The sequence below is a fragment of the Ruditapes philippinarum genome, unplaced genomic scaffold, assembly GCF_026571515.1.
Source record: "Ruditapes philippinarum isolate M1 unplaced genomic scaffold, ASM2657151v2 ctg3959_1_1_1_1, whole genome shotgun sequence".
NCBI classification, from domain to species: Eukaryota; Metazoa; Mollusca; class Bivalvia; order Venerida; family Veneridae; genus Ruditapes; species Ruditapes philippinarum.
Window position 1 is genome coordinate 45893 of NW_026866347.1, and position 72089 is coordinate 117981.

The 72089-nt window shown below is 31.5% G+C and overlaps 3 protein-coding genes and 2 long non-coding RNA genes across 6 annotated transcripts in view; 3 read left to right on the forward strand and 2 right to left on the reverse strand.

Moving 5' to 3' along the window:
- The first annotated feature begins 8597 nt into the window (after positions 1-8597).
- On the forward strand, positions 8598-15138 carry LOC132732227 (sulfotransferase 1B1-like). The gene is made up of 6 exons (XM_060718618.1): positions 8598-8759; positions 9737-9918; positions 10294-10450; positions 11675-11824; positions 12826-12982; positions 15019-15138. Exons 2-6 carry the CDS (start codon positions 9741-9743, stop codon positions 15136-15138), a joined length of 762 nt encoding a protein of 253 aa, XP_060574601.1. The 5' UTR covers positions 8598-8759; positions 9737-9740.
- An 11594-nt stretch (positions 15139-26732) lies between these two features.
- LOC132732223 (uncharacterized) lies at positions 26733-29934 on the forward strand. Its single transcript, XR_009625994.1, has 3 exons — positions 26733-26848; positions 29343-29424; positions 29883-29934. It is a non-coding gene; the product is annotated as an uncharacterized LOC132732223 (long non-coding RNA).
- A 1753-nt stretch (positions 29935-31687) lies between these two features.
- Positions 31688-49334, forward strand: LOC132732226 (uncharacterized). Its single transcript, XM_060718617.1, has 14 exons — positions 31688-31719; positions 32176-32680; positions 33059-33129; positions 36257-36379; positions 36714-36839; positions 37047-37124; positions 37559-37680; positions 38277-38363; positions 39618-39716; positions 40264-40353; positions 44415-44583; positions 47287-47369; positions 47762-47850; positions 48228-49334. The coding sequence occupies exons 2-14, from the start codon at positions 32307-32309 to the stop codon at positions 48313-48315; spliced, it is 1599 nt and encodes a 532-aa protein (XP_060574600.1). The 5' UTR covers positions 31688-31719; positions 32176-32306; the 3' UTR covers positions 48316-49334.
- A 20847-nt stretch (positions 49335-70181) lies between these two features.
- Positions 70182-71334, reverse strand: LOC132732229 (uncharacterized). The gene is made up of 2 exons (XR_009625995.1): positions 71020-71334; positions 70182-70667 (listed from the first exon to the last, which is right to left on the reverse strand). It is a non-coding gene; the product is annotated as an uncharacterized LOC132732229 (long non-coding RNA).
- Positions 71335-71338: 4 nt separating this feature from the next.
- Positions 71339-72089, reverse strand: part of LOC132732228 (uncharacterized) — a 16791-nt gene continuing 16040 nt past the window's right edge. For both annotated transcript variants that reach the window (XM_060718621.1, XM_060718620.1), the window contains exon 19: positions 71339-72089. This exon is cut by the window's right edge and continues 819 nt beyond it. The gene's annotated coding sequence lies outside the window, so the exon portion shown is untranslated.

The window sequence follows — 72089 nt, forward strand, 5'->3', positions numbered from 1 at the left end:
TAAAAGTGTTTTTGGGAAAATTTTATTTTTACGCTTAAGTTTTTCCCCGTTTGATTAAATAATTTTTTGGGTTTTATTGCACTTTAATGGGTTTTGTTATGGTATTTTTTATTTTGGCAAATTTGGGCCCATTTTACTTTCTTTTTTCTTGGGGTTTTTTTGTACTCGTGTTTGATAACAGCTTAGAATTTTAAAGGGTTTCAAACCTTTTTTGCTGGGTTTTAAATGTTTTAGCAAAGTTTCTCGTTTCGTTTTTAAAAATTTCATGATAAATTTCTTTGGGGCATGCGTGGGTTTAAATGTCAGGTTTTATCATCGGTTTTAAAAAGTTTTTTTTTGTTTGATATAACTGTAAAATTAAAAATATTGCGTTAAATTTTTTGAAAAATTGGGTATAAAAATTTTTCCTTAAGAAAACATTTTTAAATTTTGGAAAAGGAAAGGGAAACTTTTAAAACTTTTTTTTTCCCTTTTTGGTAAAAAATTTCTGTACTGGTGCTTGTTGTTCTGATTTTTTTTGATTTTTTTTTTAAAATTTTAAAGAAATAAAATTGAATTTACCATTTTGGTTCGAAATCTGCTTTCGAAAATACTGTAAAGTATATGTCTTGTCGGTTCCCTTGGTTTTATCCGTACATACTACATTTATCTTTGATAATTTTGTATGTCAGAAAATTTTTTTGTGGGTAACCCACGATTTAAAATGGATGCAACCCCCCAAATTCCCGGTTTTTTTTAAGACATACCCTTAGCCAAAATTCCACTTTTTTTGTTGAAATTTTGCAAAAAGTAAAGTTGAAATTTTTTATTTTGCTCTGGAAAATTCCCCTAAAGATGAAAATGTCGGGGTGGTGTACGAAATTTTTTTTTTTCAAAAACTTTTTTCTTTTAAAATTTAAAGATTTTTTTTTTTCATTTTTTTAAAAAAATGAAAAATCTATTTTAAAAATGTTTTTAAACTTTTAGATTTTTTCCCCGAAGGAAAAACATGAAAGTAAATTATTTTTAATTAAATTTTGGGAAAATGTGAAAAAAAAATGGAATTTTTATGAAAATAAAAACATTTTTCTTAAAGGCCTTAAAGCAATTTTTTTGGGTACCCCGGAAAAATGCGTTTTCCCAAAATTAAATTTGGTTTTAAAAACCCTAAAGCTTTTAGGGGATGTTTTTAACCGTTTAATTAATAGTTTAATATTTTTTTATTTTTTTAAAATATAAAAACTTAAAAGAACCCGGGTAAAAAGCTAAACCTCAAAACTTTAGGTAAAAGTAAATTTGTGGGGGGTGCACTTTTTGCGGGGCCCAAAAAAATATTTTTAAAAGGGTTTTTAAGAATAATATTTTTTTTTCATTTTTGACTTAAAAAGACTTTTTAATTTCAATTTAAAACCCTTTTGGTGAACTTTCTTTTCTACGAAAAAATTTTTTTATTTTTTAAAGGGGAAAAATTTTTTAAAACATTTTAACAAATTATCATTTTAAAAAGGTTGGTTTCCTTTTTTTAAATTTTTAAAAAAAAAGCAATTTTTTTCATTTCAAAAAAAAAACGTTTTACTTTTGGGGTGAGGGTACCGGGGGCAGGTTGGGGGATATTTGGAAAGGTTTGGGTTTTTGGGTTTTTATCCCCGTTTTCCCTTATTTTCTTTAAAAAATGGCCCCAAAAAAAATAAGGATAAAAATTTTAAAAATTTCCCAAATTTTTAAATTTTTTGGAATGTTTTTTAATTTTTAAAAGCTTTTGGCGCTTTGCCCCAAAAAAAAGGTTTTAAGTTTTTCCCTTCTTTTAATTTTTATGCAAATTGAATTGTTATGGGTTTAAAAGGAAACCTTTTTAAGGTTTTTTTTTAAAGGGCCCAGGGTTTTGAAATATTGTTTTTTAATTTTCAAATTTTGTTTTTCATTTTTTAAAGTAAGTTTTTTAAGACAAATTTCAAATTTTATGAAAATTTTTATCGAGGCTCTTTTCTCCCTTTTTTTCCGGAAAAAATTTTCAGGTTGTGGAAAAATTGGACCCTTTTTAAAAAATTGAAAAAACGTTTTGGGGGGTTTTTTATTTTAAAATCATCGGGGCTTTTAAAAATTTTAAAATTTTGTTTTGTTTTTTTCTTAAATTTCTCTTGGCACAATTTTTTTCTTCAATAAAGGGCCCCTGTTGATTTATTTGTTTAAAAATTTGGGTATGTTTTGTTAAAAATCAATGGAAAAATTTCCCTTTTAAAATTTAAATCCTTTTTATGTTTTAATTTTAATTTAAAAAAACTTATAAAAAATGACATGCCCCTTTGGCCAAAACATATTTTGCCTGTTGGTGGGTTTTATAAGGCGTGAAAGTTGGTTTTTAGTGGTAATTTCCTGACTTTTTAACACCTGTGGGCTTTTTTTTAACTAAAAAAAGCTTTGTCAAAATTTTTGCTTTTAACTCAGATTTTTAAAATTATTTAACCCGATCCCAAACCCAAGCAAAAATGTTTTTTGCCCTTTTGAAAATGTGTGAATTTTTGGGAAAACCTTAATATGTGAAAAATTTTATTAAACCTTTCCGGGGTTTTTAGGTTAAACTTGCTTTTTTTCAAAAATTAAAAAAGAGATTTCCCGTGGTCTTCCCCTTTTTGAATTATTATTCAAAAAATTTAAGGCAAAAAGGTTTTAATTTAAATTCCGGTTTTAAATTTTATAAAAACTTTATTTTGGAATTTTTCCCAAGGGTTCTTTCTCGCTCCCCCGTTTTTAAAACAAATTTCGAAATTGCTTATTTCCCTTCTTCCCCCCCTTTGTTTTCAAAAAGTGCACTTTTAAAAATATAAAACTGTTTAAAGGAAAATTTTTAAAATTTTCCCTATAAACCCTTTTTTCTTTCTGGTTTGGATTCCCGCATGGGGCCTTTTTTTTAAATTTTTGCCCTTTATCCAAAAAGAAAAGGAAAAAAGGGAAAAATCAAATTTTTTCCCCAAAAGGTTTTGGGAAATTCAAAAAATTCCCACTTCCAAAAGCAAAGTTTTTGGGGGGAAAAAATAAAAAATGGGTCGTTTCCTTGATTTTATTTCCGAACCCAATATTGGGGGAAATTTTTCCTATTTTAATTTTAAAACGCAGAAAGCAAACACTTTTTTATGATGGGGATATAATAAAATTTTGTTATCGGGAATTTTAAAAAAATTAATTCCCAAGAATTTTTTAAAGGTAATTATTCAGTTCTTGAGAAATATAAATTTAAGTTTAAAAAATAGAAAAGAAAGGGGTTTTTGGGAATTTTAAAAAAAATTTTAAAAAAATTTTTTTAAACTTTTAAAAAATTTTAAGGGGTTAAAAAGTTAAATTGTAAAAGGAAAATTTTTTTCCTTAATAAAAAAAGTTGGGCTATTGGAGGAAATTTATTTAACCAATTTGGGGTTTTTGAAAAAATAATTTCGCAAATTATTTTGGAAAAAAATGGAATCCTCCCGGGTTTTAAAATTTTCAGTTTTCACCTTTTTTTTGGGAAAAGCTTCAAGGGGTTTAAAAAATTTTTAAAAAAGAAGCCAAAAAGGTGTTTTCCTGCAAAAAATTTAAACAAGATAAATTTTTTAGATGGCCCCTTTTCCCTTTTTTTAATTTTTTGGATAATAAAATTTCTTTTTTAGGTACAATTGGAGTAGAAATAAAATTAATGTGTTCTTTTCGGTTCTAAAAGGGGAAACCCCCAAAAAAGATTCCCAAAAAATTTTTTTGAAATTTTTCCCCCAAAAGCTCCAACAACAAAAAATGGCCCATTGGCATCCCCAATTTTTTTAAAGTTTTTTGTTTCATTTTCCTTTTTCAACCCTTTTTTAAAAAACCTTTTTTAAAACAAAAATTAAACCAAATTTATTTGTGAAAAAAAAAGCTTTTAGCCCTTTTTAAAACCCCTCTTTTCCCCTTTTTGGATATTTTTAAGGCCGTTTAAAATGGTCAGAAAAAAAATGGGCGAACCTTTAAAAAAATTTTTGGTTTTTTTAAGGGGAAAAATTTTAACCGGGTTTGAAACTTTGGGGGATTAAAAAGTTTAAATTAAATTTTGTTTCATTTTGCAAAATTTTTTTGGGGAAACTTTTTTAAATTTTGTAACTTTTGGTGTACCTTTAGGGTTTTTAAAAAAGTCCATCTTTTTCCCAAAAAAGTTTTTTTAATTCCAATTTTTAAACTTTTTTTGTTTAAATTTTTCCTTTTGGGTTTTTTTTTTAAAATTTTTATTTTTATCTTAGTTGGGCTCAAGGGGGTTTATTTTCCCTTTTTTTTTCCCTTTAAGGATAAGGCCCCTTTTGGAACTTGAACTGGGAAAATTTTTAAACCTTTTTTTTGGAGGTTGGGGCAAGGAACATGATAAAAAAATTTTGGGGGCCGAACCCCCCGAAGAAAAGGGGTGTATTTTTAAACCTTTAAAGGGGAACTTTTTGGTTTAAAAAGGGAAAATTGGTTACCCTTTTTCCCAAGGGAAATGTAAGTTTTTAAAAAACCTTTTTTATAAGTACAATTTTTTAATTAAAGTTAGTTTCGTTTTTAAAATTTACTGTAAAAATCCCATTTTCCAAACTTTCAATTAGGGAAAAACCGGCTTAAATTGGAGCAAATTCTTTAAAAATTTTGAAGTTGATTAAAAATGTACAAAAACGTGTTTTTAAAAAAAAAGCGGTTTAAAAATTTATTATTTTTAAAATTTTGGAAAAACAAACCCAAAATTTTAAAAACAAAACCCCGGTTTTAGGGGGTTAATTTATTCCATTTAAATTTTTTTTTATTAATCGCCAAAATTTTTTAAAATTAAAAATCTTTTTTAATTTGAGGTTTTATTTCCTTCCAAAAAAAAATGCGGGCTTTGGATAAACCCCGGAAAAGTTTTCTTAATTTTAAAGTTCCCAAAGGGTACATTTAATTTTAAGTTAATTTTTAATGTAAAATTAAAAAGCTTTAAAAGAAAAGGGGATCCCCTCCCTTTTTAAGTTTCTATATTTAAAAATTAATTTTTTGGTTTCGGAATTTTTAAATTGGAAGTATTTTAATTTAATATTACAAAAGGTCCCCGGTTTATTTCAATTCAGTGATTCCGAGGGCGTTTAAAAAAGGTTTGAATTTTCATTTGTTTTTTTTTAGATTTCATTGACTTTTTCTTTTAAAAAAGTTTTTTAAGTTTTTTAGGCCCGAGGACAAACAGGTTTGATGAATTCAAAGGGAACCCCCTTAAATTTTCTCAGTTTTAAAGGGGTCCTGGGCAAAATTTTGGGGAAAAAACCCCCGGAATGGGGGAATTTTTTTAAAAAAATTTAAAAAATCTGGCCGGGTTTAGTAATAATAAATTTTTTTGGTTTAAAATTTTAAAAATTCGTTGGATTTTTAAAAAGCGAAGGAAATTTTGATTAAATTAATTCCCCTTGATAAAAATTTTTTTTAAAATTTTTCGTTGACAAATGTTTTTTGGGGGTTTTTCGATTTAATTCCCAAAAAAAACGTTTTTCTTTTTTTAAAGGGGCCAGAAACCCCCTTTAAAAGGGGTTTTATTTTTTTTGAAAATTTAAATAGTTCAATAGAATTGGGCAAATTTTGGAAAAGTTTGGGTTTTTTTTTAAGGGTGCTAGAAAGGGGGAAAAATTTTAAGGGTTTGAATAAAACTTAAAGGATTTCATTTTTTTTAGAAAGGGTTTGAGGGTTAGTTCAAAAATTTTTCATGCCAAAATTTGTTGACAAAAACCAAAAATTCCCCCTGTTTAGTGGGAAAAATTGGAGGGAATTTAAATTTGTTAGTTTTATAATAATATTTATTTATTGGAAAATTAAAGGAAAACAAATGGGGGAAAAAAAGGGGAACCGGGTATCTTTGGTTTAAAAATTTAAGCCGAGAGTTTAAAAAATTTCCCTTAAAGGGAAAAAAGGGTAAAAATTTTAAATTAGAATTTTAGGAAGTTTTTAAAGGAAAAGTAAGGTTTTAAAAATATTCTTTCCCTCTTTTGGGTTAATATATGTTTTGGTATTTTAAATTTTGGTTTTCTAAAAAAAATAGGATTTTTTTTCTGTTTGAAAAACCCCCTTTTGGGAATTTTAGGGGTTAAGTGGGGCCAAATTGGGGATTTATGGTTTTAAAAATTGCCTTTGGTTTTTAATTTCAGATTTTTTAAAAATTTCAAAAAAAATTTTAATATTTTCAGAAATTTTAAAAAAATTAAATTTAGGCGGGTTGGCTTTTCTTTAAACCCAAAATGTTGTTAATATAACACAAAAACAATAATTATTTAAAAACACTTTTAAAAGATTAAAAATTTTTTTTTATGTAAAATGTTTTTTTATCATCGTTAAAAGGTTAATTTTGTGAAAATATTTTTTTAAAATTTGGGTTTCCCAGGTAAAAATTTTTTTTGAGGAGTTTTTTTCCCCTTAACAGAGATTTTTTAAAAGGGGTTTTTGGGAAAAAACGAAAGTTTTTTTTTCCATTCCAAATTTTTCACAGGGAAAATTTGCCTTACAGAATGTTGTTTCTTTTAAAAGTTTCTTTTGTAAATTAAAATAAAAACTCTTTAAAAAAAATTTATGGCTTTTTCACCGTGAATTACGAAAATTTTTTAAAAACTTTAAAAAAATTTTTTAGTAAAAATTTGGGACAGTCATTCTATATTTCAAATAGATTTATATTTTATCCTAATCGTTTTTCAGTATCAACTGTTGGTCAATCACCGTAATAGCAGGCAATCTTATGGAATATATAGTCAATTTGGCACAGCTTGACAATGAAAAGATGCGTAAAATGTCACTTTAATAAAGATATTTTTTTCAAAACTTGGGTGGGGTTGATTTCTAGTATGCAAGTTATTAATAAACGCGGTATAACAATATTGGGCTCAAATAATACCAAGTCAATAGGGCAATTAAGATTATATCACAAGTGGCTTTGTCTTTATTTCTTGACTTAAATTTATGATGATTTATTTCAAATTAACAAATTATCGTTAATCGGCATTAAAAACATTATGCTAAATATCGTCCAAATCATCATTGATTTCAACGTCCACATTGTCAATAAAGCCATACTTGCTGTTACGTCATTCACATAGAATGAAGGACCGCTGTTCAAAGTGACATATGGATGTGATGAATGGGGCTTTTTATTTATTTTAAGGCAATACAAATTTTCATTTTGTCGGCCTCTCGACTACAAACTGGCATCGGTCTAACTTTTTCATATCTCTTTGAGAGTTGGATGATGGTAAACAAAAAGCCAGCTTATATATCATAAAATGTACATCATTTCAAAGTAATATTATTACAAACAAGGCAGAATTTCGATACAAAGCATCAAATGGAAGCCGTAATGTTTTTGTTTACAATATGAAATATAAAACCCTTAGAAGTACAGTAGTGAAATAATCAAGCATGGCGAACCTGTCCTAGACAGGCGAACAGGTGTTCAATAACAAATCGGATAAGAACTGAATAAAACATCGTCAGTGAATCATGTAAACACGCATCTTCACAAAGTTTAAATATTAAACACCTATAAAAGTTACAATATTGACTTTGGCTATTAGTTTGAATCTGATGCATTAGGGGTTTTGATTTGTCAGAGTTTCTAACTTGCATTAAAATATTGCTCATATATTTGTTGTTTAATAATCTTTTTTAGTTATCTTGACCAGGAACCTGACCCCAGACATTTCATTTCATTACCATTGTATCACATGCCTCCCATGCAATAAACAGTTATAATCCGATCTGATGTTTCGTTTTCTTTCTCTGAATATTAGAAAAAGAAAATACACAAACTTTAGGCAGACACAAAACTCAAGGGGATAAGTCAGCTCCATGTGTTAAAATATGTTTGATAAATTTGATTGAACAGCTTTCTGATTAAACAAGTTTTTGGGAGATGCTTTTCACATGAATAAAAAGCACTTAATGTCAAATGATTTGTCATGAAAGAAGCTACGCTCCATTCGCAGCTCACTAAATACACTTACGTTACTTCTGACAGTTGGCGATAGAGAAACATTTGACCTATGCGCAGGTAAGTAATAAGTAGCAAATTGTACACAAAATATCAATTTATTAATTGAACTCATATTTTTCACAATTTTATTGTTTGCTTTTTTCTACAATTTCCAAAATTGGACAATGCACTATCTCCATATAACATCAAATATGTTGTTTTGTGACCAAGTTCAGTGACACATTCAGAAATCAAAGGATACAGTTTCTTTTTCTTGGGCAAAAATATTAATCATTGTAACACTACGTACCCCGCACATTATTCATAATTCAAGTGCCTTTCGAATATTTGTGATACAAATATAAAAACGTTTGCATGGATCATTTAGACAAGATGAGTTGAGGAAGTCTTAAACAAACTTTGAAGCGTTACGTTCATATATGCATCGACAAGGCCACCAGAGATTATGATTTGGAATATAGTAATTTCTTCTTCGTGCAACAAGGTCATCCTTTATTATCTGATAAAATGATTGCCCTATTTTTTAGATTGCGTCAACGTTGTTCAGATATCGCAGGGATTTCTGGCCTGACACAAACGTTATAAGTTCAAATGAGTACATCACCAATGTCAGTGTCAGATTTTACATTTCTATCTAACAGACATATATCTCTCAAATTTTATCATCAAGTATCACGCGTGATTATGCATGTCCAATGTGCATTACACCAGATATATTCTGATGCGCGTAGCGACTGAAATACCACTTTAAAACTATACTTCTGCGGGATATAACTTTATGTTTTTAGAATAAATAAAAACAGAAAGTAAGGTAAAGTTTACCTAAATCTATGTATTATTCAAGCAGTTGTGAATAGTGTTTTCTAAAAAGTATAAAAATAGCTTTATATAAAACAATGATGATATATATGTCTGACTAGTTTCAAGTTTTTCATGTTCTTCATCTGTTGTTATTCCGCTACTAGGGCATATGCTGTGTTAATTTAAACCTATTTACTCGAGCTTGAATGTCGAGAAAGGTAAGAGCTTATTTGAATATATCGGGTCTTCTTTTTAAAGCTTATCGGCACTTGATCTTCTTGAATCAAAATAAAAACGGAAAGATCGAAATGGAAACGCAGCCCATACACTGTAGACCGCTGGTAATGCATCCAGTGGCCAGAGCAAGGTGAAACACTCAATGCCTAGGTTTGAGAGGCAGGTTCTCAACCAATAGGTCATCTTTTCCCATTTGCTGCAGTTAATTTCATTCCAACGAGGAAATCGAATTCAGTTGAGTCAAAATTTGTTTCCTCTGTTATACAATATGAAGGTAAACAGGACCATGGAAGAACAACCACCGTTGCGGACACAGCAATTCCAAAGACAGTGAAAAGGAAAAGCAATTTTCTATACATTTTTCCTTTTATTTGTGTAAAAGTTAAAGCTGCATGCCTCCATATAAGCCAAAATATTTCAAGAAAATTAAAGAAAAATGTTCTTAGATTTTAAGAATGGAAAAAAGATTCAAAATTCAAGTGATAATTTACATATGCAATTAATGACTGATTTGCAGCATTTTTCACGATATTTCTGTTATATCGAGGTCTATTTTTGTATATTTTGACTTCATTTTGGCAATTTAAGTGGATTGTAAATCCCATTCCCAAAGTGTAAATTACTTTCTTTTTCCAATTAACAATACAAGTATTTGACTTTTAACATACATTTTCAAAATTTTCATGAAAATACAATGTACACATGTATGAAATAATGACTTCTTGGATACATTTATTCCCTTAAAAAAAGTGCAATGGCAAAAGTGAAGATCCCGGATGCTGGTGGTGCCGCACTTACTATGGTGGACGTTGGGGATTTTATCACACCGATATTCTTTAAAAGTGCACAAGAAATAAAAGATATTTTCGACAATGTTCCAAACTTTAAATTCCGGAATGATGACCTGATGCTATGTACATTTTCTAAAACCGGTTAGTTTAAATATTATCATCGATTGTCATGATTTTTTACCTAAGTAATTTTGGAAAACACCTATTGGGATGATAATCTTTGTCTTTTAATGATAATATGCTTCAATTAAAATTATTTACAAAAAAATTACAAGACATCAATTAGATCATTTTAAAGATGAAAAATTATTTTTTCACACATAGTAAAAGTGAAATCGAATGTGCAAAACGTCAAAGATTCTGCACTGATAACAATCTGTTCTGACATAGAAGTTAAAAAGACCAGTGAATAAAAGATTCTTACGGTCAAAATCTTTTTTTTTTGTTTGAAGATACACCTTGTAGTTATTTAATGCTTGTTATCACACTCTTTCTTTTTATCTTTGTAATTGGTAGGTACAAACTGGGTATATGAAATCCTTATGATGATTTTAAACAGATCTGCTGAAAGGATTCAGACTTACAAAGTATTCACGATGCTTGAAGGTGTAACGGCAGAAGAGGCCGACCAACAACCATCACCACGAGTCATGAATTGCCACTACCGGCCAAAGTAATGATAAATGATCTGGTTTTTTTTATTCGTTTGATATATTAACATAATTTGAATTTAGTTTTTTTTATTTTGATCACAAAAACCTTGTGTCTTTCCATTTGAACCCCTCTTCTGTCCGCTTTCTTACTTTTGATATAGTAGAAAATATGGTCGTGTACCAGTATGGTTGGAACCTTCGTTGTGAGGATTCAGAGGCAGATACCTTAACTAAATGCTACTCTGAATTTCATGTCGTAACAAAAATACGTGACTGAACCATGGCCACAAATTGCTGCTCTCAAGTTTCTTGAGAAAGACAAGAAATGAACATAGGATAGACCCGTTACGTATCATGGCACTTATTTGTTTCCCCAAGCAAATTGTAACAAGAAAAACGACACATTTTTATAATTTAACTTAACTGTTTTAACTGTTGCATCTGTACATTAAAGTTCACATTGCCATCAAAGTTTAAGAGGTTCATGACAATTATTTGTAGGTAAATCTTCCATGCTTGTAGGTGTAGTTGGCGCCATGTTAACAAATAAGTAAATGTTTGGATAACAATGATGTCAGGGGTGGAGCGGTATTAGGGGAACCGTTATATCTACTTGAACTTTTGTAGTTTTTAATGAAATTTCATATAATTCATCTAAATTGTGTACATTATTTGATAAATTTTCTGATTCTTTTTAATTTATTTACTTTATACCTTGTACGAGGTGAGCAAATTTGAACTTCAAGCGTTTGTATTACATAATAGTCCAATATAAATCATTATTATATTGTTTTTTATCAACTAAACCTCGTTTTCATCTTTTCTAGAGTGAAATAAAATCATAAAAAGTCACTATTGTGCTCAAATAAGCCTCGTTTTTATTTGTAGAGTCATTATAAAAACCATATAACATTACTTTTCTACTCCGTCTAGCCTCGTTTGCATGTTCAGAGTTTAAAAAAAAATCCATATCAAATCCATATTGTACTCGAATTAGCAAAGATATGTCAAATGTTAAAAATGGTGGTGTAAATGTATGAAGGTTTTTTTTTATCAAATCTTGAGTGCAATACTGTAGCAATTGGACACTTTCGTAACTGTAATATGTATATTGAACTCGGCTAGCACCCCGTTCAATATAGACTTGACAGCAATGTAACCATAGTCCATTACACTTCAGTATTGTACTCAACAATGTATAAGAATCTCGAAATAACCTCATAATGTTGTACTCTAATTTATAGATATCTGCCTCTGGAAGATATGAGGGCCAAACAGATTAAAACAGTATTATGTCTACGAAACCCGAAAGACACGGCCGTGTCATACTACAATCACATGAAGGGGTTAAATATCTATGATTATGATGGTAAATGGGAAGATTGGTTACCAGTGTTTATGCAAGGAAAATGTAAGAATACCTCATGACTGGTGTTCTAAAACATGAAAAAAGAACACACCTCTGTTTTAAAAAGAACATGCATAATGATCAATTAGGTAGTTGCCGATTCTGCAAAAATAAAAAATAGATCCCAAGGACAGAAATGTGTCTAATTACTTGGAAAAATAATCGATTATTTTAATTAATGATTAATTTAAAAAAAGGCAAAATAATCATGAATTTAAATAATCGAATATTTTTCCATGTAATTAGACACATTTCTGTCATTGGGATCTATTTTTTTTCTTTCGCAGAAATGAATATGTTTTTTGTTTTTTTGTTTTGTTTTTCGATTATCATAATTAATTTTACTGTTCAATGTACAAACCGACCGATTATGATTATTTAGAATTAGATAAATTTTTGCTTATTTAATTTACAAAAAAAAAAACCCAACAAAAATATATTCATTTCTTAGGCATAATATAATGAACCTTTTTAAGCAATTTCTATGTAAGTGCATCGTAATTATCTAAAATTAACAGCCTTTTAACAAAAGTAATAAATAGCTTGAATTTGGGTAATCAATCAGACCAATTGAAAAAAAAGAAGATATTTAATCCCTATCAAACTTCGATACTGCTCTGAAGGCAATGAGCGTTGCATACGGACTGTTTTTAGTGGAATACGGACTGTTTTAAGTGGAATACGGACTGTTTTTAGTGGAATACGGACTGTTTTTAGTAGAATACGGACTGTTTTTAGTGGAATACGGACTGTTTTTAGTGGAATGAGAGAAGCTTGATGACCACTCTTTAAAATTATTTTTTTTCTGTAGAATTGGAAATACCGTATTTATCCATTTTTGTAGTACTGATTTGACCTTTTTGTTAATGAACAGGTAACATTTTTTTTTAAATATTCCTATTGCTTAAACTCATTTGTTTAAATTAGAATTGGAGTAGTACACTGATAAAAATTCGGATTTTAAGTAGTATGAGGGAAATTGTGTAGATATGGGTTATTTGTAATCATTACATGTATGTTTCATTACATATATGTTTTATTGGATTATGGGAAATACAGCGACTATTTGTTACACTGGCAAAAACGAATACAAGAAGGTCCAGGATTTCCACTACACATAATGTATTACGAGGACCTGAAAATGGTTTGTTCATTTTAATTTTTGGCGTCGATGGGTGCCGCCATTTTGTAACTTAGTAAACGTACTAGTCGCTACCCTTATTAAAAAGGTTATTTTTGATTGCTCAATCATAATTTACATTTTGCATATATTGCTCTGCCTTTGGGATATTTAAAAATTCTTCTCCTGACATGACCTCTTATATATCACTTAAATAAATTATGTATGATAAAAGACACTTATATAATATCCAACTTAGTCTATATTCATGTATATAACACAATGGCATGTTCAACATAATTAGCCAGGCTGACATCCAGTTAAATAATTCTACTATTTACACAGTCAGATATAAAATGTCAAACACATGACTGATAAAATTGTGTTTTGAGCCAAAGATAAATTTCTAAAAATAATAAACTGTTTTGGAACTCAAACATAATAATACAGACTAATCAATAATAATAATAATAATAATGCCTGTAGTTATTAACATGACTGATAAAAAAAAAAATATTTAAAGTTTCTTTTTACTAGCAGGAATATTTTACATATAAGTATGGTGTTTAGCAGGACTGTTCCTTGTTACTTATATATGTAACCTCTTTAAACTTTTGTAATTTCCACCTTTCTGTCGTTTACACTATTCTCTGACATTTACCATTACATATAGAAGCGTACAGATATGTACCTTTGCAGCATTATTTCTCTAGACATTTAATAATACTGTAGACTACTAGAGCATCCCTTTCTCTACCTTCTTGTTCAATACACTTTCCGAGAATATTTAAAGCGGTTTCCCTGTGACGAAGGTTTGGTTCGACTATTATGGTTCTGAGAAGTTTTGAGAGAGCAGATTGTTTTTCATTATGTCTCCCAAGATGGCTGTTAACCTTGTACTGTAGAAAGTAGAGGTAAGGGAGAGAATCCACCACAGTCCATCCAGTCATCAATTCTTTCTGTGCGGACTCTTCTATCCTCCGGTGTAGATCTTATCATTTCATATCCGAGTTCAGTCGGTACACAGTAAATTTCACAGGGCAGAAATTTGACACATAATGAGGTTGAATACTGTATTGCATTTTCATTATCATTGTCACATACCGCATAGAATCCTTCTCTTAATTGTTTTTATTTAAATATATAACAACCACAGACTGGCTCAACAATATAGAAATCATAGCTTCTTTCAATGTCGCTGAGAACCAGGTCAGCGATGCGTAATTTTTGTGCACAATATAATATTGAAGCTAATTTAAGTTTACTTAATGCAGCATCTGTATTCAGACCAAGTGAGATGAGTTTGAGGGCATCACCTGATATAGGGATGTGCTGATTGATGTTTATGGAAGCTAGCACAGATCCGAGGGTTGTACAGTACCATGGTGCCAGACGTTGACAGGCTGTCTTATACAGTCCTTCATATTGAACATTGAATATCTTTGATACACAATTTGTCAATGTATGTACAGCTTCAAAAGGACTTTTATGAATGGAACTTACAAAAGAGAGGGAAGCTTAAATGTATCTATTTGTTTCACGTAAAACTACTCCTGAAATGATATCACTTGCATCGAATCGACATGGATTATGAAGCTTTATACGAAGCCTGGCACCCAGATCATCACATTCAATACCAAGCAGTGCCACTCCTTCACTGTCAATAATGTTTTTTAGTATTTGTAAGATATATGGTTTGACTACAGGTGATACCTTACCCCTCAACAAATTGTTTTCAGGTATTATAAAATGTGGACAGTTTTCATTAATGATACTTTTATACAGGAGATATAAACACAGTGATAGACAATAAAGTAAATTGTTTTCTCTCCATATGTTAAACTGTGAACTGGCAATACAATGAAAGAGTACAGTTTTACACATGTAGCTGGAAATCACATCTTCAAATTGTGGATCAATGAATGATTTTATAATCATTTTCATCAAGACATAACAGCAAATCTGTGTTATATTCAGGTTAAACATTAAACCCCTTTCAGCAAGAGATGTTGATATTCTAAATTCAAGTTGCTCATATTCACTGTCTCTACATCCAACAGGGACAACAAAGCATCCAGTTCTGCTGCAATATTATTTCATTTCAGCAGATGGCCACTGACCTTTACCTTGGTGATCCAACCATTGCCTTGCTTGTTGAGGCCATGTTTTACAGTGCATAGCTAAACCAGGCAATCCTTGTTCTACTCTTGCCGGTCCATGTAATTGGCAGTTGTCGAAACTTATAGTAGACAGTGCTATATATGTTTTAGGAGTAATTTTCCTGTTCTGTGTCTGAGTAAGTGTTGATTAGTTTCTCCATTTGCAGGAAGAGGAGCATCAGGTCTTAGCACTTGAAGTAAACAATATCCAGGAGATACAGAATTATCTTGAATCATCAAATAGTTGATTACACCAGGTATCCATTCACACCAGTCTTGTATTACAGGCTCATGTTTGGAACAATAAAGTTTATCTGTGTCTGAGCTACAGACACCTTCATCAGCTAGTACTTCTGATAATTTCATTGACACAGTCTGGGTGTAATTTGGTACTTGAAACATTCTGTAAATACAATTTCATATTTGATGTATTTATTGATCTTACTTGGTCAGGTGATCATTGTTAATTATAAAATATTAAAAAATAATCTTTTTTAAACTCATTTTCTGTATGGAACATCTGAAAGTTACTTTTTATCATTTTTAAATTATTTTATGATTTATTATTCTTTCACCAGTATGTCAATGCTTTATGAAATAAAATCCACCATGATTGATTAATTTGATACTATTTATTTTCTAAAACTCTAAATATTACACTTGTTATTAATACAGATTTTTTAAAATGTCCTTTTGATTGAATATACCGTCTTTGTTATAGGTAATGGGGTTGAGTAGGTTACAGTTAAGCAATTTGTTATTTAATTCGAAAATGTGAATCTTGAATATTCGGTTTTCTTAAACAATTTTAATCCTCTTAATAAGATAACTCTTTTATGAATGTTTATATATCTTACAATTGTTATCTCCCTTTGTCAAAGTTGATAAAACTTTTCTAAGTTCTAGAAAACGACCAGTCTATTTTACGAATTACTGGCATTGGGCTTATTTTTTCTTAAATTTAAATTATTGTAAAATAATCGTTGAATAATATACATTATTGACTAGTGAGCCATTGAATACGATGTGAAATTTCAATATGACAGGAGCTAAAAAAGCTAAAATTGTCTTTAAAATGATTTTTTTGTAATAATCTCATAAGAATCTGCAATGACCAGAGCTTAGATATTTGACATGAAGCATCATTTTGTGGTCCTTAACAAAAGTTATATAAATCATGCCTCTGGGGGGTCAAAGTTGGTCCCAACTGGAGAGCCATTTAGTTAAAATATATTTATATAGGAATGAATGTATAACTAACTAATACAAGAGCTTATTATTTTTTGTATTTTTTCCCCAACACAATTACCTTAATGATACATCTTATAAGTATTATCATCTATAATTTTCTTTATTATCAAGTTCTTGTTCAATATTTATAGCTTAACAAAGTATGAATTAGTATTTATTTTTCGGGGTTTTTTTTCTTCCTTTTTTTCTTTAATTCATCTTTTTATGATCAGAAACTTGTTAATACTTTTAAAGTTTTTTTTATTTCTTGAAAAAACAATGGTCAGTAGTAAAAAGCTTCTGTTTATATATGCTGTAAGTTACAGGTAATGAGGTCTGCAGATTTCAACAGCTTTCAGGAATTTTTGGTATCTTTCTTTTTCAATCTTAAAAAGATAACCCTTTTTATGATTTTTTTTATTTATCTGACATTTATATCTTCCATTTTTGTGGTTAATAAAACTTTTCTCAGTTTTAAAAATAGAAATACAGTACATGGCATGTGGTCAATAATAGTAAAATATTGTAAAATAGGCTGAACCCTGAATTTTATTTTCAGAAGTAAGTGTGAAATAATAACAAGACAACGTTCAATCGTAAAGTATTTTGTATTTTAACGACTTAAACAAGCAAACATATCACAATGATTACTGAGTTTATATTAATGTATTTACATTTTTACAACTTTCTAGCTATTTATTATAATAATCTAAAAGTATGTTGTATTTTGATAATAAAAACAAGGATACATAAGACAAACATAACAGTTTATAGAAGGTTTTTTACCACATTTCTATCTTTTTAATTTTCATTATGTACAATGTTTATATAAGACAATATTTCGCTTTCAATGAATTATTTTTTATGATCAGAGGCAGTCCTTAATTAAATGGACACTGTAGTGCTGAGTGAATTGCATTTAGTTATTTTAAAAAGTATTGTAATATGTCAATATTTGTTTCCATTGTATTATTTTAATATAGTACTTTGACAGGCAAATTAATCTCCGGCATGCATGTCTTATTTATAGTTGATTGTTTAGTTTACACATATTTTATTCATAATCATACACAGTACATAATAAATGCATTCAGTATATACAATGTAGTTGATTGTTTAGCTATTTTCCCGTTGTTTTGCAAATTTAGCTTGATATGTTGCTCGGTAGGTAGCCCATTTTGCTTTGTTCCAAAATAACCAATTGACCCACAGCCTCCAAACTTAATAGAATAATCAACTTCATTTTGTAGAATAACTTTACTGTTCATGTGGCCCATGAATGAACGTCAAGTTCACGGGGACCTTGAATGTGAAAACCATTTTCTTTCAATAATTAGCCTTTAGACAATACCAAATAACTTAAACTTGGTGATTATGATAATTTTAGGAAATATGATAATATTCATATGTGTTAATGAATAATTTTGTATCATATCGAACTAGAAATGACTATGGTTGTTAAAATTGTCATTGGGCTAGTAGTAGGATTTTAAGCTTATTGTGTCCTTTATCTCTTTATGCATAAACACATTCAATTTCATAATCGATTTCCTTGTGGCTTTCATAATGGTTACTAATTCTTACTACCAATTAAAGGTAAACGAGATGGACTTATTTGTCTCATTTTGATATCTCTTAATAATATTCTAAAAAATATATATATATAAGCTCTTGAAAAAAGAGGGAAACACTAGCAACAAAAAAGGATGAAACATTAAAATTAACTTACTTCAAAAGTAATTGAATGACAATAAGAACTCCTTTATATTAAGATGACTTTTAAAATTAAACAGCGTAATTGTCCCTGTCTAAATGATATAATAAAACCCTTGGTAATTACATTAATGTATATGTTGGGGAATTCTTAGTCAATTTGTACTATCTAATAATCATATGATATATTTTGACCATGGTTGATGCAAAAAAAAAAAGATTTCAAAACATTGGCTATTATAATGAATGGTAATTGTCTAATAGCTGATAATGAAAATTGTGTATACAATAACATTAAAACTATATAAGTTATAAAGAGACAGCCAAAATCTTAATAAAAGAATTTAACAAAACAGATACATTCTGAATGATATTTGTAGACATATTTATTTTGTCAAGTTAATTATTGACTTTTTTCAATCGTAAAAAAGTGATGGCAATTATGGCAAATGTCACTTTTTAACTGTTTGATCATTTACTCTCACGTGGGCAAAATGTCACTTTAAATAAGGATGATTACAAAACTGAATGAAACAATAAGATACATTTAAATGTCATGCCTTATAAATATAGATAAAATACTAGAACATCATTCCTAAAAATACATTACATTTTTATACAAAGTATTTACATTGAAAATGCTTACATTTTTTCTTTTAACATAAAATATTGTTTTCTTTAAACTTCCTTTCAGCTTATGATTAAATTAATTTTCGTTGCTGAATTTTCAAATTTCCTTGTATATGCCACAATTATAGATGTAGGTAGCAGGCTTTTATCTCACCAGAACTATGTTTTCTGCTTTCTTTTAGTTTACAAAAATATTCTCATTTTTGGATATGTTTATTATAAATTGGAGCGAGATCAAAGTGAATATTTTAAAGCAAGCCTGCAGTAGTTTATAGCTTACTTCAAAAGCCTCGTGAGACTCCTAGTACTTGTGTCAGAGGCTTATCACGGGTTAGTATCACTGTTAAAATTCCTAAGACATTAGGTTCCATGTAAATTTTTAAAGGAGTGTAATTAAATAAATTTAGCAGTAGGGTAAAATCTGTGAAAAATATGTGAGATACGTACCCATTTTACTTAAATGTTTAAATATATATTTGTAAAAGATATCTTGTTTGTTTGTTTGTTTCATTTTACGCCTTTTCCCAACAGTATTTCAGTCATATAGGCGGGTAGTTTCCTAACCATCGTTCCTGGAGAGTTTCACCAGTACTAGACTACCTTCCTCCGCGCTAAACTACCAAAGCATCTCCCGGGGATATCTTAAAGCAAAGAAAGATGAAATAAATCAAACATAAAATTAACTTACTTCAAACGTTGTCTTGTAGAAGAAGTCTTTCATATAGTTTTGATGGCTGATATGTGAAAATTACTGAACAATAAAGCAACGTTATTGTCCCAGTCTGTATGAGGTAATATTGAGTTTGTATGACTAAATTATTATAGGTATTGACCCCCAATAAAAAACATAGCTGAGTTAAAAACTCTGTCGGCATGAGTACATATCATCTGGCAAAGTGTAGCTCCATACTGTCAGATATAGTTAGTCCTATGATGGACCTGCTAAAAAAGACGTAGACTTTACATGGAACTGTACCAATAATGAGGGCATTTGAAAAGGGTTTCAGCAAGCTTTTACGAAATTTCACCTGTTATAACATTTAAAGACATTGTTTTTCTTTCCCATGAAGAGGCGAAATTTTCCCCATTACCCCGATACATTTTTAAAACAAAAGTTTGTCAGTAAACCATTTTCCAGATTTTGTTTTAACATATAAAATAATGGGTGGTATGGGGTTGGGAGGTACATGGATGCACAAAATTTCAAAAGGGGCCCCGGGCCCCTTTTCAGAAAAGGGGTGACCCCTAAAAATAGAATAAAACCTTTCCTTTTTTTTAACAGTGATAAAAAAATTTTCCCCTAAAAAGCACATTAAAATTTGATCAAACCCAAATTTACCCCGTTAAAACCGTTGAAACGGGACTAAAATTTGGAAGAGGGTCACTTAAACGGAGGGGCCCAAATTGTTTAAAGATTGCCGGTTATTTTTAACACATAGGCACTCTAATGTAAAAGAGTCTCTTTAACAAAACATAGCTTGCGATATTTACTCTCTGGTCATTAAAAACGATCTCATTACGGCCGACATGTACAGTAAACATTTTAAAGTAGACTGGTTACACGACACGGAAAGTATCACAGTTGTACACAGATTAAAAGTTCACTTTACTCGTGTTGGTCAAATTGACTGTTTGAAAAGTGACAAGGCCCAAAGTTCTTCTCTGCTTAATTTGCAAAGTTTGCAACAGATTGAAATTTTTATCACGTGGCATCCTCCCCAGTACATAGTCAATCAAATGGCTTTATTGAAAAATGGTGTCTAAAGCTAAAATCATAATGACGAGATGTTAAGCTAGTACAATCGACTATTCTCACAGTATAGAAACACTCCACCCAGTTGCGGCTATTCACCTGCCCAATTATTAATGGGAAGAAGGTTAAAATCTATTCTACCTACAACTGAGAAACAATTACTCCCTGAAAAATAAATAATAATTCTGCAATTTAGAAAATGAGAAATAGCAAACTGATCCAACAATTATATTACGATAAAGGGTCAAAACCTCCCCCAAGTTAAATGTGGGCGATTCGTGCAGAATTCAAATAGGAACCAGCCGTGATCATCCATTTGAAAGTGACATGTCATACGGTGTAATAAATGAGGATAATTCAGATTACAGACGAAAAAGGCGTTTTCTCCACACAACCCGGGGAAACTATGCAAACTCTGCAGAATCATTTGAACCAGATATCACCAAATATGAGCAAGATCCCTCATCTCTGTTAATTACAGGAAATAATGCAACATCCGATTCACATCCTAAATGTCGGAACGTAATTAATTCAGCCGTTCCCATACTATGAACCCGGACAAAAATGTAGACAAATATTCATCTTATCGAACACGCAGTGGTCAAAAAGTGAAACTGTGACAAACAATGGTTTAAAAGCATGGAAATTCATATTCATGGAGAGATATTAAATGCTTTAAAATTTTACAAAAAATAAAAGATTGTTAAAAAATAAAATTAAGTCATGAACTATTTAGTATTTGTATGATGATGGTATATTAATGCACAACTTAATTTTTTAAAGAAGGGAGAGGTAGTAATATCAGCTGTTGCTATATCATAAATTTACAGATATTGCGCAAGCTCAGTAACATGTCTAGCCTGTCTATGTTAGGAGAATAAATCTACATCTTTTAGAGTTAACACGTGTTTGTGTTATATCAGTATTTTGTAAAGTCTACGTGATTATCATAACTCCCAATAGCATAACAGCTACAATATTGTGAAATTTGAAACTAGTCCTTTACAAGGAGTATCGGTTTTAGGATGGTATATCTGGCCAACATTCTTTTAGCTGGTTATCTTTTTCACTCAATACGTCATATTCACAGTCTATGTCATTGGTCAGTTATTTTTAGATATGATCATTCCTCATTCCAAATTAGGTAAGGTCACGCAGCTAAATGTTGCAAGCCAGTGAAGAATCGGCTTTCCTCTAGATATGTAAAAGACGCGCAACAAAAGGTCGCGTAAACTACACATTTTAGCCCTTCAGCATCTCGAAGTTGCCAAAATATCAGATTCATTACTGCTTTATCAATATACAGGTTACTTGGTTCAAATTGTTTTAGTTATATTTTGTAAAGGTGGAAAAGGGATTTTCTCAGATTATTTTTCTGCTGTTAATAGGTTTTAGTTTTATTACTTGGGGACCATACGCCGCTATTCATGGAATGGCCCTACTGTGTCAAATTGAAGGTTCCATGATATCCGCCGTATGAACACACCTGCGGATGCTTCAAAATTCTAAATTCAAAAGTTTACCATTTCATGTCTGCTTAAGCCAGTGCTAGGGGGCGTGGACGGTAACTTGCACTTTCCAGTAATGTCCATGAACAGGCTCAATCCAACTTAGTTTGCACCATTTTCAATTTTGCAGTGTTAGGCTTTCTTTAGGAATTCTGTTTTTCAATATTTTAAAGAATTGTCAAACAAAAATGAGTGTATCGATCTTGTATACCATAAATAGCACAAATGTATTTATTCTATGCAAGTACAATGTATACGCTGTACTAAATCGCATTGTCGGACAAATAGTTATGCTATGGAGTAAACATGTACCTTTATGTTTTTAGAACTTATGTTTGTATTGCGCAACAGTCTGTATGTGGGTTGCTCGCCAGTCTACTGTTGCACACCATGCTAGCTTGTGTGCAACAGTAATCTGTGCAATATTATCAACAGTAGAGGAGTGGCACTAATTGGCATTAAATGTGGTGATCATGGTCCCCGGCTTCATCTCAAGTTATATATGTCCAGTTAAGACAAATGAATATATTTCAGGATTACTATTAAATAACATGGCTATTTCTTGATCGATGTCATCGTGTTTAGAATAAAAGTCCTTATGAAGCTGTACAATTTCCAGTAAACACAATGATAGACAAGAAAGTAAATTGTTTTCTCTCCAGATGTGAACATGTGAATTGGCAATACATTTGAAGAATACAGTTTTACACATGTAACTGGAAATCACATCTTCCAGTTGATCATGGTCACTCCCTCTACATACAACAGGAACAACAACGCATCCAGTTTTGCAGCCATAATGTTTTATTTCTACAGATGGTCAGTGACCTTCGCGTTGTTAATCCAGCCATTGTGTTGCTTTTTTGTCATTTTTTTTTACAATGCAGATCAATTACATGTTCTGTATCATTGTAACTGTGTGTACCTTTGCTGGTCCTTTAATTTGAATTACTCGAGATCTTCACAAGAAACACGCCCGTTTAACTCACAACGAGTGAAAAATGTCCATCGGTCAAAATGTTGTGGGCAAACGTTCGTTCCTCGTTGTGAGCCCCCCATCTTTTTAACGTGGACACAAAAAAAGGGGGTTTTTCATAATTTTTGAAAAATTAAGACAAATTTTTTAAAAAAATCGAAAAAGCAGTTAGCTAGCATTTTGTTTTCCCCAGTAAAGCACATGAAAGACAAATTTCCTGTTGGTGGACTTTGTTTGGTCCGTGGGGCACAGTCCCCGGGGGGGCAGGAAAAATGGAGACAACTTCTCTTTGGACCTAATTTAACATTGAAAACGTCGATTCTGGTGACGTTTTGTGCATTCTAACCTAAAACAGATGCCCACAAGTCTTTAGCGTAAATTATTATCTGAAAGTCTTCATAGAAACGAAGATATACCTTTTTTTGCTTTAATCCTCGTTGTGAGCACCAAAACCTCGTTGTGAGCAAGACAAGCGCAGTGCTAGTCTGGTTTTAATATGTAATTCAAATGGCAAGAATACAATTTTCAATCTACCAAAAGCAATCAAAACGTTTTCGTACAATAGTTTTTCTTTGCAATAGGTCTTCTTTTTTGAAAATTATTCTTCATATTCACAAGTCATCAGATTAACAGAAGAACTAATCAGTGGAGGTAAATCGCTATTTTATTTCGTATACTCTAGTGTGGCACGAGTGAACATCACGGGGCGTTTATGATATTTCAACAATTTCACAATCTGTGTGATACACACATACATGTGTTTATCCTGAGCTGAAGACTGACCAAGTTATGTAAAACAGGAACTATCACGGTAAGTTGACAATGCCCCTGAAGTGGTGCTTTGTCCTTTGATTTATGGACCAAATATATTATTTGTTTTTGGACAATTAGATCTTCAATGTGAAGGTCATTCAAGGTCAAGGTGAAATAAATATAGGTCAGTTGGAAGGTCTTGTCCAAAGGGGCATTGTGTCCAAATATGAATTAATTCCACTTACTTATAAAGAAGTTATGACCAATGTTAAAGTTTTTGGATGTTCTAGAAGGTCATTTTGGGTACAAGGTAAAAAAAATACAGATCAGTTTGAAGGTCTTGCCTAAAGGGGTGTTGTTTCAAAATATGAGTAGAATCCGTATGCTAATAAGGAAGTTATGACCAATTTTTAAGTTTTTGGACAATTTGACCTTCAAGGTGAAGGTCATTCAGGGGTCAAGGTCAAAAGAATATAGGATAGCTGAAAGGCCTTGTCCAAAGATGTGTTGTGCCTAAACATTATGCCAGGACATTATGGCCAATCTTAAAATGTTTTTGGACAATTTGACCTTCAAGGTAAAGGCCATTCAGGGGCCAAGGTAAAAAAAGACAGGTCCGTAGGAAGGTCTTGTGCTAAGGGATGTTGTGTTCAAATATGAATCAAATCCGTTTACTAATAAGGAAGTTATGGCCAATGTTAAGGTTTTCGGACAGATTGACGGACTGACAGACGGACAGTTCAAAACTAATATGCCTCCCTTTGGGGTAAGCACAACGTCTTGCAAAGAAACGCTGCTGTGCAAAAACGTTTTAATTGCTGTGGTAGATTGAAAATTATATTTTCACCATCTGAATTACATATTAAAACCATACACGCACTGCGCTTGTCTTGCTCACAACGATGTTATGGTGCTCACAACGAGGATTAAAGCAAAAAAGGGTATATCTTCGTTTCTATGAAGACTTTCAGATAAATATTTACGCTAAAGACTTGTGGGCATCTGTTTTAGGTTAGAATGCACAAAACAAAAGCAATAAAAGGAGCATCACGTCATAACACTTGAAGTAAACAATTTCCAGGAGATACAGAATTAGCTTGAATCTTCAAACAATTATGTACAGCAGGTAACCATTCATATCAGTTTTTTTTTATTACAGGGAGATCATTGAAACAAAAAAGTCGGTCAGTGTCTGAATCATCCAAATGGTAGTTGTGCCTTCTGATTGTCGACATAATAGTATTCTTATTTTGTAATTGGTTATTCACATTGAACATTGATTTATTCAGAAGCCAAGTGTTTCTCCTCTTCAGCACTATTCTCTCATTAACACATATATCAGCTTGTATTTAAGATAATCTCATCGATATAGTCTGTATGTAACTTGGTAATCATACATTTTGTAAATACATTTTTTTTACATATTAAATATCTTTATTGATCTTACTTTGTCAGATGATTATTGTTTATTATAAAATATTCAAAACAAATTTTCTTTTTTATATCATTTTCCTGAATGTAACACCTCACAAGTATTTTTTATCATCAGTTCTTGTATAACTTGAAATGAAAATGGATTGACGTTTTTACCAGTATCTCAATAATCTTTGATTAATGCTATATGCAATGACAATCATTATTTCATTATTTTTTATATTTATTTCAAGACTATTTCCTGATACTGCATGTATGCTGTAAATATCACACTTGTTATTGGAGCAGATAATCCTTTAGAATTACCTTTTGTTTTATTTGTTGTTTATTACAGGTAATGAGGTTCATTAGGTTACAGTAAAATGCTTTGTTCTGTTTATTTCTCAATATTGCATTTCTTAACTAATTTTGCTTCTTCCTTTAGAGAATAATTCTTTTAATGATTTTTTTATATATTTGACGTTTTCTTATCATCCTTTGTTGAAGTTTATAGACGGAACTTTTCTCAGTTCGAAATAGAGAAATGCAGTTCATGCACATATGCACATAGGTTGCGTAATAGAATTCTGTCAATAATGGTAAAACTTTCAGAACTGAATTACTATGAAACACCTGTGTACACTATCATTTGTTAGTAGGTGCTGGGTAGTAATTTGGTTCTGAACATTATTTTATGATTTTGGTTAATTTCTTGTGAGTATCATGGGTAAACTGCAAGCTGTACTCAATTTATGATACTTTGAAATTGCTAGACTCTGTAACAAAGTAGTTTCAGCTTCTGTCTTATATTCTTTATGCAATTTTAACAGTTAATGAGTTGGAAAACTGGTTCAAGGATTTTTGTTAGTTGCTTTACATAAACGAAACTGACATTCCTAACATCATGTTCAATTCTAAAGACACAGTAATCTTGATAGTAAATTTCAGATATTGTTGTTGTTGATATCTCTGCTTTAACAACATTTATTATTTAAGTTTAAGTGTCAAATACTTATGAGTACTCCTTTGTAACATTTAAACCTGTTTAATATACCGTTGTCTTATTATAGTCAATTTTTTTCATGTGCACAAAGTGTTACTTTGATAACTTATCATGATTATCAATTTAAATTTTGATTTTATTTCTTAATAACTGACCAGGTAATAATCCTTGAAACAGTAAATGATCTCGTTAATGAAGTTTTTACAAAAGAAAAGATATTCCAATCGTTGCGACTTATCAGTTTATACCAAAGTCAAATTAAATAACATCTCTTTAGTTCTCACCTTAAATTTAAATTAGCCCCAAATATTTGCTCAGCAACTTGAAGGTGTATATGTCTACTGGTAGTTCTAATATCGAATAATGACCCTTTGTATAAAATGAAGGTTATTCGCATTGTTTCAAAACAGACCATATTACAAAACAAAATAAATGAACTGAAAACTCAAATAAATATAAAACTCTAGAAATTTAGATAATTAAGTTATAAATATTTCCTTTTTTTTTCTTTCTTTTCTTTCTTTTTTTCTTGATATATGTAGAAAATTCATTAAGATCTGAAAATTATAATCTGATGTTAATATTTTCCTAAAAATACACTACACCGAAGATAAAGTTTCAGCGTGACCTTACATAGTCCAGGCTATTCTCCATATTTGCTTTTGACTTAATTACCGCTATATCAGCCAAGTGGGACTCTGTGTTGTTTTATTCTCGTGAAATATTGTGATGGAAAGAAAACAGTAAAATATGTGAGTAAATATAAGTTAAATTTAACCATTTCACAAAAATAGTAATTAGTTGGATAAGTTTTAAAATTTGCTTGAATATGTACTTTCTTCTCATTTGTTTTAACACGCAAATAATTCGAAAAACATTTAATTGTACAAAAGTTATTCAATACAAATATAACAACATATTTGTTTACTTGATTTTTAAGAATCAAAATAAAACTAATTAACACAATATGACATTAACTGCTTTTATTTTATGCTTTTCAATGGATTACTGATTTATCCGTGAAAATTATATTTGGTAATTTCACAGTGAAAATTATCAAAATATAATTTCACTTTTTTCAATGACGAAACTACTTTTTTAAGATTTTCCCCATGTGGTACCTCAATTTTATTTTTGCTGACAATTCTGACAATGTCAGGCTGTTTAAAGAAAAAGCAAAGCTGAAATTGATAAATACCTTAAACGTCAAAAGTAATAAAAAGAAGAAAACTTACTTCTATTCATTCAAATTCCAATCACCAAATTTCGTCTCTAAATTTTTTGTTTCATTTTTACAGTCTGAAAAATACATTCCTTCCACATGCAAACTGCTCTTGATGACATTTGGGCATATTAAAGTATCCTACGAGTAATAACTGCCGTATGCTTTATGAAAAATTGAAAAGCAATGACAGCTACAGCTCGTAGAACAAGTAAACCACCCAGCATTCCGAGCAAGTTCCAAGTCTTTCATTTTCATAGCTGCTTTTTTCATGTTTTCACATCTGTCAACACTTATTTTTGTCTGTTTCAATCCTGAAATATGTTTTCTTTCTTTTAAAAAGGTGTATGACTAACAATTCCAAAATGATATCCCTCTGAATCAAACACAATTATTTTCCTCCCGTGAAATACACAACTTTAAAAAATGGCTGCCGCTTACATTTAACAAAGCCAGGTCTAATATAAATTCGCAGTAAGTAACAGAAATATGGATGGATGGTTGGAATTTTCTCCTACACGAATAGTTTTGTTTTTATTATTAAAACAAGCGATCATTCATATTTTTTAAACAAAATAAATAATATCACTGTCATTTAATGTTGAATATCGGACTTATTTTTCAGCTCAAGACTTCTTTGTTTTTAATGAGAAATTCGCACGAAATGAGGCTCTCAATGGGGAAACAGATTTTAATATTTATGTTAATATTATGGAAATTTCGTTTAAACTTGTTTTTTTAGCATAAAATAAAAAGAAAATTTGTTTGTTTGTTGTGTAAGATGTAATTTTATTTCATCTCGTGAACTTTAAAAACAGTATTCTCACTCGTGGCTACGCCACTCGTGAGAATACAGTTTTTAAAGCCCACTCGATGAAATAAAATTTCATCTTACACACAAACAAACAAATATCCTCTATATAATAACAGCTCCTTTCATAGGCCAAAATAAAAAGCATTCCATAAGAGACGACGACGTTCACCGGCGTCGCCAATAATTATTATGTTCTCAATTGTTGACATAGACCTTACAAAGGTTAGTCCAATTATTTGTTCTACCCGACGAGATATTGTTGGGGTTCTTTTGTGTATAGGCAATATCTCACCTCTACCAGAAGCGAGATGATGACCCAGAACAAAAATATCTCAGAATCTAGCTTTGTCACGTAAATATATTTTGACTTTACAAAGGTGAGATAAAATTTAATTCATCACTGTCTTAATTGCTCAAACTTAAACAATATTCATTTTCAAAACCGGAGGTACACATTGAACTTTGTATCCCCCATTTACGTCACATCCGGTAAAGGAAGTAACTCTTCCATTAAGGTTGTTAATTAATACCTTTATCATTTATGTTTTACATTACTTATGTTTTTATACTTATGTTTTTATTTAAAATGGTACTTTAAGTCAATGGTATTAATAAGAGAATGTATACATAAAACTGCCTGTGAATTATATCACTGATATGTTGTAAACAATAAATCTATATAATTGTCTTCCTTTTGGGGTTTAAAGGATATAAAGCTGTCAGTAAATTAACAATAAAACATTTGTTTTAATATTCATTAGAATCAAAATAACATTGTGCTCAGTGTTTCGTTGTCCATTTGAGCTGAGTATATACATACATTAAAAAATATTGATTATTATACTGGTTATTGATCAATAATTGATACAAGTAATGGAAACTGTTCATGATAAAATATATAAACTGCCTGATATGTAAAAGGACTGCCCAACTCAGTTTATCAATTGAATGTTAACAATAAAGCTCATTCTGTGATTAAGAAGGGTTTTTTATTATAAACATGACCAAGCCTTGAAATTGGAAAAGAATTATAGCAACATTTAAAGTTATCTTAACTTTGAACAATACATTCACCCTTAATCTTGAATTGGCATATTGTACTTTGAACCAAAGCCGAAAGAGAAATCTTCGCAAATTTCAATTGAAAGTAGGATCTGTTTTGTTGAATCTCAATGAATTACATTAAAAATGTTTGTTTTATAATTTGCAGGTTATAGAATGCTGAATGCTTACTGCACTAGATAAAAGTTTGACTATAAACGGCCGTGCACCTCCTGAAAAAAATTGAAATGGTGAGTACATGTTCCATTATAAGTTCTTAACTTAAACAAAATGACATCATCATGATATCTTGGTTAATAATGCAAATTACACTAAAGGTGTAAAACAGATTAATTAAAAAATATTATTTCCTCATGACTCAATTAAACCTATGCTAGAACACGCTTTCAAAGATTTTGATCGTGTGCTTGTAAATAAGTTCCTTGTTTTGTAACAAAGCAGAATTTAATTAAAGTGCATTAATACATTAAACAATGTTCACCTTAAGTTAATTATTTGCTTAACGAATATTCTTGTCTACCAACTAAACTCAACATTCCATTTATCTTTAGACAAAATACATTTTGTTTAACTTTGTCAGAAAAAATAAATATTTTTTTTTTGTTTTGTCTGCATGATAAGAGACGCATCTGAAATAACTAGCAAGTTTGCTTACATTATATTGTTTTGCATACATATGTTTAATCAGGCGGATGAGATTGTAAAATATGTACAAGAAATACAGATATCCCAGAGGTTTAAAGCTGAAGAGAATTTTAAAAGAAATATACACGTTTAGATGGACCCAAAGTAAACTGGGGGGAGTAGGAAAACTTGTAAATGATTCCTATCTTTTTAAAATAAATTTTTTGCCCAAAAAATCTTTAAACTAGCCGAGTCCCTTTGGGGTTGGTTCCCCCCCTTTCAAAAATTTTTATTGTAAATTTATTTTTTCCCCCCAAAAAACCTTCCTAATTTTTATTAAATTTTCTCATATGTTTTACTAGACCCGGTTTTGTGAAAGAAACCCCCTTTTTTGTAAAAATTTTTTTAAATAAAAAAAGATGGTTTTTTCCAAACAAATTTTTTGACTTTTTTTTAGAGGGAGAAAAACCTTTTCCACCTATCATTTAAACCACCCTCCCTTCCCCTTTTTCCAATTTCCCTTTTTTTTATTCAAAAATTTTTTCATTTAACGAATATGAGTTGGGGGAAAGTTCATTTGTTTCGCTACTCTCAATAATAATTAAGATAAGTAACAAATTAACAAATAATAAACCCGCATGTTCATTGTAATAGAAAACTTTATTGTCATATATATTTTGCTTTATTCACTTTTGTCAGTAATATCTCGAATAAGGTTATATCTACTGTTGTCTTCAAATGTGTTAGACCTTTATATCTTTCCACTGCAGGCAACCTCTTACATTTAATGTCCTTTTAATCAGTTTTAGCTATATCATGTTCGTAAAGAAACCCGACATAACTCTTAGGGCGCGACTACACACAATCAAGTCTTCAATGCAAATACATGTATCATATCCTCTTGATTTGCATAATGTAGACACCCTACTTGAATCATTTTAATTAGAAAGTATGTGACATCCATAAAAATAATTTCTTGCGAGCAAATTAGAACACGTTCTATTTTGGCCGTCAAAACACTGATAACATCGGTTTGACACAAAACATGTGACCCGAAGGTGTGACAGTGCTGTTATTTTTACTTTTAATGACGTTTTTTCGTTGATTCAGTGTACATGACCTGTGAATTTTCAGTAAATGTTTACTGGAACAAACGATTCATTTATACACAGAAGAACAAAAAAGAGATATGTTTTTTAAAAGTAAAATCAATAGGAATTTTATATCATATTTTTAGTTAGTGCAATAAGAATTTGTATCAATTAGTAGGCTTAATATTATGGTGGTATATAATTATCACGTTAACTATCTGACTAACTTGTAAGTTTTCTTGTTAACACGATTAATAAAAGATAATTTTCTGATACTTTAGTTACCAAACACAAAGGTTTATATGAAGTAAACAGATAATTATCTGTGATTTAACTGGTAAGTGTTGACAGTTTCGGGTCTTTTCTGGTGATTTTGGAAATCACATACTTTATATAATTTATATGTTAATTATCTGTTTAACAGAGAAAATATCTATGGTCTGATAAATATCTGATATTTATCGTATTAACACGAAAACGTACTAGTTAGTAAGATAGTTTACGCGATAATTATATGGTTAATAATAATTATATGCATTCAAGATATATGCCAGCATACAAAATTTATTTTGTAACCCATTTTCCCTTTAATTTAAAAGATTGTATACATTCATTAACTCCATTGTTTAAAGCTAATTACCGATTACATGTTGCAAGAGCCATTTTTTCGCTATTCTAAATATGACATGTAAGAAACTTGAATAGTTGTAGATACAGCCTTAGTGTATATTACAAAATTTTCGACTTATACTTTGACATGAATTGTATACCATTATTTCAGCGCCAGGACACAAGAACAATACAGAAGAGGTATTGTATTAATATACAAAATGTTCTTAGAATGCATTTTATAAAAAGTACCAATGATATATTAAAGATAAATATTTAAACTTGTTTATACTTTTGTAAGTAGATAATTATATCAACAGGTTTTTTTACTTCCAGATTGCTGTCATAAAATAAGCATAACATTGTTTTTTCGACCATTTCTTCAAAGAAAAGAAAGTGACATTTCATCATTATGTCAGTATAATAAATAAATTATGCGTGAGATGTAAATTTTTTCCTTTCCTGTTTTCATTCTGAAAGAATGCTTTGATATTCAGTAACAAATTTCTTATAGACTGATCAGCACATATATTTCATAAAATCAACATAATGATAAATCTTATATACATTTAGGTTGAAAATTTATTTTCACCATGTACTCTGTATGATACATAAGTGATATAAGTACATTTAAAAACAGTTTATCTATGTTTCAAGAAATCGACGAATTAGAGTCCAAGGTAAAAGCACTAGAAAGTGTCATAGATGAAAAAGATAATCTTCAGAAGCATGACGAGAAAGAATATCAAGAGTTAAAAGAACGAGTTGAGTTGCTTGAAACATTTGTGATGACAGTTTCAACGGACGATTCTAAGATACACTCTGCAACTTTGAAACAGGAAAAGACTGAGATAGAAAATGGAAATGCTGTTCCTGAGAAAGACTACAAAAATGTAAATTGTCCTGAAACATATCAGATTAAAGGTAGTGAGAATGGGAGTGAAGTATATCGTGCACATAAAAAAGAAAATTTAAAAGCATCTGCAGAAAAGAGTACATCAGACAATGTGTTCACGAAGGAAACAACTCCTCAAGATACACAGTCACCCTTGCCAAATAAATCTAAAGAAAACTCCGTTGCACAAGCACAAGTTGTAAAGAAATACAACTTCGTTGCTGATAACCAGAAGAAGCAAACGGTACAAACTAAAGGAGCTTCGAGGTAATAGTTTATAAGGGAGTTTTGAGGGAAGTTAATTTGCTATCTGTCTTAATTCTACATCTCCACTTTTATTCAGTAAATAAATTGATGTGTACATACAAAGACTTTGCAATGGATACCCCTATGTACTGTCCGTCTTTAAGGTAAACTAAGTACAACAAAAATCTTGTACTTAATATTTTTACTCTCTGACTTAAGTTAGTTTTAGGTAAAAACAATTGACTTTTAAAAGCAGAATTTTCTTAGTTCAGAAATTTTAATTTTTTTCAGAACTTATAATAATAAAATTTTATACTATTTGAATTTTTTTACAAAGTTAAATGCATATTGTGCACAAGCCTGGATAATTTGCGAATTACAATCCTTTTAACTTTTAAGTATACCGGAACAACCTATAAAAGGTGCCGAAGGTACAAGCAAAGACCATGCCTCTACAATGAAGTCCGATAGTACGTATTCTTTTAAATTTCTGTAATATGTCAAGTTTGTTTTATATTGTTTTTGCTTCACTTTAATATTCAAGTGATCACTAGTATTTGTAAGTAAATCATTGTTGTTTCCCAAATGCTTACAAAAATCAGTAAAATAGACTTGCCTACATTTGCAATAAAGATGATTTGATTGTGTACATTGCATTTTCTTTTACAAGTTAAAATCACAGTATATAAACGATTTGAACCCCAACCGGATCTTGTGAGAAGAATTCAGCATCTAAACGTACAATCAGACGTAATGACACATTAAACTATTAAAGATCGGCTTGAATTTAATATGTTACGGTATGTTAACATTTGAATCATATTAAGAAATAATTTATCTTTGCTTAAATATACATCCATAACCTTCTTCGTAAAATATATGCGCATAAAACGCTGTGCTCTTCGCCTCATATTTTGTTTATGTCAACACACGCCGATTACACAAGCAAATGTATGCCTAAAATTGTTTTATTTCACTATAACTCATATCTGAATCTTAACTTTATTGTCTTAACCTCATGTTACCGGACAGACACTTGTGAAAATATCTTTGAATATTGATAAAACATAGTAAATAATAGAGGCGACATTTCTGATAACTGTACCCGTCTTGCTAAAACAATTTTAATGATCTGTACCCTACTTGTGTTTTCACTGAACCATTACTTGCGAGTCACTTTTGATGATTTTTATTGTGTTTTTGTCGTATGTTCCAAATTTTAATGTGCAGAATATGAAGTTATTGTGTCACAAGAGAAGGGTACATGTTTTAGTTCTATGTAAGTAACTAAAACTGCATATGAATGGAGGAGCTTCGTCATGTTTTCACTGTCTACGAAAATACCGGCATGAAGTGGCTGTTTATACGAATCAGAAAGTCAATTATTTCTTGATAGGAATAATTAACTAACAAACCTCACCTTCACTTACCATTCATTTTTCTTTGGAAAGATATAAAGCTAAAATATTACATATGTACTATAAATTGTTTATATTTAGTTCAACGGCATTGTTGTTAGTTTTGACGTGACCGTTATATAACGTCACGTATCAAAAAACCTCGAAATATCATTACAAGATTTTTTTGCAGATTACTTATTTCAACATGTTGAAAGCTTTACACCTACCGTTGATTTCATTCTGCTTTTTTAAACACTGTTTTATATTCTCAGAAATTCATTGACTTTCTTTTTCTGACATGTACGACTTTTATTCTTGTATATCTTTCATAGACGTCGACAATTTTGGCATTTTTTAAACGGAGAATATTTGGGAAATTTTGAAATTTTAATTGTCAGTGTTTCAGCTATTGGTGTTATAAACTTCTTTTTTTTCGTTTACGTTATTGGTTGTGACGCTGAAATTTTTTAAGTAGGAAATTTTATTCTGATCATTATTTATTATTTTCAAGTTGCAGTCTGGATGGCGAATAATTATGTGGTCAATGATGTCATTGAAATTCGTAGTCTTTACTGAACAGTTTATGCAGTTGTATTCTTCCATGATGATCCGAAAGAAAAATATACATAGCATATAATTATATATTTTATTAAACAAATGATTAACAATATTATCAGTTAAACCAATTCTCGGTAAATACCTTAGATCCCACCTTATATACTAAAATTCTATTACAATCATTTATATTTTCTGGCAATAATTGATACAAAATCGCAATGAACGTAAACTTTTTCTCCAATAAATCTTTAAAAATACTCACAAGTCAGGGTACAGATAAAATTCGTAAACTCACAAGTAGGGTTCACAATCACCAGCAAGTAACGTTCAGTTTACGGAAATGACCTCCTTGGTAAAACTCTTAAATTTATGTTCAAGATACAGCAATATGTTATGCATATGACTAAATTATCGTTTGTTATTGATTACTTTAGTAGTTCGATATCACAATTCAATGTTTAACTAAATCAACATTGGAATAAGACGGATTTTTGTTCGTGTTCAGTGTTGATCACCTGAAAGCTGTTCGTGAGTTTCGATTATTTTATAGCCTTCGTGCTAACGTTTATGTTTTGCATAACTTAGACGTTTAATAAAGTTTCTCTCTTATAATATAAATATAGATTTACTAACCTAACGTCCATCAGTATCAATATAAATACCAATATCGTAAACAAGTGAAGTGGCAGAATATGGCTGACACTAAAATCTTCTCACAAGATCCGGTTGGGGTTCAAATCGTTTATATACTGTGAAAATGGTTGGACAGACAGAATGAAACGCACATGGCAAGGTTATTGGAGAAATCTAGCAAAAACCGAAATCGTCGGTTAGATTTTGTTTTCATAATTATGTTTATATTGACATTTCTTATATTATCTTAAATTTGTCATTCAACTTATACTCCAAATGGTAGATAACATGTTTTTGATTCAACTAATTCCAATGTGGTAAACATGTGTATGTGCTAGTTTCAAAGCTCCCTTGTTTTATAAAATTCTTAATCTATATCAATACATGCAATCGTTCAAACAAAGATAAACTAAAATTTTAATATAATAATCTGAAAATCATTTCTCCATGCAATAGTTAAACTTATGTTACGACTAGAAAGCTAATATAGGATATTCTTGCATATCAGACTGGCGTTTCCGTTAGTTTTACCCATGCCGGAAATTTCATCTGGCATGGGGGTTCCAGATGAGTCGCGTGCTGTACAAAGGCACGATAAAGATGACGTCATTTTACCGTTATGAATGATTTTGTAATTCATACGCTTTTGAATGAAAGTAGTTACGGTTGTAATGATAAAATATAATGGAATATGGTAGAATATGCAAGAAAAAATATCTGACATATGTTTGCGGTTCGGATCGGAATATCCGTCCCTCGGTCACCCGCCCATGGGCGGGTCACCTCGGGACGGATATTCCGATCCGAGCCGCAAAATATGACAGATATTATTATTTCAGCTATAGAGCATATCTGCAAGTGCAAGACAAGCTTAGCAATTACTGCATACTCTTATACATGTAGCTCGTATTGCTTAGCATTTGAAATTTTGATGTGTTGACTATATTTTAGAATAAGAAATTTCCCTATGCTATTATCAAAGTAATTAGATATTTTGATATTTCAGGAAAGAGAACACTTAGAGATTTACAAGGTGTTCATACTATTATTATTCTTGATATCTCAGCAAGTATGGCGGAAGAAAATGCATGGACGCATGCATCAAGATTTGTTCTAGATTATCTAAACGGTAATGTATTTCAATCTTAGACTTCTTAAAATATTCTACATACTAAGTATATCAATACGCATAGTCAGAGATAATCAATTTTGAAAAAGTCAAGAAGTCATTAGAAAAAAAGAATCTTAATATGGATGATATAAAACTGTATAAAACTTATTTCGTTAAGGAAACCCATCAACTTTATTCTATCAGCTGCTTAAAGCATACAGAGTGACATTTTCATATATTATAGATAATCATGCATAACTCAATCTGATTTGTTCGTCAGTATTTGATAATAACATATCTGCAAAATTGCATTGACCGTTTCAAATTGTTGATTTTTTAACTGAAATTGTAGGCCTCGAGGAAATCTCCAATCGGTATGAGCTTTCCAATGAGCATGTCGCTCTAGTGACGTTTGGTCACGATACACGAGTGCAACAGCGTTTTACGAAAGACTACAAGCGGATTTGGCAGCTTGTTGGTAAGTTAAAAACACTGTTTTCTTTAGATAAAGACAGTGAAGTTGCTTTTAACTGTCTAGCCAAATTTAAATTAATTAAAGTTAACATAAAATTATGATAAAAAGTCAGTAAAGGGCTTTTTAAAAGTATGAATTGTCAACTCCGTTCAACACATTTGCATATTTTACACGTTGTCTCTTAATAAAACACAGTTTACTTCATTTTAGAAAATCAGCGGCTTGGAGGACCAAGTCCACTAGATGAAGGACTGGCATTGGCAATGGCCACAGCACGGTCATCAAGGCGTAATATTTTCCTTGCTTTTATCAATTTCTTTGGCAGTTAAAGGTTTTTTTTTAATTTATGTTGAGAAGACAGAAGTGTAAGACTTAAAATATTACATTTAAAACATGCTGGATATTGTTCAAGCAATTTGATCCGCACCCTTTTCAGCTCGGTACAAAATTATAACTACTTTTTAAACAAAGTAATTATGAAATATGAAATTAATATCAAATGGCAACTTTATTCGCTGGATATTTATCAAAGATCGACTTTTAAGCAGGTGAATATGATGTGATATGTATTGAAAATAATGATATATACCGAGTCGACACTTAATCGGAGAAAATATACATTTCGTAGCTGTTTGAGTATAAAGTGTATTGACATAAGTATATAACCTTGCCTAAATTAGCAATAATTCATTGCAATAATTCGAATTTTAAATGCATTTCAGAATATGTGGAAAAAGTTAATCAAGTGGCAGTATTTCATAAAGTCATAATAGTGACGGACGGTTTTATTACTGAAGTAAGCCAACATGAAGGACCGGATAAAGCAGTTGGAGATTTAAGCGAAGTGAGCCTTCTAAAATGACTACATGTACCTCGTAAATAGCTAGATGTTAAATGGTTGCAAGTTCTTCTTTATATCATATGTGTTGCCACAGTTTCACACCAAGCCCTTGGTAAATTTAAACATTAAGTAGTCTACGAAATAAAAGTCAAACTGACTGGATAAACATGTAAATTTAAATGCATAGGAGAAAATACGGACACTCGTCAATAATCAAATGTCGTAATGGGAACTGTGCACGACATGAATTGGACAGTGAGAATTCACATGCATCTCCATGACGACTACAACGGTAATCATGGAACCTTCAATGTGACACGTCAATTATATTAGATGACAAGCGGCCTATTGTCCCCAATTAAATAAATGCGTGTGCACTAACCCAGAAAACAGTGGGAATGGTATTTTGAAAGGGGATCTGAGGTTATGAAATTGCGTTGATTTTGCTTATTGTCGTAAACATATTATGATACCGGTGAATACTAAATTGGTTGAACATTATATCTAATATGTCTATCTATTTATTTTGCAAGTAATAATGTCATTGCATGAGCGTGTACGTTATGATTTCAATTTTTTCTTTTCGTATTTCTTTTCAGACTAAAGCAATGTTGCTACAGACCATGGAGGAATTCAAGTGCATTCAAACGGATATGTATTATGTCCAAGCAGGAAAAGGAAGCGAAGTATGATTATAACGTTCTACACTAGCATTTCTTTGTGCCAAGATTGGTTCAACGATATTTACTTTTTATGCTGCCCGAAAAAATTCGGGGGAGCATATAGTCGCCGCCTTGTCCGTCAGTCCGCTTTTCTTGTCCGGGACATAACTTTGAAACATCAAGAAGTATGAACATGAAACTTTGTAGGTAGATAGATCTCATTGAGTAGGTGTGCAGTGCACAAGAACCGTAACTCTGCCTTGCCTAATTTTGGAGTTATTGCCCTTTGTTCATTTTAACACTTTGAACTTTGTCCGGGACATAACTCTAAAATTATAAAAGATATCAACATGAAAATTTGTACGTAGATAGGTGTCATTGGGTAGACGTGCAGTGCTAAAGAATCATAATTCTGCCTTGCCTTATTTTGATTGTTATTGCTCTTTGTTTATATTTACTTTTTTACTTTTGTCCGGGACATAACTCTAAAACTATTAGTGTAGTTTAAACATATTTTATTGCATTAAATACATGTTTACAAACATATCATACAAATATTGAGTATATATCAAACTATTAGAGATATCAACATGAAACTGTGTAGGTAGATAGATCTCATTGGATAGAACTGCAATGCTAAATAACCTTAACACAGCCATGTCTAATTTTGAAGTTATTGCCCTTTGTTCATTTTTACACTTTGAATTTTACCCGGGACATAACTCTGAAACTATAAGAGATATCATCACGAACCTTTATAGACAGATAGATCACATTGAATAGAAGTGCAGTGCAAAAAACCATAGCTCTGCCTTGTCTAATTTTGGAGTTTTTGCCCTTTGTTCATTTTTTAATACTTTCCTGTGTAAAAAAACCTTCTCGGGGAGCATCGTTCTTGTTACAGGTAATGTGTTTATCTTTGTTTCTAATAAGCGCTCTACTAAACTATAAATATTTCTATCAGAGTCTGACCAAGCCTTGTAGAAATTCAACAAGCATGATATTTAAGGGTTTTTTTCTTTGATAATAATTGTAAAAAAGAATATATATTATCTGTTTTTTCTGATGGCAGTTTTTAATCATCGAAACATTTTGTCAGCAAGATATCTACTCATCAATACTAAACAAGTTTACAGAAATATGAGCCAAAATACTTTTGCAAATAGCTGTTTATAACTAAAGTGAAAAAGCCATGATAATTGTATTATTCATGGCTCTACCAGAATATTATCATTGAAACAGCTTATCATTTTAATCTAAAACAATTTCATATCAAAGGAAACACGACAGTTTAGCGAATTATTGATGGCTGAAGTAGGTGGCAAAATACTTGATTACAAATCTGGTCGACAGTTTTCAAGGCGTATTTATTTAACAGTAAGTACCTAGTTATTCTGCAAACAGATAACTATAATGATAAAATCATTTCTACATAAATCGTGAATAAAAATATATGTATACATTTGGCAATTACAATGCATAAATATTTGTTTGTTTGTTTGTTTAATTGGGTTTTACGTCACACCGACACATTATAGGTCATACGGCGACGTTCCAGCTTTACTGGTGGAGGAAGACCTCAGCCGTACATTATTTCAGGCACGGACGGGAACCTGAGTAGAACCACCGACGTTACGTAAGCTAGCTGGATAGCTTCATCACATGAAAGAATCCAAAGTCCCTGTCGGGTTTCGAACCCACAGCGGTGAGGGGCAAGTGGTTTAAAGTCAACGACCTTAACCACTCGGCCACAGACGCCCCTACATAAATATTTGTATCAAAGATACAAAAATGATATAAACGAAATATCAATCTATAAAGACCATCGTTTTAAAGTTTTTTACAAAATAAATTGTTCTACATATTCACTTTAGAAGGTTCTTTTTTAAATTTACTGGTATGTTTCATTTTACTTATACACCAGCCGAACATACCGGAATCGTTTGGACTTGTTCTTATGTCACAGTTCGGAGGTGGCCGCCAATCATTTGGAGACTTTTCCCAGGAAGACAGGGTAATCAAATGTTCTGATTGTCAATCTTGTATTGACTGGAATGATTTTAACTGAAACAACTGACTGTCCATTTCATTTAACATTTTCGTTAATTATACAACAGGCTGTACATAACCCTGGAAGAGAAAAAGAAATGTAAGAAACATATACAAAACTTTCTGAATAGTATAGTGGAAAATATTTCAACATTTATTCGCAAAAAAAATAAAATAGAAATTGTTTAACATGTACATTGTAGAAGGTTTTTTAAAACTCACTTGTATGTTTCATTTTACTTTTACACTAGTCGAAAAGACCAGGGGTTAGTATCTCGAAGCTATCGTTATATTTGCGTTTACGAACGTGCGGACGATTGACGGAAGGTTGGTGAACGAGAGACTAGCGCGGGTATCTCGAAAGCGATAGTTAAGCAATCGTTCGTTCCTTACTCGTTAGTTATTAACGATTAAATTATGTAAACATTTGAATACCGCGAACAGTGTGTTAAACCAGGAAGGAATGGTCGTAACAAAACGTAAACTAAGAAAAATTGCAAATGTTGAAAATTCCTATGAAACTGACGTGATTACTATTGAAAGGTAAAAACTTAAAATAGAAACAGCAAGACTAGTAACTGAGGGAAAACGACTGTAGACAGTAAAGGCTGCAAGTGGAAATCAGACATTTTAAAGACTTTACTAAGTCAAAACAAATATTCTGGCCGAGCTTCTTCTCAATACCCTCCCTCATTTTGTTTCAGGCTACAGCAATTAACATGTTTCAGGGTGTAAGTATACTCTCAAGATTCAAACTTGAAAAATGTTGCTTTCATGGATGAAATATTGGAATTGCAAATATCTAAATGAATGTAAATAGCGAACACTCAGTCGTCATAATGTCTATTTTGAATCCTAGTAGTCTGTTTATTTAAACACATATCAGGACAATAAAATTAAGATTCAAGTTAGTCCATAACTCGGCTTAGTATACAATGTAAACGCTTAATCTCATCATAATTAATCTAGAATTCTTTTTTCTTATGTAAGTTAAAACAACGATCGTGATATACCAGTGACAATGATTATTACTATGATAATGATGATGATACAACGACGACAGCGAGGATGGGTTAAGTTTTAAAGAAATATTAAGATGTTTTTCGTTTGAGTGAAATATAGAATATGTTCACGAAACATGATAAATTTCCATATATTTTCACGAGCTGGAAATCTTAATTTTACTCTTTAAAAAGAACTTCCGATTTCGAAGCTTTATAAATTCGTTATAAATATTCCTGACAAGTTATATGGCCGTATATAAACGGTTGTTTGCAATATAAACCTCGCCTGACTGCTAGGGTTATATTTACAAACAACCGTTTATATAAGGTCACGCAACCTGTCTAATATTAAAAAAATACTATTTTCATTGGATATTCACTAAGTTCACTTCAGTGTTGTTATATTTGTCTGGTCCTTCGGGATCATTGATGTCAGCACTATTAAGTGTTGAGTATTGGGTACCGCTCAAGCCGGTGCTAGGGGGCGTGAGGGATGTTGCACGTATTCATTATCCCTCATGTACAGACTCAATCAAACCGAGTCAGCAGTTCTCTTGTAATTTTGTTGTGATTAACGCTTCCGAGGGATCACTTTGTTTCCAGATTTTTATATAATCTTCTGTTAATTTATGGATAAATTTTCATTTTGTCTTTAACACAGGATTAAGAAAGGATTATGTATTACAAATTTAAATATAGCAAGTAAAAATATATCAGCTGGTGTTGGCAAGAGCAAAATATTTCAATCTGTTACGTTAAACAAACAGAAATTCCATATATTTCATGCCTATCTGTTGTACTGATTTTTGCAGCGTAACGTAATGTCATTAAATAATTACATCACAGGTAACTTTTCGAAATATAATTCTGTAAAAAGTACCGAATTTTGTTACATTTTTAACATTATGTACATGCAAATATTTATTTATATTGTCTTGTGCAAATATTACACATTTCAGAGTTTATTCCTTTCGATGCTTCAGTTATTATATGATTTTTTTTCATCTGCATTGAAATATACATCTTCATGTAAACTAAAAGAGCTCTTACATATGTTTGATATGTGAGAAAAAGAAATAAAATATCATATTTATGTAGGTTCATCATTTTTATCAATAAGGTGATATAATTCTCATTTTTTTGTGTATTTTAAATTCGAAGTATTCTTCCTTTTGTGCCAAAGTGATAGTAACGAGAGCTATACGACACCTTCAACGCAACCGTTAATAATTGGGCATTTTAACGATTATTCGTTAATTACGAGAGTTTCGAGATACCAGTAAAAACCTTAACGAGAGGCTTACGACAGTCGTTATGCTAACGATAGCTTCGAGATACTGACCCCAGAATCATTTAGACTTGTTCCGATGTCACAGTTCGGAGGTGGTCGCCAATCATTTGAAGACTTTTCCCAGGAAGACAGAGTAATTAAATGTTTTGAATGTCAATTTTCTATTGGCTGAAATGTTTTTTAACTAAAACGACTGACTGTCATTTCATTTGGTATTTTCGATAATTACGTAATATGTAGAAATTTTGAACCTACCTGACATAAAAGCCAAAGTTAGCGGTCGAACCTTTGAAGTCATAATAGGAAAAGGAAACGTATTTTGAAAATTATAAATGCGAAAAAGGCACATATCATTACTCCCTAAAATAAACTCATTTCATATACTCGTACATTATTATATGCAAATATAATGATAATATGCAGTGAATCAAACAGAATTAAATGAATATGCCTCATTGATCTTTTAAAAGCCCTTGGATAATATTTATTTCGCTTATGAGACACATTTATACTTTGCTCTGGGCTGTTCATAACCCTGAAAAAGAAAACAATTGTTAGAAACATATACAAAACTTTATCTATAAAGTAGTCGAAAATATTTCAATATTTTCGCTAAATTCACATCTAAACGGCTTGACAAATAAACCTCGAATGTCCGTTTTACTAATTACAAAACACTAGTGCACTATTGCCGCCAAAAACATAACCCCCGATTATTTCCTTAAAAGGAAATGCAAAGATACGGTGTATAATTTCGACAAAACATACATATACATTATGTTAGATTCAGATTAAATTTGATTCATTATCATAACGACTGATTTTAAATTATATCCTAATGTTTATACTGAGAATAATTTATTATTTCTGTTTCCAGCATCACGCTCATTTTCTGTCAAAATTGCAGGTGATAATTCACCATTGCTGAAATTGCAACATTTACATGATTTATAAGACGAAAGTTTAATTCTTTTTGATGTGGCTTTTTGGGGTCCTTCGGGATCATTGATGCCAGCACTATTGAATGTTGAGAATTGAGTACCGCTCAAGCCGGTGCTAGGGGGTGTGAGGGATGTTGTACTTATTCATTATATCTCATGTACAGACTCAATCAAACTGAGTCTGCAATTTTCATATAGTTTTGATGTGATTAATGTTTCCGAGGGATCACTTTGTTTTCTAATTTTTTGTATGCTTATGTACAAAATCTTTCAATTAAATCATAGAATAAATCTTCCCGGCTAGTTCTATTTTGAGAGCATCAGAATTGTAATCACAGTTTCGCTGGTTCTTTGCTCGCTCATGCAAGGGGGAAAGTTGCAGTGACAACTGATCCCGGGCATTGTTTCTTATTGTCATTTATCTCTCAAGATTCGCTGATTTAGAAAAACACATGATATAAGAAGCCAATCACAAATAGAAAAATTGGTGGTTAGTGATAAGTTATCAAGGAAAACCGATTATGTGGACGACAATATATGCATTGAAAACGACGTTGAACAGACAAGCAAGTATTAAAACAAATGAAGTTTGTTATAGCGAATGCCAAAAACCTGTTTAAATTACCAGTGAGTAACTTTTTTATGCCTGTAAAGAGGAATAAATGTTAAATTAGAGGAGATTTAACCGTAAAAAAAGTTTATTTCTTTGCCTTATATAACTCCATTCGCAATAACTTCTTACAAAAACAAACTGCATCTCTAAATGTGTATATTTACATTTTTTCTTTAGTTTATAAAGATTATGATTGAAGAAGTTCAAAGTGATGTGCGAAAATCTTTGATCACCCGAATGCACACAAATCAGTCGACAAATAAATACGGGGAGAAATCGGGAAGTAATTTGCCACCAGCGGGAGGCCGTGTCCGGCGAGTACAAGTAGTTGAATATGATCATGATGGTAAAATGATATTGTTTTTAGTATAATATTATGTTATTTTTGACAATTCATGAAATCATGATATAATGATCAATTTCAAACTACATATGTAAATATCACAAGAATGAATTTAATGTTTATACATGTACTTATTTCCCATTTCTAATATAATGCAAGACAGTAACATGCGCGCCTGCACAAACACAGTTTTAACAGCAACCACTGTATTTAAATAAGACTATGTAGGAAATACAACACATAACATAATTTGTATTTTCTTTATTAACTGAAAAAATATAAATGTTACAAAACAACAATTTTTCACCAAAATTAGGTAAAAGACCACATGTTAACATGGAAAAACTAATTTTTGGGTGATTCCAAGGTTTTTCATCATTTTTTGTTAACCTTTTCCCTTATATAAGCGTGTTTGGACGGCTTTTTGCCCACCACCCCCCCTTTTTGAGGCCTCAAACAGTGAAAAAATGTCCTATTTAGACCCAAACACTGTTTTTCGTTTGAGAAATGTTGTTAAAAAAAGTGACCATTTTTTCGGCGCCGTCCCCAATCCAAATAATACATCAGGGGGTTGCCAGAAGGGGGGTGTTCCCCCTTCTGTTTGGTGGGTTTGAAGGGGGGCGGAGTCCCCCTCATTGCCAAGAAAATTTTGGACTTGTGAGAGGTTTAAAATGACCCCAGGTTGATCATAAGGTAACGTGTAACCAACGCCGAAAAGCCTTTGACTCTATCTCAATCCCTTGAGAAGTTGCAGCACTTTGAAAAAAAAATTTGATGGAAAAAATCGAGGCAAAAAAGTGATTTTTGGCAATTTTGAGATGTCCCCTCGTTGCCATGGTAACAGGAAATTTAAGACTGAGCATGTTGTTACAAAGGCAATGGTCCAGTCAACATTTGTGCCAAGTTTGATTAGTATTGAAGCATTTTTCATAGTTTCATAGCAGTTTGAACTTGTAAGAGGAGGATTTTCAGTGAAAATGTCCATTTTTCACAATATGCTCATGGGGGAAAGGGTTAAGGAGAGCGTGCAAGGTACGCGGACGGTCACGATAACGTGTACAGGTATGGGGCATCTGATAATGGTGTTCTCATTTTAGATTAACCTCGAAAACTGCAGTTTGGGCAAGCAATCACAGTCGGTTGTGAAGTTAGACCAGGTACATTTTCCCCTGACAAACACTGTTTTTAAACATATTAACATTATCATGCAGTCAGTCAGTAAGTCGAAGAAAAAAACGTTTGTTAAAGTTATACAAGAGGCCGTAATAAAACCCCTACCAGTTTAACTAAAGGGGACTTTATGTTTACCCTCCGTCCGCCCGTCCGTCAGTCCGTCCGTCCACAAAAATTGGATCCCGCGATAACCCAAAAAATACTGAAAGTCTTTTTATGAAACTTGATAAATGGATAGATGGTAGTCTGGAGATTATGCAGATTATGTTTTTTCCTTTTCTTCCTTTGTTGAAAATTTTGGTTGCTATGGCACCAAAAGCTTAAAATATGGCAAATATAACAATATATGTCATTACTCAAAAAGTAGTGAAAACGTTTTTTATGAAACTAAAAATATATGTTTCTGATCATCAACCTCATCATATATGTGACAAGGTTTACAACTGTAGCACAAAATTTTCAGAATTACCCCCCTTGAACTTAGAATTTTCATGAAAAGAAAAAAAGAAATTTTTTTCTTAGCTTCTTTATTTCATAATGTATCTACTATAAACTTCATATATATGTGTCTTATTATTACTCAAGTCATTTGGGAGAAGGTTCAATACTCTAGCTTGACTATTTCCAGAATTATTTTCCCCTTGAACTTAGATTTTTTCTTGAAATTATCATATTTTACGCAAACTTCTTCATTTTTAAAGCATTTCCTTCAAACTCCCACATCATAATAATATGACAAGGGTTATAAATCTAGCGTCCATATTTCCAGAATTATCTTCTCCTTTAAACGTTGAATGTTTCTTACTCATTCTTTAACTTTCTTATTTCTCCATGGATTTACTTCAAATTTAAAAAAGACATTCATTATCAAGGTCTACTTCTTATATGATTAGATTTATAAGACATGGTTCACCATGATTATTTTCATTTCAACTTGAAATTTACTTGATTTTTTTTCTTTAAATTTTCTTCTTTTTTTCTTTTAGTTTAAGAATTTGCTTTTTTAAATGTTCTGGTAACAACCAGGGATGTTTAAAGATTTATCCTCAGAGTCTCTGTCAGTTGGTCTGTCTGTCCGTTTCTAAAAACTGTTTCCTGAGATCACTTTTAAAGACATTGGAACTTTTCCAACAAATTTACTTAAAATAGAGAAAATTTGAAACATCAGTTATACATATTCATCCTGAGAAAATTGGATCTTTTGATAATCTGTTTTATAAACATAATTAGGGAAACATTAACATATTACTTAGATACAGACAAACTAAGAACTCAAAAGATTTAAGTTTATCCATGTCATTCATTCATTTATTCATTCATTCATTCATTCATTCATTCATTCATTCATTCATTTATTCATTCATTCAATGATATAATTCAATGACCAATGGGGCTTCAGAATGTTGCTGGGGTTCTAACCGGTAGGGGACTGATGGATGGCTTGCAATACTATGATAATTGTTTGTTATTTCTGAATTTAACTTAAAAATCAATGATATTATGCCGTAAAATGACTTCGTGATATTTCATTAGGTAAAGATTGGACAAATTCTAAAGGAAACGCCCAAAACAGGCACAGAGGCGTCGTTACCAGAGTTGCAGGGCCGAAAGCGACAGTACGTTTACATTTGTTGTATCGGTTGGACTATAACTTAATATGTGTAAAAATGTTTGGTAAAATGCTTATGTAATAATTATATGTCGTTTGATGCATATCTGTCATTTGTATAGATTGTAGAAATTTTGTAGGCTGAATATTGCAAATAAAGTATTTAATTGGTAAACCCTTAGGAGTAAATAAAATGAATGCGTTCCAAAAGTGTTTCACACACATTCATAAAACTGAACTATTATAATGCCAGTCTTAATAATCTCTGATTACCATTAAAATCCCATTCTTGTGTACTTCAGAACAAAGATAATCTTTGTTGTTGTTGTTGTTATTGTTGTTTAAATAACCGAACGTACCACGGTTACTATCAGTTTAATGATAATTTAAACATTCAAGGTTCGCTGGGATGATGGAGAAAGGGGTGATTACACTTACAGTGGAACTGGAAAATGTGTAATTGAAGTTTGTTCTGGATTTCGAGCTTTGTATGTATTAACATGTTCTATCTTAGTTCTATAAGTAAAACTGCGAAAACCGAACTCTGTCCACACTTGACCAAAAGTCTGGAAATCCGTTCCTGGAACCAGGCAGTACAGAGCAATCAGTGTAAAGTTTCTTGTGCAAGGGAACTACGGCTTCCCCCCTGACGAGGTTTGAACCCATGGGCCTGTGGACTTAGAATACTAGTCCGCCGCGATAATCATTCGTCCATGATTGTGTCACTAAAATATAATTTACATAATATAATTTACATATTTTATTAGAATAATATCATATTGGACTCACTTTGTTCTATTTGATGATTTTTATTTTTAGACATTTTTATTAACACATATCAAATACTAATGCTTCAAATTTTCAGTGGCCTCGAAGGACACGTACTTGGATCAGATTTTACAGAGCCGCAACCAGATCAAAAGAAAAAGAATAAAAATAAAAATGTCAAGTAACATCATCAATAAACATTCAAACCGAACTACATGTATACTATTAAGAGTCTGGTGAATATTTTCCTAAATCACGTTATTGAATGTCAACAACCAATCAAGCGGGACGTTAAAAACGTACTTTATTGGTGCCATATACCCTTTGGAGTGAGACTTACGGGGACAGTGGACCTAAAAATGAACAATTTCGTAGTTCAGTGAGACCTAAAACACGATTCCAAATATTTCAAAATATGTTACACAGACGGATAACTAGTTGCACAGCATTATTCAAGGATATATCACATACATTTAAGAAAATAATAGTTTACATGCATTGCTCCTAAAAATAAGACTCACAAGAATCTATATTTACCCCACCCACATGAAGGTGCAGGATACTCCATTTCCTTCACATCACTAACTAACTAATTCACATCACTAACACACAGTGCAATCAATGGCATTTTGCAAAGTTGTCAATGTACAGTCTGTCATACGTTTAGATTTTTCACAAAATTTATCCAAAGTTTCTTACTTGTCTGGCGCCAACTGTAAAGTGCTTGATTTTAACTTTTTCACCTCCGTAAGAGAGTCACAAATAAATACATACAAAACTACCAAAATGTTTACTTTAGGGTAAAATCCCAACAATTATGCTCATTTCCTACACACAAACAAGAAAGCATTAAAATTTATCAGTACCTGCAAAACACCATGTCCACACCGTATTACCGGCGCCAGTGATGGCAGATCACTGCAGTGATGGCAGATACCTGAAATCTACCGCTCGGTACAGGTAGGTTATAAATTTGGTTGATATTATTATATCACACAAATACGGCCCATTTCATTGCTATGAAACTATTTTCCATTGACTGGAGATACTATTAGGTAATTTTGGACTCGATTTTTCCTGTTTTTAGACTATTTTGAGCAGGTTAAAAGTGACAGCTTCGGAAAAATCCGTGAAAATGTCTGTTTTTTTGTTCAAAATATCTCAAGTATTAACTAAACTGCAGGATTTCGTGCAATTAATATAGACGTGCATCTTTTGGGGTCACGCAAGCAAAATATATATCCTGTTCCCCGCAGGAAACCATTTTACTTGTAACCTACCTGTACCGAGCGGTAGATTTCAGGTATCTGCCATCACTGCAGTGATCTGCCATCACTGGCGCCGGTAATACGGTGTGATGTCTGTGTTATTAGTCGCCGGTAGAAACCGGCGACTATATTTGTAATAGTTTAATATTATACCTATGGTAGGAGAAGCCCTTAAAATCTGAAAACAAAAACATATCAATCATTGTACAATTAAAGACCACAATTATTTTTCAGTAATCTCAAAAATTCAAACATATGATAACTTTGCTCAGTGAAATGAAATATACACATATTGACATCTTAAAAAGCAACATTACAATTTTCATAAAATGAATCAATAACGTATCCCCAAGGATCAGTCATTGAATATTAGGGTTACTTTTACTCAAGCATTGCTACATTGTATTTTATAATATATAAATCATGAATGATATTTGAAATGACACTTTTAACATTTTAAAATTATTTGGTTGTTTATATCTTATGAGACCTATTATATTACATTATTTTATCTAATTATAAACAGATTCTCCCTGGTCTTTCGTAAGAATCACGTGACTACATCTTTATATATGTTGTATATCGTTATAAAATCTATTAATAGTAACAGATTGCTGATAAGACATGCAGGTAACTTGTTAATTATTGGCAATAGGTATGCATGGTTACTGATAAGATGCAAATCATTGGAATTTTGTACAGATAATTATATAAGTTATTTTTCATTAATCAGTTTCATACTTTATATCATTAGAAAAACCTGTTTACTCATATTTTACACATTAAAAATAAATTTTCAAAACATTTTCCTTTCTTCTTGGTAAAGGGTTAAACTTGGCCCGTTCTGTCAAACTTCCGACAAGAAAGTTCAATAGTTTAGTTTAGGTTGAACATCCCAAAATAATTTTATGCTTTAGAGGCACAGTATTGAAATATATGATGGTAATCGTTGATTTCGGTATATTCCGTCGGTTTCAGTCACGCAGGTTTCCAAAACGGTATGACGTTAGGGGTTCGGAATCGTATTAGATACATTGATAGTTTATCGCTCTGAAAGGCAATTAAACGTTTATTTTATATATCGTATGTAATGATTGGAATACATGTTTTTTCGATAGCACATAATAATGATGTAAACACTTTTACAGTAAAATTGCACTGTTTCATGAAATAATTAAACATAATTATATATTTTCATAGTCACTTTGCAAATATTCGATGATCGATAATTTTTTGTCGGTAATTATCTGAATTTGAACTAGTAACATATACGAATTTCAATGTATGGTACAACAGTATATGTATAAAGTACAATTACTAGAAGAATTACCAGCATAGCACTTGTCTTATAAGCCTCAGTGGCAAACATTACTCAACTCATTGTTCCTCTTATTTTTATACTTGAACCATTAAACTTATATTTTCTTATATTTATGATAATACAATCATTTTTCTATCCGGCGACTTGATGCTTTAGCATCAAAATTTCTACTTGTAAATAAATTTGACGGGACTAAAAAAGTGTTAGATCACCACACTATATACCGTATTCCGGTATATACCGGGCTTGGCGCTTGAGTGATTAATTGATTAAATGCTAAAATATCGCCTATTCATCCGCCGAAATGCACTATAAAAAGACTTTTGTTGATGTCAGAGTCTCAGAGACTTGGAAATCAATCGGAAATGATTTGGTGATCTTTGTGGAGGTGAATATCTGCCAAAACTAAATGTATCTTGATGACATGTTTATATTTGAATGTTAGTATAATCCATGTGTGTTTATTGCATTCTTATTTATACAAATTAGATTTGTTCTTTTTCTATGTACATTTATTTACTTATAGAAATGCAAAGTTTCAAATGTATGTTTGTCATTGTGAGGAATAATATCGCGGATTGTTATGGGGAAATTATATCATTGCTTTTCATTTAAGTCTTGTTCAAAATGATAACAATATTGTGTAGAAGTTAATATTCAATGCATGCTTCATAATAGCTTCCAATTGTTAGTTGTTGATGTCTTTATCACATATGCAAAGTGAAAACTGCTTGTATATTTCTTTAATATAATACATGTACATTTTGTGTGTGATAAAAATTCCTTGCTTACAAATGTTGTTAACTAAAATTTCATTAAACGTTTCTTGTCCTTTCAAACAACAGAGGCAGGTACATACATTGCATGTACATGTTGGAAAATGTTCGTTATAATTTACTCTTTGCGATTTATGTCAGATCAAATAAAACAACTGATGTTAACTTGCTGGGCATATTTGTTTAAATGAAGTACGACAACTCTAGCCTTGTTAATAAATAATAACGGATCCCAAAGGAATACTCTCCTTAAAGAAGATGAAGATGGAGGAAAATATTCCGGTATCCGGGACGCCCGGGATCTAGGAACGTTTAAGATTATATGGAAAAGCTATGAACTATATTTGTATTGATACTTGCCTTAATCAAAGGGGAAAACAGCATTAAATTCGTTTGATTATGCTGTATGTAATGACTGGGACACTGATTTAAACTTAATGAAATATATTTAAAGCAATATATTAATAAACTTAAAATGCGGAAGTCTTTGATATATACACAATTTTGCTTATATTTATTTATCTAATTATTAAGATTGTAAGTTAACATTATTGGTAGTAAAAACATTTGACATCTATGATATTTGGTCGATTCCCGGGATCTATATATATAGAGATCCGAAACACCCGAGATGTATGGAAAAGTAGAAATTATCACATGCGATACATAAAATGCAAGAACATTATGTACATAATGTTAGAAGGTAAAATATGTGTATGCCTCCGACACTGTGAACAAGCCAGCTTTGCTAGTCACATTCAAAACAGAATAAATGTATATTTTAAGACATTTCCTTTTCATTTAAAGTTGAAACATAAATTAAACGCATATATCTATATGGAGGTGAAATAAAACACAATTGCGCATATGTCTTACATATATAAGTACATGTATGTACAAGTGGCTATTTCATAAAAGAAAAACCCCATTTTCTGAACAGTTAATATCTCTGTGACAATGATCCAGTACATACACCCCTACATACACATCTTTGTGTGTGTATTTGCGTTTATTTATACTCGCCACCGGTTGCCCATATGGGCGAGTCCCCCAGAAGACTATTAGTCATTTTAGATTTTTAGAGGATAGTGCAATTACAGATACAGAAAGATGCCCCAATTCAAGAAGCTTCTCCTGGTTCTTTAGCGTGCCAAGTGTTTAAGCACCCATACATGGGACCTCGATTTAAAGTCTCATCCGAAAGACTGATTAGTAATTTTAGTTGGCCAGCCCGGGAATAGAACCCACAATGTCGAGATTACAAGTCTCGCGCTCTAACCGATTGAGCTATGCGGGCTGGCTTACATACACATCCCATGCTACCTCTAGTTTATAAACTGACGAGATATAAGTGTGTAACGGTTACAAGAGCATATATGAATGTTGGTATAAAATGAACGTGTACATTATATGTTCAAAGTAAAAAGCATGTTAAGCTTTTTTGTCATATTGCTGAGACTCAGTTTCCGATCTATAATCTTATTTAAAACACAACTTAAAGTGGCTTTTGTCTTCACCAGAATGATTTATTATGTGAAAGGGCCAGAGGGAAAGGGACGTAATATTAGCAGTTCCGGTGTCAAGTTAATTTGACAATGGAGATAAAAGTGTTTTTCTTTCCGTGTCGTGTGTGTGTGTGTTAAAAAAATATATGCGACACACCATATTGTCTTGGGCAATTCATTCACAAATATTGACTATTAACACCTGAATAGAAAACGAACAATTGTATTTTCTTAGACCAGCTTATATATACATGTAGTAATGTAGTGAACGACGCAGATGACAGAGTTCCTGGATGAATTTTTTCATCAGTATGTTATTTCTTCCACTTTTTTAGGGGGGGGGGGTGTCATATGGGCGTTGAGTGCAAATTTCTTTAAATGTATTAAATTATATCAATTCTGCAAAACGTGTAAATGATCGTTTCGAATAAATAAGAAACAGTGACTTCTTTTGTTCTGTTTAATATTTATTAAACTTTATGAAAGATGTACTGTATACTGTCTTTCAGACTTCAAGTTTTGATTTCTGTATGACGCAAACCTGAAATATAAGTAAATGTTATAATATGAAAATATGTATTTCAATTGCTAGTGAATGGTGCTTTATTTAGTAGATAGATAGATCTGCAAAGAGCAGTGAATGATAACAATAAGTACCCGGCAAAAACACTGTTACATAAGTGAATCTATATGAGAAAATGATTGGTATTTATAATCAGTCAATCTAAAATGACATTATGCTAAACAATTATTTGGCTGTCAACCGGAGCAACCTTGGTGATATATTTCAAATATTTATAGAAATTTACATAGGTCAAGTGGATAAATAACTATTGTGCATAGTAAAATATAAAAAGAACACAATTATGGCAAAATATTACTTTGAATGTTGTTGTTTGTTGTTTTATAGACCAAGTTGAAAGTCATCTGTCAAATATGTCAAATCTAAGTTACCTTTAAATGTAGACAAAAAACCCACCCATTTTTCGTATTACCTTATTATTTTATTCAGCATGAATGTCATTTTTATTTTGCTCACATTTAGTTTAATTCGTTTGCTTATTCAGGGTGAGTGTAAGGAACCTCATTGAGCTTTAAGCTCTAATCGGGTTAAGACTCCCACTAAATAAGGATATTTTAAATTAAATTATAAGCATATGTCTCAATTAGATCTATCGTTTCATATTTTTTTCAGTTTCCAGTGCCCAAGTCGGGGTATGTATGATTTTCACAATTTATATGTTTTAAGGCTTTTGAAATGTCAGCTGCAAAGCTCCTTTAAAGACTATAAAGCTATATTTAGTGCACTTTCTATACAAATTTTTGAACAATAAGATTATGGTGTTTCCGTAATTTTGTAGCCATATCTCGGAAGAATTGGAATATTAAATATCTATCTTTGTTATTCAACACACACGGATAGTGTATGTTATTAAAATAAAATGTTTTGGAAACTCATCATTGTTTCTTATTCTAATAAAACTTCTGCTAAAGCTCATAATTATTTGGTTGCTATTTGAATAATTTTATTTATTGAACTGTTTTTCAGTGATTTTGTAATTGCGCCATTAGCTCTTCACTTCCTTCCATGCACATATCTTGAGAATAATCTTGTTCAAAATTCAAATACCAATATTTATTTATTTATTATTTCTATTTCATTATTTATTTAATATTTATTTATTTATTTATTTATTTATTTATTTATTTATTAATTTATTTATTTATTTATTTATTTATTTATTTAATTAATTAATTAATTAATTAATTTATTTATTTATTTAATTCATTTATTTATTTATTTATCTATTTATTTATTATTCATTTATCTATTTATCTATTTATTAATTATTGGTTGAGTTTTACGTCGCGCCAACACAGCATATGTCATATGGCGACTTTCCACAATTACATGTGGAGGAAGCCTGCGGGGGCACTTCCGTGTATTATTTCAGACACGAGCGGGCACATGAGTAGAACCACCTTCCTCACATAAAAGAATCCAACGTTCTTGTGGGGATTAGAACCCACAGCTGTGAGGGGCAAGTGCTTTAAAGTCAACGACATAAACCACCCACTCTGGCACGGACGCTCCTACGACGCTGATATAAGTATAGCTTGATACACTTTACAATTAAACCACATTCAGTAAATCTAACGGAAATTAAAAAAAAAAAAGAAAAAAAAGAAAGCATTTGAAAGAACTTACCGACTTCGAATTTGCATAAACTTGTGATAACAAGTAATCCGAGTAATAAAAATGTAATTTTACAAGCCATATTTATTGCAGCTATCAAAGCGATAAAAATATCGTTTAAATAGGATAATAAATGATTGACTTCATCTCCTTTCTTTATATACATTAGAAATAAGAAAACTTGCCAGTCATTGCAGCAGATGGTGAAAGTTAATAAACATCGCCAGATGTGCAAAGACCGCCTCTGTGTAAATTTGCATAAATATCAGACGGTATCATTTTAAAAAAATACGACAAGTTTAAGGTATATCCATATTCAGTTAAATCGCAATAATTTTTTTGTACATGTTATGCATTTATGAATATAAAGCATATCTATTCAATGTTATTATTACGTGGGTTCGAAACCCGCTAGGAACTTTGGATACGTACATGTGCAACAACTATTCATCTAGCTTTCGCGGAAGGTATGGGGTTCTTCTCAGGTGTTCGTCTGATCTTGTAGAAACAATTGTCAAAATAATTATAAAAAATGCGTTGAGGCATGGTAGTTATCATAATTGAACCTTAAGCCATGTACAAGGTATGGACAAGAAGTCATAGGCAAGTCTTGACAAAACTTAATAAAGAATAGGGGAATTAAAAAAATTGTTGAAATAGACCCTTTAGAAATAGAAGAAAGATTCTTCTCTAGTTTACAAATAAAAAATTAAGAAGTCATTCCAAGGGTTTAACGCCATTTATTTTGGATGACCCAGATTGAGTATTACGTAATAAAAAAAACTTCTGTTGACAGAACTGCATTTGTTAGTCAAGTGACTATTGATATATACATACGACAGAGCGTAGGTAGTCAAGCATATAGTCTACGAACCATCAATTTACAAGTTTGAGTCCAGATTACGACACAATCGTGCTTGTACCATCCTCATTTAACGGCTATTACAGATACTTTACGTGGAGAAAGTGCCAGCTGCAGAGTAACAGTCAAGTAGTGCTACAGAACCATCAAACACTCGTATTGTAACTGTCCGTCTGTATATGACTGAAATACTGTTAAAATAGGGTCAAATCCCAAACACACAGACACAAAGACACACACACCTGAGCTTATATAGTTGTCTTTCGCTTATAAAACATTTGTATGTAAACGTAAAACAGTAAACAACATAAATCTATGAAAATGTTATATACCTTATTTTAATTTTGAATCGATCACGGCTAGATGTGTGAAATCTTTCGTGGAAATATTGAATTTGAATAACATGTGTTTATCATAATTAAGTGATGGAAAGATATGATCATAAATTAATATATGTAATTAACGAAGTCACGTTTACAGCATATGTTTCCCATAAAATTTTCCATTGTGACATCGTGTTATTTGAAATATATCCTTGGCGATATTTATTCGATCAATAACAAAAAAATTCTTTTGCAATGAATATTAATATCATTAATATTGTAAAATACAGATTTTAGATAATATAACGGGATAAGGGAAATTGAAAAATAATGCTAGAAGTATAATAAATAAAAACAAGTACCGAAACAAAGAGAAAATGCGCTGCTCCGTTCCCTTCTGTATAAAAAATAGAAACAAAAAAAACATAACAGCACGTACAAACACATAAAAGCCCATATGAAATGTGGATACATGCATGACACGTGGAAATGAATGGAGACATAATGCTTACGGGGAATCATTGTAAGAACACATCGCACATTATTATTGAAAGAACACATTGCAGATTATCATTGTAAGAACACATCGCACATTTTCATTGTAAGAACACATCGCAGATTATCATTGTAGGAACACATTGCAGATTATCATTAGAAGAACACATTGCAGATTATCATTGAAAGAACACATCGCAGATTATCATTGTAAGAACACATCGCACATTTTCATTGAAAGAACACATTGCAGATTATCATTGTAAGAACACATCGCACATTTTCATTGTAAGAACACATTGCAGTTTATCATTGTAAAAAAACATTGCAGATTATCATTGTGAGAACACATTGCAGATTATCATTGTAAGAACACATGTCAATTTATCATTGTAAGAACACGGGGCAGTTCTCATTGTTACGACATAGTGCAATATATCATTTTAAGTAAGAATTCAGGGCGATTCATCATTCAATTTGTAATAACACATGGCAGTTTATCATTGTACGGAAACATAGTAGTTTATTATTGTTAAAACACAGGGCAATTCATCATAAGACCATATGGCAGTTAATAATTTTGAGAACACAGGACAATTTATTATTGCAAGCACATAGGGCGGTTTATCATTCTAACAACACGGGGCAAATTTTTATTGTAAGAACACGCGAGATTTTATCATTGTAAGAACACATGAAAATGTATTATTGTAAGAACACACGTCAAAATATTATTGAAAAAAAAACACAGGGCAATACCATTGCAAGAACATATGGCAGATTATTATTGCAAGAACACATGGTAATTTATCATTGTAAGAACACAGGGCAATTTATCGTTGTAAGAACACAGGGCAATTTATCATTGTAAGAACACAGGGCAATTTATCGTTGTAAGAACAGAGGGCAATTTAATGAATTTAATATTGTTAAACCACATTACTGTGTATAATTGCAAAAACATATGAAAGATTAAAATTGTAAGAACACATGGTAATTTATCATTTAATTTATAAGAACACAAGGCAATTCATATTTTAAAAACACAGCGCAATTTATCATCGTAGAACACATTGTAATTTATCATTATTAGAAAACGTGACAGTTAAAGAACACATCGTAATCTATCATTTTATAAACACATGGTAATATATTTTTGTAAGAGCATATTGCAATTCGACTATCGGTAAGAAGTACGACCAATCAAGACAGTTAATTTATTTTTAATTAATGAATTCATTTGTACACTTGTTCATCCATTAGCATATCAAATTGTTGTCTTGTTGAACATTGTGGTTGTTGTTGTTTTTTTCTTTCTTTCTTTCTTTTTTTTTTTGGGGGGGGGGGGGGGGGGGTTCTTGCTGTTGTTTTTTCAAGTTATAAGATAAGATTTCCTATTAAAGTGATACCAAAAATCTGTGTTTGAATATTTGTCTACAAATAGCACGAGCTGTAAAGGAAGGTACACACTTCAGCGTTTGATGACATAACGGGTTTTATAATTGTACGCTCATTATACGCTATATTCATTAAATAAACGAATTTGCATTTGTTAACACTATTAAATGTTAAACAAATACATATCCACATGTAGTCATAGAATGTTAAATACAAGTTTATCACATTGATCATCTTTAAACCCGGATCCGATAAATGCTGATTAATGTTTTAATATTTGGTTTATAAATACAGAATTTATTTTTATTTTGAGTTTGAAGAAAAGTTGAAAAGCACACTCTCGAATCCGTTCTGTACTGATCAATGATTGTAAAGTTTCTTGCTCAATCGTACAACGGCTCGCCCCTGACCGGGTTTGAACCCACACGAAAAAAGCGATCCTTTTTACTAATCTGATGCGTAAACCACTCGGTCATTCGGCCGATAATATTCGAACAATATACCCGTGCGTACACGGGCGAATGTTTATTTACAGGCGGTGAGAAAAATCTGTGGTCGGTTTGACCTTTTAGACACAGACTAGATAAACATATCGCGACAGATCGTTAATAACCCCCTACGTAACAACTCATTTAATTTTGTGAGAAAAAATTTTGATCGATTTGACCGGTAGCAGAAATTAATTTCACTGAACAAATCAATTCAAACAATTTTAAATGATGATTAAAAAAACCCCGGATCAATGGCTATAAAAATTAAATAATTTAATTATACCAAATTGCTTAATGGTTTTTTTCCCCGATCTGCAAGCTACAGTGTTTGCCGACACCCTCTTGAGACAGTTTGTTTAAGGAACGTTTTAAATATCCGCTAGTGCAATTTTTAAGGGTTTAACTTCGACATTAATTCAATGATAAATTGATTAATATGAGAAAACGAAAACATGCAAATATTTATGTAGTCAGGATTGAGGATATAATAAATGATATTAGCTGTTCATGGTAAAGGAATTAGTCTAAAGATTTTTCACCGCGTGGATCACTTTTGTGGATCTTCCCGATTCTATATCGTCAAAACAAAGAGACTTATATAATTTTTAACTAAGGCCAGGGGTAATTAATCTTAGTGTTTTTTTGAAAAGTCCCTGATTTAAACTGAGAAAGATTAGATGGAGTAAAAAGTATTGTGCAAAAAAAAAGAATAAAAAAAACTGGTTGAAGGAAGGAAACAAAATCATTCAAAGTAAACGATATCAATTAGTGCTTACAATGTTTTTGTTGTTTTTATTCTTTAAACTTAAAGGTATTACACCCACTATCATAAGACCGCAAGTATTCGGAATACTTTGGCACTTTCCGTGTATCTCGTGTATATATCACGCTAATGTTTAGATTTAAAAAAAACATCATAGAAGATACGTAAAATACCGAAGATTACCGAAATCATACGTCGATTTCAAAATGAATTATACCTTAAGTATAGAGAAAAAAAGCTTCTGATAATTAACTTACAATTGACTGGCCTAAAGAAACTATGTACTTCACAAAGAAACAAACTCATGGCTTTACATTGAATAGAAAGTTCGCTTTTCATGGGGATAATCAACACGAGTGCTCACATATCGATCTCTTTTAGAACTACAAAGAATATCTTTATAAGGACGTTTATTACATCTTATTCGCGTGAAACCCGTTCGTTTTATCACAAGGGTCTTTTTGTCAATGATATGGCAACGTTCTTTATAAAACTCGGTTTAATTAAATACTTTTCCTATTCCATACCATTCGCCGCCGGAAATTAAGTTTTATCATTTTTAGTATCGAGATACTAAAGGTCAGTGTGCGGATATATGTTTTATACTATTTACAACAGATTATTAGAGGTAGTATTTAATATGACTAAATAACTTTGTAAGGTTGTGAACAGGTGATTGTTTTAACTGATTTAAAGACCCATTGCCAAAAATGTCGTCTGCTTTTAATAATAATAATAATAAAACAGCACGTGTTATTTGATTAACTGTCAAATAAATTATTAATCAAGTTTATCATTTAATAGGCCAATACGCGGATCTTCTTTTGAATATGTATAGATTAACTTTAAATTTTTAATCAATTTGTTTTGTCAAATACTCGATACTTCAATATATTTTGACATTTGTGTGCTGTGCATGGAATTATAATGACATTAGCGTGTAACTGTGAGAAAATAAAATAATAAAAAGGATAGATTGGTTTTTAACCCGTTTGGGACATTTTAAAGTGGTCACATTCGATTTACGAGGGAATTATAAAGAGTGGTATTTAAAAAAAATGAACGCGGAGTTGCCGAAATTAGTTTTTGAAAACTGCCCGGATGATTATTCTTACAAGCGGAGTGATACTCGGTCAAATGTTAAATCCGCGTTAGAGTCACACCGGAGGAAGTGCGACCACGGAGGCGGTGGTATAACTGAATATGATCATAGACAAACGAAACGAAATAGTGAAGGTCAAATTCTACAAGTGAAATTTTCAGCAGATGTAACTGCACCAGCAATGGAAAGGAATAAAACCGAGATTTCCAATTTGAGCCCAACTTTAAAAGTTGACCATCATCATTATGAACAATGGGCACGGGTACCAGGGAAAAAAGTAGCGCGGAGCAGCCTGTTACGAGGAATTCAGCAGCTTAAAGCTAAAATGATACGTGAGGAACGTAACGGACTGGTATCAGTGTCAGATAATAGAATTAACGAGTCAAATTTAACTAAATCGCCGTCTAAAGAAGAGTTTCATATACACCAGTTAAAAAGAAATTTTCTGCTTACTAGAGAAAGACTTTCTGAGGATAGAACTAACCGAATAAGAAGAGAGAAAACGTGTCCAAGTATTGAAAATAACAGTTCTAAAAATGTATTTCAATCAAGGAGCCAATTAAAACCGAACTCTCATGTTATAGATTCGGGAATTTTCAAGGAAGGGGAAAAGAGCGCCAGCGTTATGGCGGACGCGGACGTTAGATTACGTAATACCGACCGGGACTCTGCGAAACTACGTCACGGAATGTCCCGGATACGTGATAGAAGCTCGTTCCCGATTTCCGTTTACCAACCAGTCAATATCGGCGAGCACGTGTTCCTTGTAAACGAACCAATCAGAGGGAATGCAATATTCGACTTTAAAAAAGCCGTTAAGAAAGAAACTCACGAACCGTCCGTTCTTCTCTTAACGGACAAATCAGAAGAATATAATTTACTAAATAGAACTAATACGTTTCAGTTGGACATGTTTTTAGGCGGGAAAAGTACGTCTGCCGTTGATAGTTTGCCAAAGTCTAGGGCAACAACGGGAGCACATAGTTTGTTGCCATCAAGATCTCAGAATAGGACGCAGTTTATGGTTTCAAGCGCAGAGTTATATGACTTTTCTCAACTTTCTGAGATCAGACATTCAATGGCAGATAAATTCTTAGAACGCAGCCAAACTGAACTGTTATTTCCTGGAAGAGCATTTAAGCTGGATATTAAATCTGCAACGGCTAATAAGACAGCTGAGTTTTGACTGATCACGTGTAAATGACGTGTACAATTTTACATTATAATTTATTTTTAAATAACAAGATGGCGGATATCAACAAGCTAAACCGGGCTGAATTAAATGTTGCGCTATCATTGGTTAAAAATATTCATGGATTAGTACCTATATCAAAATAGTATTATTACTCTATGTGGCGAAGTCACTTAACGTATCATAAGAGAGTCTGGACCGAAATTATAATAATTTCAGTCATATTCATTTAGTACTGACAAATGCATTGCTTCATTTGAACATGAATCATTATACTATGCAGTCTATAAACTCGAGTGCACGTCTAGAATGCTAGTTTTGAGGAAATGTAAGAGTTTGGGTCTTTTGAAATAACAAGAAACGTGGCTTCTTAAAACGTTTGTGAATATCTTTTTTTTCAAAACAAAGCAACAGTTCATGTTATATTATTATGGAATAAATAAGATCATTATATTATTGTTAATCACACCGAAAAAAGTAGAATGAATAATTTTTTATTGATTAATTATCCGATTTCAGATTTACATCACTGTCAGACTAACGTCTCAAGTTGTTTATTATTATTATATTATTATTATTATTATTATTTTTATTATTTTTATTATTATAATTTATTATTATTATTATTATTATTATAATTTATTATTATTATCATTATTATTATTATCATTCCTTTTCTTCTAGCGAGAGAAATAATCTCACTTTCTTAGGCGGTTAACAAACCCCATTAAAGACACAAAGTTAAACTTCATTAATGATTTTAAATTAATGAGCATTATATTTTGAAACTAATTTACAAGCTGAAAAGATCGTAAGATCACCTTTTATTACTGCGTTGTATGTTTAACAGTATAGAACACATGCTGTGTCTCTCTTATTACTATTCTAAGTAGAGTAGGACGACAGCAAGAAATTACAACGTTATGTAAATAAGAATATTTGACTGCATTGGTATATTGTTACTTTCCTTGACTGTTCGGCAAAAGACAATGTCTCAAATACCATGAATCAATCACCTTACCCCTCTCTTCAAATTATTTATGTGTATAGATTAAGAAACAAACGAACAAATCAGCAAACAAACTAACCAAAAAACAACAGGTAAGTACTGGTGCAGACTACCGGCCGGTATATATAAGACAATATTTTTTTTTAAATAACACTCTCATAAAGGATTCAGCTTATTTCTGTTTCACTCTTTTAAATAAAATATAGATACTGCCAGCCATTTTGGGACCAACCCCCAATCACCCCCACCCCACCATGTAAAAAATACTGGATCCGCGCTTGATAGTAGTACATGTAACACTGTGGTATTACTGTTAATTTCACATACATGAAAAATCGCACGACTAATAAAATTTTAATTTTTTTTCTTTATCAGTGCTTAGCCCGTCATATAAATTCTAATATCTTATGAAATGTTATTAGATTGTTTAATGTTTAGTGCTCTGCGACGTGAAGAGCTGAAAAGAATCGAGTTTATGTGTACAGATAACTTTAAGATTAATTACAAAGTACCTAAAAGTTTTATTAATCGATAACACACTCACAATAAAATAAATTCTGACATGGAACGTGCACATTAAATAAGATTTAAGAAAAATATCTTCAACTCTTGACATTTCGTTATGTTATATTTTTTTATCATATGAAATTAAAAAAAAAGCTATACCTCAACGCTATTTGTTGTTAATAAACTTACCACGTACTGTGATTTTTCTCTCTAAATATTTAAAGCTGCATGCCTTCAGATGAGCCAAATTATTTCAAGAAAATCAAACTTAAGAAAATTGAATTAAGATTTTAAGAAAAGTAAAATACAAAATGTTATGTGCGAAAAAGGACTGATTTGCAGTATTTGCCACCATATTTCTACCGCATGACTTACGCAGTTAGGGCTATTTGTGCATATTTTGACCTTTTAAACTCTTTTCTTATTATCATTTCCAATGAGTAAATTACTTTCTTTGGTCATTTCACAATCATATTTATTTTAAAGTACATTTTCAAAATTCCATGAAAATAAGCATGAGTCTGGAGACATGCCGCTTTAAGTTTATACAGAAGTTTGAATAAAATTGTTAATGTAGTGGACGAACAAAGATTGCAGATCTACCATAGTTTATGAACATAAATCAAGAAAATCTACAATTGTATTGACAATTCAATTCGTACATATGTTTGCCGACTTGAAATTACAAAAAGGGGTTGTCATAAATAATTTTCTGAATAAACACTTAAAAAATTCAAATCAATTAATTGAAGATTTTTACGTGTGTAATGACAATTTAAAAGAATCACTACATTTATTGATAGATTAAAGATAAATAGGTCCACCATTTATGTATGTTTTTCAAAATCCTTTGACTTTTTTATTTTGTAGTAATCTACAGCTAAGTTGTTACTGCTTTTAATAATTAAGTGGTTGATTTTCCCCCAATGAACTCGTTCCGTTCTTCAAACTCTTTGTTACATCTAATTAATTTAATCAGTAAATATTCCGCTAAATCAGCGAATCATAGTATAGCATGCTATAAAAATTCGTGTCTCGGAGGTAGTGGTAATAAAGCGAAATCAATTCTCTCCTGGGAGTTGGCTAGTTTGTTTTAAATTATGCCTGAAATATAATAATTTTAAATAATGTTTATTACATCAAGACTTTGCCCTTTTTAGTGATAATCATGTTCTCTTTTGAAAAATAATAAATACCAAATCCACTCAGGAATATGCAATTAAACAAAAGGGACAGTGGTCTAAGGGCAGATCATCTGGCACCTAATCCAGAAGTTTAATGTTCGAATCACACTTCTCTCAATACAAGTTATATTCTCCTAATCAATATGTCTTATATGTTCGAATCCTGCTAGTAAGGTGGGATTCTGTTTTCATACTTTAACAATCCTCCATTTGAGTGGATATAATACATATAATATAAATTCATATTTGATATGCAGACGTAAATAACAAAATTCTAATTATTGCAGGCATATTTCACCATTTTTTGGACTTTAAGTACCAAGATGTATAATATATAAAATTAGAATTACATTGAACAGACAGTAATGTTCTCCTAATACTGAATTGAACTACAATATTCCCAATCAACACCCCTATAAAACCGCAATTTAAACTATTAGGTTATTAAAATATCAAATAATCTCAGTCACGCCACCAATATCACTTAAACAAATAACCATCCTATTTATGTACAGTTCATAGAATAAAAAACACAAATTTTGTATTATTCTCCTCAGCAACATCATCATAAAATAAAAAGTAAACATTTTTTATACGTATTTGGTCTAATTTTGATTAAATACTAGCATTTAATTATCAAAAGTCGTAAGTCCTGTTTTTACAATCACTTGGTATTGAACTATCCTAGTATTAAATTTATATTTAAAGTTACATATCCTGTAATCATTATTTCTAGCATGTTCAATTCATAATGATTGCAAATAAGATCTTTTAGAAACTGGAATGAATTGAGGTCTAAGGGAGGCGACCCGAATAGCGTACTTATCTGCCTTTTTTCATACAGGCATACATTCACTTACTGATAGTCTTTAAAATAATGATGGAGCGGAGTGGATGAGTTGTAATGTGTTGGGAGTGTGCTCGGGGATTGAGACTTGATCCCCACTCTACTATAATTTTACTATTGATGTATAAACTGAGGTCCCCCATGTATAGGTACTAGGACCAGGGCACTCCTTTCCCAGTACACAATATAGCTACCATTTACGATATTTCACTTGATCTAGATTTTTCACTTTTTAAATAATGATATTAGTACCAATTGATATTTTTTACTCTATTACTTATATAGCAAGTAGTCTACTCGGAGTTTTTATATATGAAATATGTTTTAGTATAAAAAATAGATATTTGTCAAAATATCTTAAGCCAGGATTTCCGGTTAGGGTTGGGGTGCATTCTAGTGAAATAGTTACTGTGGTTGACGCTGTACGCATTTAGCCTCGTCGTACAAGCAGCGTATTTTTGTGGCTGAGGGTTGAAGGTACGGGAAAGGTCTCACCTCTCTTTGGCGGAGTGTCGGGAGCACCAAACCGGGAAAATGAAGGTGTAAAATGATGCATTCTGGTGATTTTTGGGGTGTTTTTGATGCAATCAGACTTTCAAATATTGTTCATAATATATTGAGAACATCTGTCCTTTAACATTATATCCAGAGTCAGTGCTGTCCCAAAATCCCAACTGTTTCCATTTTATTTATTTTACATGACATTTATATAATGAATAAATAATATATTTTTCAAGAACATTTCATTATTATCATCCACATATAATTCTTTCATGATGGTTTGTTATCATCATAAATACTTATGGCATTGCATACTTTCCCTGATAGACCAAACCAATACACTTAAAATGCCCTTTTTTGTTTGCAAATAGAAAGTAAAAACCATTGTTTTAAGTAAAGTATCTCACTATCGTACTGTCGCCATCACATTATCGCATTGTCGTACTGTCGTCAACCCATTATCGCACTGTCGCCCATCGCATTGTCGTCATCGCACTATCGCCCTCTGGATTATAAAGTATAATCACAATGGCCCTAACGGTTTTCCGTAGTTAGCACATGTAATAATCATGTTTTAACCCTTTCCCTCATGAGCATATTGTGAAAAATGGCCATTTTCATTGAAAAGCCTCCTGTTACAAGTTCAAACTGCTATGAAACTATGAAAAATGCTTCAATACTAAACAAACTTGGCACAAATGTTGACTTGACCATTGCCTTCGTAACGATATGCTCAGTCTTACATTTCCTGTTACCATTGCAACGAGGGGACATCTCAAAATTGCCATAAATCACTATTTTGCCTTGATTTTTTCCATCAAAATTGATCTCAAAGTGCTGCAACATGTCAAGGGATTGAGATAGAGTCAAAGGCTTTTCAGCGTTGGTTACACGTTACCTTATGATCGACCTGGGGTCATTTTTAGCCTCTCACAAGTCCAAAATTTTCTTGGCGATGAGGGGGAATACCGCCCCCCTTCAAACCCGCCAAACAGAATGGGGCATATCCCCCTTCTTGCCAACCCCCTGATGTATCTTTTGGACGGGGGCGGCGCCGAAAAAGTGCTCACTTTTTTAGCAACATTTCCCAAACGAAAACATGTGTTTGGGGCCCAAATAGGACACTTTTTCACTATTTAAGGCCTACAGAGGGGGGGGGGGGTCAAAAGTGCGTTGTTTCGTGTATATGAGGTAAAGGGTTAAATAACTTTTGCAAATTTATAAGTAGATTTGTGTCCAGTTTTCCCCCCTTACCTTTGTGGGTTATAATCCCGCCATGAATTATGGATTATTTCAGGTGAGGAAGCTATCAAGCTGGCTTATGGGACGTCGGTGGTTCTTCTCAAGTTCCCATTCATGTTTCTAGAGGCACCAAATGTTTCTGGAAACTTGCTATATGACCTTACTGTGTTTTTGTGACGTTTAAATTCGGACTTTGCGTGACCTAATTTTTAAATTAGAAGTTTTAGGAGAATTAAAATTCTTATTTGTTCTTTGTACAAAAACCGTAATAAGAAGGTACAAATTTTCAAATTAGGCTTTTATTTTATATTTAGTCATTTAAAGCTCCTTCAAATTAAGGTATCATTTCTCAACTCCTAATAATGTTTTATTTCTCCTCATTAAGCTTTTAATTACAAAGTTGCTTTTAGGTTTATTTCTCTTAATTATCAGGAAAAATTATTATTTCGTTGAGAACTGTTAGGAACAAATTGTAATAAGGTTTTTCTATTTAAGAGAATCAAAGTCCTAATTAGTCTGTTATAACTAAATTAATTAAAAGTGAAAAAATAAAACCCTTTAAAAGAGGTATTTAGGTTTAGTAGTATTTAGGCTTTTAAAACTCCTTATTACAGCCATTTTTAAGAACACAAGATTTTCCACAAGACTTTTGACTACCAAAACACCTATGCAAAATTTTTCATTTTTAAAAGATTTTCGACCATGCGACCACATACATGCATCGAGGACATTTTGTAAGGAAAGTGACCGTGCGACCACATACACGCATCACAGGATTCCCCTTCTCTTACGAGAAAGGGACAAAGAGTTGTCCGCCCTTTTATTAAAGGGCAGACTTTAAAAATATGCCATTGCCTTATTATTATTTATAAGGTGGCTAAATTTCACAGATATGTTTTACATTGGTTTATATACAACTATAGTTACGCAAATCAACCGGGGTATCATTTTACGTCCTTTAAAGTCCGCTATGAAATTTTGAAAAGATCATATTTAATTTCTTGGAAAATTTTTAATTTAAAGTTTGTTTCTACTTTTCATTCTATGTATATAACAGAATTATTATATTTTGCAAAGCATGAACGTTTCAAAAACGTTTTATATGCATTAACTATTGAAGATAGATTTCACACTTTGGTTTTCAAATATTAGCCTGGGGGCATTTTTGCCAAAGTACGCATGTAATTTCTATATTCGACTTATTCTACTTATAATAGAACTAGAAAAGGTAATGTTATGTGCTGCAAGAAATAAACTACATTTTACTTTAGCAGCTAACAATTCTGACACAAGTAAGACTGTACATATTTGCTGTAAACATGCTTGCAGGTGAAAGGCCGACACAGACCATAAATATTCTGATCTAATATTGAATTTAATTGAATCTTTCTAGAATAAATTTCTCGGTGTGTTACATTTATTTGATGTCGTAGCTCGAATCAAAGACATCCAGGGTTGCATAAAACGTTTACAAATGTGTTTTAGCACCAAGGGGATCTTTGGCACAAATTGTGGTCATCAATTTACAATACTTCATTTTCAACCAATTACTTTATACATACACAGCAAACCCTTTCCTATCTGAAAGATATTTTGAAGCGCGGTCATATGCATGAAGACCGTCTCTAGTATAAAATAATATAATAACTATAATTTGATATAACCTTAGTGTTGCAATTTTAAATATTTGTATTGGTAAATGATGGTGAGGGGAAAGTGGTGGAGTTTACGTCGCAACGACAGAAGACGACTGGTGGAGCAAGATCCCAGGTGCCACTTCGTGCATTATCTCAGGCTCGAACGACCAACGGTGTTCTGTAAGATAGCTGCATAGCTTCCTCACATGAAAGAGTCCGAAGTCCCGGTCGGGATTCGAACCCACAGAGGTGAAAGGGCACGTGGTTTGATGTCAACGTCCTTAACCACTCGGCCACGGACATTTCTCCTTACTTAAAAAGTATGCAGGATGAAATGAAGTCTATATTTGATTACGTTTCAAGTTGAACAATTCTGATTCCGGGATTGTCTACATATAACACCAATTATGTCCACGAATGTTAACTTTTTTCCTTCCTCATTTTTCTTCGTTGTTTGATAATTAGCCGTCGCATTAGCAGGGTCGACACACGGCAACGCGAAGTGACATCGCGACAACGCGAAGTGCCATAGCGACAATGCGATACGCCATCGCGATTTATCGTGCTTTTATAGGCGACATTTTGAAGTGGATATCGCAACATTGTCGTTTGAGATTGTCGTTTGCGATTGTCGGGTGTCGCTTCGTAATATCGCTATGTCATTTCGCGTTGTCGTGTATCGACTATGCAAAGGCGACGGTGACATTATGAATGGCCAAAACAGGATTCCGTACATTTTTTTTCTATTTTAATTAATAGTTTTCAGCAGAATTGGTGGGTTTTATCTAAATAATATAATCTGAAAAAACTAGTCATGTTTTGATCAATGATATCATTGTTAAATGCAATCTGAATCTGCAATTCGAGCACTAGCATTTGTCAGCCGTTTTAACTTTTCAGTTGTATAAATCGTCACACCTGAATGATAATGTTGTTTGTTTTATCGAAATTATTTACAATAAATACGGCACGTTGTATGTATTTAACATCTTACACTCGTTAAAGCCACTGATGCAATCCGGGTTGTATATACAAATGTATACAAATATACGTATTCTCATAAAAAATTTGCTTGTGTAGATGTATAGATGTAGATGTTAATGAAGATAACTTGCGCATTTGTTCTGAAAATATATTATCTTTATTGGACTTCATTTAAAAGTAATTTGAAGTTGTAACATGTATATTAGCAATTTAAATTATCTAACTTAACGTATTTCATGTCATTTATTTATAATATATATTCATTATTTACGTGCACGTATATGATTAAGTAAAATAATAAATAGTAAATTAGTATGCTTTTTTGTTAGTTTTACGGCGCATAAAAGATGTTAAGACTACAGTTATTCAAACCCATTTAGTACGATCACGCAGGGATAAACGGTAGTTGCATTAAAGGCAAACCCTCAGCCACAAGGGGCTACAAAATTAGTAGTTTATTGATAAATTTAGTTTATTTCATAATTATGCATAGCAATATCATTTCAAAAATATATTTATATATTTATGTTGGTCTTAACTTAAGAAGAAAAAAACTTAACATTCAACTACCTAGTCAGTTTTATTCCGGATCACTATAGTTTATAACAATCCACCAAGCTACCGCAATACTCAGAAAGAACCCTATCGCCATGATGACGTTCTTCGCAAATTCTCCACTGTTGTCTTCTGCGTAAGAATCAAATGGTGACCTCATTATTCAAATAAATGGAGATATAATGTCATTTGGGTATCAGAACTGATGCATCAGATATTTGGAGCAGACTGTAGTTTCTTTGTTCTTTAGGTTTAAAAGACGGTAACTCCTAAGATATTCCAATTGCCATGGTCAATTATGTAACTAGTTATTCTGACTAGATGAATATTTGAGTCTTGTAAGGCTGGAAACTGTATCTATTATAACTTGTTTAACAACTGAAAAAAAGAAGAAAAAGTATAAAAAGATACGGGACTGAAATATACTATGGTAAATTCAATGCGACTTCCTGTCGTGGCCAGAAGTGAAAACTATCGACACCACCACCGTCAATACGTGTTTCGGTTTCTTAGACTATTAAATTCATTCGATTCTATTTCTCTACATTCCAAAAATTAATATGTATATTCATTCGAGGACGTTTAAATCAACCCTCCATATGTTCCCTGGTCAGTCCACATTAGCACTGCTTCATAGGGAGGCACAATTTAATACATAGATAACATCTAAATATAATACTAAACAAACGCATATAAAATTTCATGTGAAATATTAAGATAGGATACTAACTCAGTTAGATAGAGTCGCGGTCAACACTATTCCAAGCCGTCTATGATTGCGATACTCCAAATATTCTTTTTAACGAAATGATTGATATTTGACAACCGTTTTACTGACGCAAACTATCCGAGGTGAAAGAATGCGGAAGATTCATCGTGAAATTAATCTAATTGTAAATATAGAAATACTATTATTGCGTACGTGCCCTGTATGTATAATATCAAACTTATTGAAGCGATGCAACGTCGTGTTGCTAATGTTAGAGATTCGCTCTCGTTACGTTTCAACAGTATGTATGGAGCAAATCAAAGGGAACGCAAGTAATTAATCATGATTTCATTTTTATTATATTTCAATTTGCATGATTTGAGTACATTGTAATACATTTAATTTAGCAAAATCTCAATTATTTATACTCTTGCAATTATTTTCAATAATAGTAATAAGCTATGTACATTAAACAGATAAAATCGATCCATAGGTGTCAATTTTTCATACACTAAAAATTTTCATTGTCAATTATTTTCAATAAGCCATATATAAATACTCTGTTTATGTACAATATATATGTATGTTGCATTAATATATAGAATTTTTATGTTACAAAGTTATGAAAACAACATAATTCTACTGTTATGTTTTGTTTTTTTGTTGTTGTTTTTTTGTGTTTTTTATTCCAATTGCTATAAAATATTTCATCAGATATATAGTTTTATACACTTTAAAAATAGTTGAATTTAAAATGTTTAGAAAAATATGTAATTCTATAAACTTTTATATACACACATAAAAAATCATTGGAAGGAGATATATAATAATGATAACGGACGGCATTGAAAAAGAATTTGACTGGAATGTGTGCAAACAAAGATAATGCTGATGACTTGATGCATATTACAATTTACATGTCTGATGAACTTGCTGACATTTGCCTATAGCAACAAAATGTATATTTCTCATTTCTGCTCTTTCGACATAAAAAAAATGAACATAAATCAAAATATGAACATATAAAAATGATCGATAAAGATATCAAAGTCTTAGTAATGAATACATGTGTACCATAACAATAAGATGAA

Bases quoted from the DNA above. Each gene is read 5' to 3' on its own strand.
- LOC132732227 (XM_060718618.1), top strand. From the start codon at position 9,741: ATGGCAAAAGTGAAGATCCCGGATGCTGGTGGTGCCGCACTTACTATG. The intron at 10,451-11,674 runs GTAATGATAAAT...TCTAATTTATAG, and splicing joins AATTGCCACTACCGGCCAAA to ATATCTGCCTCTGGAAGATA. The intron at 12,983-15,018 runs GTTTGTTCATTT...TACATCCAACAG, and splicing joins ATTACGAGGACCTGAAAATG to GGACAACAAAGCATCCAGTT.
- LOC132732226 (XM_060718617.1), top strand. From the start codon at position 32,307: ATGACAGTTTCAACGGACGATTCTAAGATACACTCTGCAACTTTGAAA. The intron at 32,681-33,058 runs GTAATAGTTTAT...TTAACTTTTAAG, and splicing joins CAAACTAAAGGAGCTTCGAG to TATACCGGAACAACCTATAA. The intron at 37,125-37,558 runs GTAATATTTTCC...AATGCATTTCAG, and splicing joins CACAGCACGGTCATCAAGGC to AATATGTGGAAAAAGTTAAT.